Source organism: Diospyros lotus, chromosome 14 (assembly GCF_014633365.1).
Source record: "Diospyros lotus cultivar Yz01 chromosome 14, ASM1463336v1, whole genome shotgun sequence".
In the NCBI taxonomy this organism is placed as follows: Eukaryota; Viridiplantae; Streptophyta; class Magnoliopsida; order Ericales; family Ebenaceae; genus Diospyros; species Diospyros lotus.
The window spans coordinates 30,786,810-30,853,973 of NC_068351.1; the positions used below are offsets into that span (position 1 = coordinate 30,786,810).

The following is a 67,164-nucleotide window of genomic DNA, read 5'->3' on the forward strand; positions in this document are numbered from 1 at the left end:
CAACGCATGGCCCCAATGCCATACCGAGCAGGCGCACGAAAGGCATGGGCCAGAAAAAGGGGCACATGAAAATAAGGTCTTGGTTAACGTGCGCCCAACTGTTGGGAAAGGGGTGTTAACTAAACTCAGTCCCTTTGATAAATTGCGCCTGCACCAGGCACCCTGCCCGTCCACAGCACGACAGAGCCATTTCCCCGTAAAAACCGAACAGAGCCTCCGGCAAGCGGCAAAAAATTGACGGCGTCAACCGTCCTTCCAATCACCTCCCGACAACAAATGACGGCACCCAAATGGGTAAAAGTTCTATAATGCCCCTTGGAACATCTGTAGAGACATTTTGGAGTTAGAAAATTACAAAAAATTAAATATAAAATTTAATCATCAAAATTTAATTTCATGATCTTGTAAATATAAAATATTTAATTTTATCACTTTGTTAATTTTAATCTTCATCTAAAATTTATTTTTTAAAAATATCAAAATTATATTATAATTATTAATTATTATTTAATTAACAGTAAGATAAAGAGTATATTTTCCGGTGATTTGGGGACCAAAAATCACTTTCTTACTTTCTCCGCAGCGTTTCAGTACGTTCGCCGGCAGTTGTAGGTGAACCGGTCGTTGTCACCGGCAAATGCCGGTTGGAACCGGGGTTGGATTTTAACTGCGGTTGAACGGAGTTTTGAAGACTCTGGTTAGTCTTTTTCTTTCCATCTCGTTCTCTTTCTGTCTCATTTTCTCTTTCTTTCCTCCTTTCCTTACCAGTGGACGAAGAAAGGAAGGGACTGTGTACAATTATTCTGGCATCTGCACAGTGAAGACCAATCCAATTCTCTCTAATAGAGCGAGAAGGCGTGGAGATATAGAGCGAGGAAGCTAGGGTTTCGTCCGCAGTTTGGAGTTTGGAGTTGGAATTTCGGTGTTTCCGAGGGTTTTGTGTGTTCGTTGTGCGTCGAGTTTACCGGTGCGAGGGCTCAGATGAGAGATCTGTGCTGAGAATTCGACTTGAAAATGAGTTCTTCCGAGGTCCCATTCAAAGCTAAGAACTTCTCTTCGGGTTACGGTGACCAGAACGATGTCGCCGGAGTTTCCCGGACCGCTCCAGAGGAGTCGAAGAGTTATCCGACGGCTTCCAGCGGCGGGCAAGGTAATTTTGGAGGGTTTTGAGACTTCTCCGCCGAGTAGGATGTGTTATGGTTTCTGATTTGCTAGTGTTTGTGCTTTCTGGTGTGCAGTGGATTCCGAAAAGGTGCTGTACGCGGAGCTTTGGCGCGCATGCGCTGGCCCGCTTGTGACTGTGCCTCGCGAAGGCGAGCGCGTGTTCTATTTTCCGCAAGGGCATATCGAGCAGGTATGTTTCTAACTCTGCGCTATCATTTTCGGAGTTGGCTCTGTACTCCGGATGATGAATTGCAGCTGCAGCTTCTCTTAATTTACTGGAATTGCATCGCTTTTGTCCGTATAAACGTGTGTATACAACCATAGTACTTCTGTAATTGTTTATAGGCCTAGATGGCTAGATCGTTTCTATTGGAGTTTGTTGATGTTTCCGAGCCTTAAAGAAAGAAGTTCCTTTTGTTTGTCATTAACCTTTGTGATAGCTTGTGGGAGGTGCTTAACAGATTTTTTTTTTTCTTTTAACTTAAGAATAATGCTTTTTGGGTTTTTGATTAGGTGGAGGCATCGACTAATCAGGTGTCAGACCAGGAGATGCCCGTGTATAATCATCTTCCGTGGAAGATTTTATGCCGCGTGCTCCGCGTCCTGCTGAAGGTACTATTTTTCAACTATTTGATGGATGTTTCGGCTTTGTGGTTTTGTTAACGATCTTTTAGTTTGGGTTTAATTTTGTTCATTGCTTTTTGTGGCTTACGTCTATATAGGCTGAACCGGACACTGATGAGGTTTATGCACAAGTGATCCTGGTGCCCCTGAGGGTAAGTTTGTTTTAATCTTGCAAAAACAATATATATATTATATATATATATAGAGAGAGAGAGAGAGAGAGAGAGAGAGAGAGAGAACTCTAAATGGTTATTGGATATTGATGTCAGGAAGATGAGAATGCGATAGAGAAGGATCCTGTGCCCCCTCCACCGCCACGCTTTCAAGTGCATTCTTTTTGTAAGACTCTTACGGCTTCAGATACAAGCACTCATGGTGGATTTTCGGTGCTGCGACGACATGCTGATGAATGTCTTCCCCCTCTGGTTAGAATTCGTTACTCGTGAAGTTGTATATTGCAGTTCATTTACCTTGATGCAATTAAATTCACTCATGCACACTATTTCTTTTGTTTGACAGGACATGTCTCGGCAACCTCCAACACAGGAGTTAGTTGCAAAGGATTTGCATGGAAATGACTGGCGTTTCAAGCATATCTTTCGCGGTATGTACTGAAATATTCTTTTGATAGCCTGTACGGAATACCTTCCAATGCATTGCATGGGATGCATGTAGCCTACTTAATTACATAGAAATGTATAAGGCCTTCGTCACTTATTGTCATCACCACAGTATGATGCTGGGGTAAAGTAATTAATGGCAATTATGTGGTGTTAATCTGGCCAATTTAGCGTGGGAGCTTGAAAATGTTAATTCCGAGTGCCTGAATTAGGTTGGCTTGTGGTGGCTGTGGTCGAGGTACAGCAAGATGTATCCAACCATGATATACAATGCCTTTTTTGGTATGATTTTAACTTGCAGACAGTATACCAGGTTTACTGCTGGAAGCATTATTTTATTGTTATCCATTTGGTCAATATGCTCTCTGGCAACCTGAATAATGATTTGACTTGAACCTTTTTGTCCCAGCTGCTGTTGTGATCTGCATATTTATATTTCATAGTTGGTCTTATAGTATCATATTCTGTAGGATTCCATTTGGTTACCATTGCAGAATCAGTTATCTATACTTAATTCTAGTACCCTTGGTTAATGGCTTTGGGCATGCCAGGTCAACCTCGGAGGCACCTGCTTCAAAGTGGTTGGAGTGTCTTTGTCAGCTCCAAAAGGCTTGTAGCTGGGGATGCTTTCATATTTTTAAGGTTTGCAACCATCTTCATATTTCTCATGTGCCATTTTGGCTCCTTGTTTGATTGACATGAATGATGAACATTTAGGGGTGAGAATGGGGAACTCCGTGTCGGAGTAAGACGTGCCATGAGACAGCAGGGTATTGTTCCTTCATCTGTCATATCCAGCCACAGCATGCATCTTGGTGTACTTGCAACTGCTTGGCATGCATATACAACAGGAACGTTTTTCACAGTTTATTACAAGCCAAGGTGTGTTATGTCATTTTTCCTGCAAGAATACTGTTGTGTGGAAGAAATTTTTGGATTGTTTAAGTTCTGGATGAATGTTAATTATTGCAGTAGTTTAATAATAATTCTCCCTCAAAAAATTAATGCCGCTCTTATTTGATTGGGGGATTCATTATTGGGTTCATTTAACAGTTAAGAATTTGCTTGGTTGTTGTGATGCTTGTGATGTTTCTCGTTTGGAAATCAAGAACATATGATCCTTTCGGTGGGTTGGGTTGGCTGTTGTTTATGTTAAGCTTCCAGTCTTCCTCTAGTATGCGCTAGTTTCAAGTTATGGTTGTGTATCACAGAAATGTGATCTACCTCTTTTTGTTGATCTTTTTTCATTATAGAGCAGAGTCATGGGAAAATTACTTTTTTCAATCACCCAAAACTGTCAAAGCAGTGAGTGGAATGATAACAATAAGAGAGTTAACGGTCTTGAAATTAAATACTGCTCTGTATTTTATTATTACAGGACAAGCCCTGCTGAGTTCCTTGTTCCATTGAATCAGTACATGGAATCTGTCAAGAGCAACTATTCTATAGGGATGAGGTTCAAAATGAAATTTGAAGGAGAAGAGGCCCCAGAACAGAGGTATTGCTATGCATGCTGGAGTTTTGTCATGCTGATTCTTGTAGTAGTTGTTATGCAAATGTTTATGTTATTTGTCTTAGTTTGTAAGTCTGGCTGAGTTGTCTATTTCCTTATTCATTCATTTATTGTTTGAAGGTTTACTGGAACAATTGTTGGGGTTGAAGAAGCTGATCCCAAAAGATGGCCAGAATCTAAATGGAGATGCCTCAAGGTATAATATTTTTTATTTTTTAAATAAGTTAATAATGAGTTAGCAAAAAAGAGTTAAGTGTTGCTTAGCACCTAAAGGTCATGCCCCATGTCATTTCAAGGTGCGGTGGGATGAAAATTCTACCATTGCTCGTCCAGAGAGAGTCTCACCCTGGAATATAGAACCTGCTTTGTCTCCACCTACACTCAATTCACTTCCCATGCCCAGGCCGAAAAGGCATCGACAAAATATTGTGTCATCTTCCCCCGACTCCTCTGTTCTTGCAAAGGAAGGTATGGTCCCCATATAGTTTGGGGTCTCTTGACATTCTAATTTTGCTTTGGTTGTGAAGTATGTAGATGTCAGGCAATGATTATGTATTTTTATTGTTTAAAATTTGAATTAGGTACATCTAAAGTAATGATAGACCCTTCACCGCCAAGTGAATTTTCAAGGGTCTTGCAAGGTCAAGAATTTCCGACCTTGAGAGGCACTTTTGCAGAGAGTAATGAGTCAGATTCCACAGAAAAGCCAGTTGTATGGCCCCCTTCATTAGATGATGAGAAAATTGATTTGGTCCCTGTTTCAGAAAGATATGGATTGGAAAAGTTGTTGCCCTTTGTGAGGCCTGAATCAACTTTCACAGATCTGTTGTCAGGTTTTGGGACACAAACCAATACCTCTAGAGAGTTCTCTGCACCCTCAGTTAAACCCCATTTACCTGATCGGGACAGCAAATTCAATTTTCCTGCGAGCAATTGGTCTATGGTATCTTCAGGTCTCTCCCTCAACTTTGTAGACTCTAGCATAAAAGCTCCTGTGCAAGGCAGTGATGTTCCTTATCAGGCACAAGATATCAGATATGGTGGTTTTAGTGATTATTCCCCTAGGCCTCCACAATTTCCTACCTATCTTCATATGCCAGCTCACTCAAGAGGGCCTATGTCAAGACCTGTACTGGTGCAACAACACGAGGCTGCAAAACCAAAAGATGGGAACTGCAAACTATTTGGTATACAGCTAATCAGTAATCCCGTTTCAATGGAGCCAACACTGCCACATAACAATGCGATTTTCCCAGCTGCTGCTGTGAATTCCCTTGCCTTTGAGACTGATGAAAATTCTGACAAAACAAAGCGTGCAAAAGTAGATCATCCAGTACATAGTAGTGATCAGGAGAAACCATCAAATATGTGTCAACAACCAATCATCAGGGATAGCCAGGGTAAAGTTCAGGGTGGTTCAACAAGGAGCTGTACCAAGGTTCTTGCCTATCCATTTTAAGTTTTTAATTTCAACATCAAAGTTCTTCCTCAAATCATTAAAAGAATTTGCTTGATGTATGTTATTCATCTCAGGTTCATAAGCAGGGAATTGCCCTTGGTAGGTCTGTGGACCTCATGAAGTTCAGTGATTATGAGGAATTGATTGCAGAACTGGATCAGTTATTTGAATTTAATGGTGAACTGAAAGCTAGGAGCAAGAATTGGTTGATCGTTTATACCGATGATGAGGGTGATATGATGCTTGTTGGAGATGATCCCTGGCAGTAAGGACTGCTTTTTGATTTTTATGGTCTATATTCCTGATGGATTCGTGGTTGCCTTCTGATGTTTACGTTTGCATATTCCACTATTTGTGTCACTTAAGATTACTCCATGCAACATCTGGAAGTGCAATTTTTTTTTCCTTTCATGTGGTTCCTAAATCTTTCCTTTTTGTTCTTTCTGTTATCAGGGAATTTGTTGGCATGGTTCGCAAGATCTTCATCTTTACTAGGGAAGAAGTACAGCGGATGAACCCAGGGAGCCTGCCTGAGCATGAAGAGTGAGGAAAATTCATTGAACGCAGAGGGCATGGATGAGACAGAAGTGAGGATTCTTCCTGCCCCGTTGGTGTCTAGTTCTGAGAGATGTTAGATGTCTCCCATATCTTTATAATTTACCAAGATGCTGCCGCCATGTTGCTATTTTGCCGTTTGGGGTGGGGGGGAATCGCCTAGATCAAATTCCAGATTCATGCTTAAAATATAGGTAATTGCAATTTTGGACATGTTTTGAAGCTAAAGTTGTATGACATCCTAATATTACATAGTATTATACCTACCTATTTTCAGATAGGCATTAGCTCTCTTGCAATCTCGAACCTTTCCATCTTGTACAGAGGCACAATTCCTGCATGTAATTAAGTTTGGAATGTAACAAGATTTGCTTATTCTTTTGTCTCCTAGCAAACATCCATGAGCGATGAACATGCACCGGGCGATTATTTTGGTTCATCATTACTCATGGATGAAGAAACTACTTTGTAATGGTATACGAATGATGACAGACACTATTTGTGAATCTCATTTTAGTTGGACAGGTATGGTTAGCACCCCTCTAGACTGAAATGTAACACAACACAACACAACACAGGCTGTTCTTCCACAAGCATGGGGATTACTGGTCTCTGATGGCTGGCTATAGATATAAATGACTGACTGGCGATGTGGAGTTCAATGTAGTTGATCCCACATAATGGGATTGGAAGCTTCTTGTTCCACAGTTGAAGGCTGCACTGCTGAGCTCTGAATTTGGAAATTGTTCTTGAATTTCTGCATTACCTTCCTCCAGTCGAGTGAAAGATGAAGTGTTGGGTTGTGGAATTCATCCCGGAAATGCGGTTGTCAACCCTCGGCCATGGATGGATTGATGGTTGGTTTGGTAAAACTTGGATACTTGAAATTCTATGGAGAATTTTGTGTCTCAATGGTTAAGAGAATGTTGCTTGACCTGGTGGTGGTGGTGGGTGGGAGAGCATCATATAGAAGAAAAGCTAAATATGACTGAAAAATGAAGTTTCAGAGAACCTGCGTGTTCATATTGAGTTGCATGAATTTGTTTGGTCTGTGCACGAACCATTACTGCTGCTGGAGGTGGTGGTGGTGGTAATGGGAGGGACCTTCGGAGCTGGTGATTGTCCAAGTAATATTTTTTCTGCTTCTTGATTCGCCTCAGTGCCATTAAACTTGGGAATCAATTAAATGTTTTTGGCTGAGTAAGTGATGATGAAGCTGGGAAAACCCAGTCACAGTAGCCAGCAGAATGGGAAGAGGAAAGAAACATGGAACATGAAGATGGTGCTAAGATAGATGAGGATATAATATATATATATATATATATATATATGAAAGAATGAATAAATGATAAAGAGTGGACAAATTGCAGGAAGGTTGGTAGGAGGAAGGTGGAGAGAAAAATGGATTCTTGGAAGTTTTTTAAGTGTTTCATATTTTCATGAACTTGATAGGACAATTAGTGGTGTGGTTGAAGTGGGATGTATTTTTTATAAAATAATTAAATATATATTAATTAAAATTGTGATATACAAATTTTACAAATAAAATTCATCTCGTAACACTTATAATGCATATTTGGGTAAAGTTTTGACCCCACACATAAAAAGGATTCTTTACTTTAGATCTTAATGATTGGGTATAAAATGGCTGCTTGTTTCTAAGGTATCTAAGTGGACGATGGAGAAGGCTTGGAATAAAGAAGTCATTGAGAATAAAGAAGTGACTTTGAATCTTATATAATTCAAAAGTGTTTGTAGACAATTACATGGAGAACTCAGCTCACTCTTAGGAAGTTTGGCTGCGAGAGCTGCGGGTGGGTTTTGCTTAAAGGATTTGAGAGAGAGAGAGAGATAGATACTAGAGGGAGGGAGAACTCATCTTAGGTTATTTCGGATTTTCGATTTTCACTCTTTAAATATGTTTATTTATGAATTCTCGAATCTATCAAGAATTAGTCGATTAGGTATTTTGATGATTTTATTTTCATTCTCTTGAATGAATGGATATGCGAATTAGGGTTTTGGCCTAAATATTTTATTTATCAATGATTTTTTATTAACAACAAAGTGGCATAGATTTTACTCATTTTTATTCTATTTTTTTTTTTTGCCAAAAATCCTTTACAATTCTTAGCGAACTGGTTTATCGTTTCTCTCTTACTTGCCCTCTCTTTCCTCTAATTTTTCTCATTCTCTATCTTCCTTTTGCGACTAAACCATCATCACCACAGGTCTCGTTAACCATTTAGGGTTTTACAACAATGGTCATTGATCTCAAGTCGTTTGTATTGTGTTTTTTATTTTTATCTTTTTAATTATTTTTTATAAGAATTTTCATTTTTTTAATTAGATAGAGATATTAGAAAAGATTGTACCTAATGAAATGGTGTCTTGACAACTTAAGCAAAATATAAGAATCTATTTAACAAAAAACAAACGACATGAGATATTTATATAAAAAGCTCAAACCACAAGGGATGTAAGAGTAATCGATCAAAATTGCAAGATCGTGTATTAAATTGACAAAAAAATTATATATTAATTGGACCAAGTCATGTAATTAAGTTTCATGTATCAAAATTGATCTTTTGCCTTTTTAAGTAAATGCCCCCATTGTTTTAATTTATATTTTTACTATTTATTTACTTAAGACATAAATATAAATAAGAAAGCATGCACCCATTTGAATTTAAAAAAAAAAAATCTAAAAGTCAAAAATCATTAAGAATAAACAATTAGAATTCAGTTCTTAGTTCAAGTTCACATCTTTTAATTTTCAAAATAATTGATATCTTATTCATTTAAAAAAATCATTTTAAGATCAATTCATATGAAAATATTTTCTTTGACCACCCTTTATGCGGGCAATTCATATCAAAATTGATATCTTGTTTTCTCTCTCTAAAAATATATTCTAGCTATTTTTATTTATTTATGCTGGGAATGTCTTGAATTCTAAATATGGTAACCCAATCCAAATTAGGATAGAGAGAAAATTTATATACCAAATCCAAAAGTCAGCAAGTTTTAGATTTAGGACTTTTATCTTATTAATTATATCTATTCATTGATTCAAATTGGTACACTAGTTATGGTGTAGTTTAGATACTGATGAGATGCAATAGAATTCTCTCTTATTGTAAATTCCATATTCACATAGTAAATTTTGTTTCCTTTTTGCCTGTGGATATAAGCATATTTAGGAACCATGTTAAATCTGTATATTTTTTATTTTGATCTAGTATGGACATTAAGAATTTATTCTCTATGTTTGTGGTATTTTTTTTTTTCCTAACAACATTCATTGCTTGACGATAATGACGATTGGGGAATAAGTATATTACTTGATGGGTATAAGTTCGAGTATTAAATACAAGTAGGAGTGTAAGAAATGGCATGGTGTAGTTAATCGAGTAACACAAAGAGTAAGGATTAAAAGAAAGCTTGATTAATGTCTTAATTTGATATAAAATGAATAAACATATAATCAAGTAATGATAGTTGAGTTATGAACTATAGAGTTTAAATTGATTATTTAATGTTTAGAAGGAAAACATCAAACACTTAAAGTTCTTAATGTTATAAAAATTGATAGAAAAGCACTTGAAGAAGTTAAAAGCTGAATGTTTGTTGTTGGGTAAGCAAAATTATTCGAGTGAGTAAAGGATTTAACACTGGTTAATCAAGTATTGAGTGACCAATACTCGAGTACTTAAAGATGTCAAAGATTACAACACATCAGAGTGTTAATTGAGTAAAACTCAATTGTAATTGAGTAATAATATTTAGGAAATGTTAGTTATAACTAATTTTCAAACATTACTTAAGTATTAAATGTTGGTAATCGAATAAAATATATTAGGGCTTGAAGAATACTGAACTAATATATGTGTAATCGAGTAAAATATGTTAGAGTTCGAAGAATACTCAACTAATATATGTGTAATCGAGTAATCATTGTAAGACATTTTTTGTGCCTAAAGTTAATTGAGTGAGAAAATGTTTATTTGAGTAACATGTGATTATACTTAGCTATCTTATCAATATAATTGGGTGAATGTGGTTGGGAAAGTTCATTTTAACCAACTTTCAAAACATTACTTGAGTATTCAATACTGTTAATCTAGTAAATTAATTTGTGGGCTTATTGTTAATCGAGTAAGGAAAGAACTAGTTGAGTAACAAGTTATCATACTCGACCACCTTATCATTTTAATCAAGTATCTCATCAAATACTCTATGCCTTAATCGAGTATATGATTGATGTACTCAAATATTGTGTTAAAAATTCTTCAATTGAGTAATCTAAATTGTATTCTTCTAAATGAACTATTAGTCGAGTAAGTAAATCCAGTAATCAAGTAAGAAATAAAGCTAAAATAGCTAGTCATTGTGCTTATATCCTTAATTGACTAAAAGAAACTAGAAATCGAGTATAGCATATTTTTAGTAGAGTAATCAATTCTCTCACTTGAGATAAGCTTAATCGAATAAACTTTTATCTTAGTCGAGTAACTGAATATCTTAGTCAAGGCTATATTGTTGAACAAAAAGTGAGTTTTTCCGACTGATATATTAATTGACTAATAGGTAATTACATATTCAAGTAATGACATGATTCAATTGAGTAACAAAAGTGCTTAATCGAGTAATCTATTTAAGGGAAATATATTAATCGATTATGATATACTTAATACTTGAGTAATGTCAATATGCAATTGAGTATCTTTGTGACTTAGTCGAGTAAGTTTGATAAGACAAAGAGTGGGTCTTTGTATTAGAAATGTTAATTGACTAAGTAAATCTTATAATCAAGCAATATTTGAGCTTAATCGACTATTTTTAAAAAACTACTTTGAGTAAGTGCTGATTTTAATTGAGTAATATAAAAAAATACTCGAGTAATATTGTTTTAAAATTTAAAAAACTAGATTTGAGCTTAATCGACTATTTTTAAAAAACTACTTTGAGTAAGTGCTGATTTTAATTGAGTAATATAAAAAAATACTCGAGTAATATTGTTTTAAAATTTAAAAAACTAGCTGTTGTAGGCAACAAAAAAATACACAATTTTGGGTTTTACACAATCAGAATGTTGTAAAAAGTTCTTTGATTATTCTTTCATTTACTTTAACAATGTTTGAGCTTAAAAGAAAACAATGTAATCATTGGACATTAAAGAAAGGGAAAGTCTTTGTAGGTTTAATGCCTTTATCCTCTATGCAAAGCTATAAAGCATATTACATGAGTCAAAGATAAACGAGTACGGAGACAAAGTGAATTATTTGTGGGCTATATATATATATAGCCCACAAATAAGTGATAATTATCCTATACTAAGAAACGATGACCTTTTGAAATATAAGAATCTTTCTTTAGATAATTTGGTTGGTTAATGGGTGTGAGATTATTAGATATTGAATATTGGATTGAGTACCATAGTCCTACTTCGATGCCAACACTTGTAAGAAAATAACAAGATTATTTTTTTTGATGTAATCTCTAATGCTTAAGTTAATAGATTAAATGAATAAAAAATGTACAATGAACACTATGAGTCTCTTGGTTTTTGGGTTCCTTCTTTTATATTGTATAGGTTAATTGGTCAAAGGTACTTAGAGTTATTTTTTATATTCTCGAACTTGATTATCTTGAATTGAAGATGAATTTGTTGAATCGAATAAAAATAATGTTGGGTTTGAAATTTTTAGAGGTAAAGTGAGTTGAAATATTTGGAATTATCTATGATTCTCTTGTTGTTGGTGGAAGAAATGATAGGCACCCAAGAGGGGGTGAATTGGTTTTTCCAATTTTTTTTTTTGATTTTAAAGAATCTTTGAATGAAATAGTTTTGACCTTTTTAAACTAATGCTTCAAACATAATCTTGATAGAAACTTATAAATATAAAATAGATTTAATACAAGAAAACTTATCCTTTTTTTTGTTTTAAAAGCTTTTGCTGAAATAATAAAACTGATCTCAAATTTTGTTGAAAATAAATCTTGTTAAAAGAAAAATGACAATGCTGAAATAGAAGAGAGAAATGAAAAATGCAGCACAAAAGGATTTTATAATGGTTCGGCTCAACCAACCTAGTCCACTTCTTTGGCTCCTCACCAAGGATTTCAACAATCCACTATAACTTTTACAGTCTCAACTTTTCACAGGTGTAACTATAATCTCTACTTTTCACTGGTTCACCAGTAACAAATTACAAACTTTACAACAATTTTTCAAGACTCAACCAAAATCACTATCTTTTAAAGGATAAGGTGTAACCATTGCCTTTTCAAAAGATTAGACGTAACCTCTTGTTTTTTAAGAATTAGGTGGAACCGCAATGAGATAAGAAAAATGTTACAATTTGAACACCTTGTGAATTTCTTTACAAGATATAGAACAAATAACAACATTAGCTTCTCATAAAGAAAAGAGAGATAAAAAGAATGTAAAGAATATAAGCACTCCTTATCTCTTTCTCTAATTAAAGATGAAAGCTTGAACAAGTCAGTTAAAAGAATTCAAGAATAATAACCTTGTTCTTTATCTTTATCTCCTTTTATTCTTGTTGTCAATAGAGTGAAAATTTGCAAGGACAGTCTTCTTTTTTCATAAAATAATCATTAGAAAATTTAAATATCAAGATAAATAATTTAGGTAAAATTTAGAGCTTTTTTAGATCCTAAATGATCAAGATTGTGCATTAAAAGCACTTGTAATTGCTAGTTCAACAACTATAAAAAATAGTTCTAGCACTCATTCACTCGAGTAAGTTTGGCCTTTACTCGACTAACTTTGGTCTTTACTTGAGTATGCATTTTCTCCACTCAAATTAGCTTTAATTGCACTCGAGTAGACTCAGCAGATACTCGATTATATTCAACAGCTACTTGATCATGCTCAGCAATACTCGATTATATAGAGACATGCATAAGATACTCGATTATTTCTCAATAATAATCGATTATCCATCAACTTATACTTAATTACTCATAAAAAATATTCAATTAAAAAATAAAAAATTCTCATAATCCATGTTTAAGCATAATCACTCGACTATTGAATCAAAATACTCAACTAATACAAGATTTCACTCGATTATGTTCAACTCTTTGTTGATTAATGAAATATAACACTCAGACTATAATTTTGAGCTAACCAAAACTTGTAATAAATGCTTGATTTAACATGTAAAATACTCGACTATAAATTATGATCACTCTGTTACTTTTGATAGCCGAAACTTGTAATAAACATTCGATTTATTCTATGACTTAACTATCCTTCAAACAACATATATTGTTTTAAATATCAAAACAATATCTAAGATAAACATTGACCTTAAATATAAAACTCAATTTTCTCATCTAAATAATATAATTCTTAAACTCAAACAAATACAAGTGTTGTTTATAAAAGTTGAATAAAACTAAGTTTCTAATCACATTCAATTGGTTACCTAGAAAGTCTTAGGAATTGAAAAGTATTTTAAAGCACATGACTTTGACAACAAGATTGATAACAATATATGATTCTCAACTAAAAGTATTTCCTTCTCGATCAAAGATATCATGCAATATGTCATACTCCATAGAAATACCATTACCCAAATAACTATTTATTCACATATCAAATATATATACATGAAACACGAATAAGTTAAGTAATTTACTTATTATTTGACTGATATAAAGCACATAAAATATTGCAAATATGTTGAGTACAAAATATGTTACTCAACAACAAACCACAACATATAACATAGATACTCTATCTTGAGCATCATGATCTCTCGAAACAAGAGCACACATAAGACGAATAAATCATATCTCAAAACTCTAAAGCATCATACACTTAATGCATACTTTGAATAATTCTTAAAAGATAGAAAGTTTAAAATTTTATTACTTAAATGCATTAAACCTAAATTTGAGCAACACTATAAAGTATTGCTTGAAAACCATACAACATTTAAATTCACTCAAAGACTTGAATGATTTTTCTTATCAAGCAACATACATTCATCTTAATAAGTTCTTCAAGAGATAATTTTTTTTTAAAAAAATAATCAGGACTTGAGAACTTTTGGAATAGATCTTAAGATCACTTGCCTAAGCATGAATACATTTACTCAAGAGGATAGATGATAGAAATCAAATAAAACACATTGCTCTTAAATTTGAGAAAATGTTTCCACATATTTTGAGTGCTTAAGATATTCTTCAACTTTAAGCTTAGTCTAAGTGTCATGAAGATATATGACATTTATCCATGATATTAATGCATTAGGATACTTAGATATCCTTTGAAATCTTAGAACAACTTATCAAAATGTTAAGCATAGAAAGTAAGAACAAGATTAAACACAATTATATTAAGGTCATTAGCACAACCTTAATTAGCATGAAGGATAAGACAACTTAATTTCTACAAATCAAAAACTCAAGTACCATCACTTGAGTATATGATCATTTACTTAACAATTTTGATGTCTAGCACTTAAATATCAATTATGAAATATAGAATACATTACTCTTAAATTTTGAGTAATACTGCTACACATAACACATAGAATATCACGAGTAAAACTGTAATGACCTGTTGGTGGGTCTAGAGCATTTATTTAAATTAGTATTATATTTTGGTGAATTAAATTTCAGTATTATTGGGATATATAAAGAGTGGAAAATATTTTAAGGGTGGATTATGGGGAGAATTAAAGAAAACATTATATTTATTGTTGTTTTGGGGATGAGAAAATAAATTGTAAGTGAATTAGCATTTGTGGATATCCAAAATAAATTGTAAGTGAATTAGCATTTGTGGATATCCAAAGTTGTGCATGTTGGTGAGTTGAAGAGTTAAACCATTTGGGCCCAATGTGAGTTGGGCTAATGGATTTGGGTTTGGGCCAAGTATGGAAATGCCCAATAAAAGTGGAGGTTGAGAATTAAATAAAATAGATTGGGACAACTTGAAAAGTACACCCATTAGGCCTAAGTAGTATGGGTTAGATCTGTGTGAAATTATTGTATTAAATTTAATAAAAAAGGAAAAGAAAAGAAAATGGGGGGAAATGTCCAAAATGGGTAAAATATTTTAGTTGGGTGTGTGTTGTGTAGAGGGGAAAAATGGGAAAGAGAAAGATTGGGGATTAGTTGGAGGTGATGTTTTACTCTTGTGTTTATCTTGTGTTTGGTTTTGATGATGAAAAATAAAATTGATAATATGATTTGGAAACAAAAATCAATTTCAAGTATCTTTGTGAAAATGAAAATCAAATGATTTATAATTTTCTATAGATGGAGATTTACACAAACAATCTTTTAGATCTAAAAGAATCTCTTAAATGATTTCACCAAATTATTTTTGAATAATTGGATAGTGGATGTTTTTACTTTTAATATAATTTTTCTAAGTCTGGAAGATTAGTGCATTATAAGGGAATATATAAAAAAATATTTTCATTTTGAAAAACTATCTTCTAGTATTTTGATAATTAATATTCATTATCAAAATATTCATTAATATTCATTGGGACAACTTGAAAAGTACACCCATTAGGCCTAAGTAGTATGGGTTAGATTATTGTGTGGGCCTGAGCCTGTGTGAAATTATTGTATTAAATTTAATAAAAAAAGAAAAGAAAAGAAAATGGGGGGAAATGTCCAAAATGGGTAAAATATTTTAGTTGGGTGTGTGTTGTGTAGAGGGGAAAAATGGGAAAGAGAAAGATTGGGGAGTAGTTAGAGGTGATGTTTTACTCTTGTGTTTATCTTGTGTTTGGTTTTGATGATGAAAAATATAATTGATAATATGATTTGGAAACAAAAATCAATTTCAAGTATCTTTGTGAAAATGAAAATCAAATGATTTATAATTTTCTATAGATGGAGATTTACACAAACAATCTTTTAGATCTAAAAGAATCTCTTAAATGATTTCACCAAATTATTTTTGAATAATTGGATAGTGGATGTTTTTACTTTTAATATAATTTTTCTAAGTCTGGAAGATTAGTGCATTATAAGGGAATATATAAGAAAATATTTTCATTTTGAAAAACTATCTTCTAGTATTTTGATAATTAATATTCATTGTTGTTAAAATATTTTTTAATGATTTTTTCAATAAATAGAAGGTATGTATTTTGAGAGTGGTAAATTTACTAAATCTCGAGTTTGTACTAAAACTAAAATTCTATTTTTTTATGGTTATGGATTTTGATTTTTTGAATATTTTATTGAATTCAAATGAGGTATACTTTCTAATTTACATTTATGTATTAAAGTAAATGAAAAGTAAAATATAAATTAAAGAAAATGAGAACATTTACTTAAAGTAAAGAAATATAAATATGTTATAATGTGGACTATTGACTACATGTTTTCAATCTGTCGACTAACCCTTCAATCTATCGACTAAGTCATTACATCTGTCGACTAAGTCCCACCCTCTGTCGATTAACTCTTTTAGTTTGTTGACTAACATAATAGATAAATTGGCTTTGTTGACTAACTGCTTTCTTCTGTCGACTAAGTCTTCAATTGTTTATAAAACTGTCGACTAACCCATCTCATCTGTCGACTATCTTCATGGTTCTGTTGACAATATAATTTGATTTATCGACTATCAGTGTGTATCTTTAGAAGAAATTTCTTCACATTTTTGTTCTGTCGACTATGCTTCTGGCTCTATCAACTATGTCTTATTTTTGTTTATAGAATTAGTTGATTAACCTCGTGAGTCTGTCGACAGTTTGTGTCTCTGACAGTTTTCAACGGCTAGTTTCTCAGTCTCCAATGATTAGTTTTGGTCAAATCTCTTAGGAAGCCTATAAATACAACTCAATGATGATCAAGAAGAGATTAATGGATGAAAATGAAATGATTTGAGCTTACATTTATTCTCATTTGTATTTACATCAATCGTGCTTCATTTTTCTTCCTTCAAGGCTTTAATTTTTATTTGTATCAATTCATTCAAGTCTTGTTTGTATTTTAAGAGACATTGTAACTAAGAGATTTATCTCTCAGATCCTTTCTTTATTGTACACTTCTTTTATTTCCTAACTTGTTGTGCTAGAGGACTTGCTCTTTAAAGCAAGGGGTTTGTAATTTCCTAGTCTTGGACTAGAGAACCTACTTGATTAAGTATGAGATTTTAGTGAATTGTTTGTAAAATCCTTAGTAAGGAGCTAAGGTGTTGTATCATATTTTTTATTTATGAGAAAATGTGTTTGATAAAAAACCAATCTTAGAATGAAAAATCTTTCCGAGAATCTCATATTTCAAAATAAGTTTTTCATATTTCGAAACAAGCATGATTAGTGCTTTGGCCCGAATGTTCAAATGTTTGAAAAATCCAAAATTCATGCATTATGTTTTGAAACTAAGTTTCCATGTTTCGAAACATCATTCTGCCACGTTTCTATACATGTTTCGAAATGTCTTTTGTTAAGATTTCATTGTTTGCTAAGTTTATAAGCTATATTTCAAAACATATTTGAAATCTAAGCATATGTTTCGAAACCTATATAGTATGTTTCAAAACCTCTGTCATTTTTGTCAGCAGAGTATTTAAAAATGTGTTGCATATGTTTTGATATATGTTTTTGAAGTATGTTTCGAAACATTTATAGTATGTTTCGAAACATCTGACTCTGCCAGCAGAATATTTGAAAAACTGACATGTTTTTGCACTTTAATTCAAAAGCTATTTAAAAGTTATCTTTTAACTTAATATTCATACCCTAACATTTCAGTTTCAAATATTTTGAAGGTGGAGAATAACACATAATCATTTTATTTTTAAAAGCATTGTCTCCCACTCATTCTGTCTCTAAGTGCATAACCAACTGTAAATGTTGGATATTTCGAAACATGTGATTTATATTTCGAAACCTCAGTGTAAAAGAATGTTGTTTCAAAACTTATAAGGTGTGTTTCAAAACCTACTTTATCATCTTGTCTCTAATGGTTTTAATTAGCCAAAATTCTATTTTTTAGTATTTATATCAGTTCTTTGAAGATAAGAAATATCTCTCATAAGCACATACACGAGTATACAACAACAAGAGATATTGCCACATTCTCAAGCACAAGTGAACAAAATCCTTTCAACAAGTTCTCAAAGAAGAATCATTCATTCAATCCTTGGTGTGCATTGTGGTGTGAAAAGGAGAAGCAAACTGAAACCAATATCTTATCCTTCTAAGTTCTTCTCACCTCAAACCAATAGGTTTGTACAACCATTTGGTAAGATTTTCATTACATTAAAACTGTTGGGTTGTAAAAGAAAAATTTTATTTATCTTGTTGTAAGGTTTGAATTGAGCCTGTAAAAACTCATTGTGTAAGCTTTTAGGGTGAACCGTGATAAAACCCTTGGTGTGGTTGATCACTAATAAAAGTGATTGTGTTTAAAAATCTTTCAAGTGGGTAAGCTTGAAGGTAGTGGAGTAGGCGGGTGTCGAACTACTATAAATCTTGTGTGCACTTGTTTTACTATTTCTCTTACCCGTTATCATTGTTCATGCTTTTAAAAGAATCGTTTTTAAAAGTTAAAAGTTTCAAAATAAGCAAAATAGAGAGGAAAGTTTCGAAACATACTTTCTTAGGTTTCGAAACATACTTAACAGAAATGTTGATTTCGAAACATACTCACTTAGATTTTGAAACATACTTAATAGAAAGGTTAATTTCGAAACAAACTCCTTGATATTTCGAAGCATTGTGTTCTGCCATTACTATGTCTTTATTCTATCAAAAAAATTTACCCTAATCCCAATTCACCCCCTATCTTTGGATATATTTGCCATCATTTGGAACTAACATAAGGTAGTGGATTAGACTTGGGTTAAGCCAAACCACTATCAATCTTTGTGTTTTCTTGTGCTTGTGTTCTTTGATCTTTATCTTTCCAAGCATTATCTTATTCCTTACTTGATTCACATATTTATCTTTCTTGATTTACATTTGTCATTTTATATGTTTTATGTTTTAAATCACTAAAACCTCAATTTGTATCAACAAAATTTTCAAGTTCAAACTAAAATTTTAAATTACGCAATTCACCATCTCTTTTGGGTGTGTGCCATAGGATTTCAAACCTATCAGGAGGTGGCGTGCAAGCCACTCCTTTCCCATTCCTCCTCCATGCCTTAGTTTCTTTTTCTTCTTCTTTCATCATCTTCTTGATTTGGAGCTCCAAGAGGTAAGGGTTCAGCTTCTAACAAGTTGCTTCTTCTTTGGGATTCCATCATCAAGGCAAGTTCTTTCTTGCACTTTTATTTGGATTGTGCAAGTTTCTTCTACTCTTATTCTTTTAAGCAAGTGTAGATTATCTATATCTATCCCGAAATGTGGTTTGAAGCTTCTTTTGTTGCATCAATGATCATAGATTGTTTCTTTGTGTTCTTGAAAAATATTTTTGTAGTTAATGGGGTTCTTCTTCTATTTTCTTTCAAATTTTCTCGGATTTTTTCCTAAGATGTTATTGAGTTCCAATAAAAGTCTCCATGGGGTTTATTTCTCCGTACTTTCTCAAAGGAATGGAAAGTTGGGGGTTACCAAACCAGACTTGGGAGTTTTGGTGTGTTTATTATTTTTCAGCTCTATTGTAACTTCGGTCGATTGAAGTTGTCACTTCAGTCGACCTAAGTCGTCCAGTAGCTTGTTTGTGGCTTCAGTTGAAGTCTCGATTGACTTAAGGTCATGGGCTAGCAATCTGCCCATCTTCGATCGACCGAAGTTCATCTTCGGTCGACCGAACTTCAGTCGAATGAAGCTCATAAGTCATCATTTTAGCCAACTTTGGTTGACCTAAGTTAAATTTCGATCAATTGAAGCTTAAAATCCAGCATTCTGCCCAACTTCGGTCAACCTAAGTTGAACTTCGATCGACCTAAGATACTTAGCCATTTCAACACCCACATTTTTCAACACGAGGAGTTTTGCTCACCTTGCACTCTTTTGACCATAACTTTTTGTCCCATTATCGAAATTAAGATTTTTTTTTTTTTTTTTTGTTGAGACCCTAACATGATAAACATCTGTTTTGATATAGAATTTGGATCATTTTGCCAATCTTTGAACTTGTAGGATCCCTATGAAGTTCATGCTTGTATTTAGAATTTTTTGTTTCTTTGTAATCCGACCAGAGCCGACCCAAGTATAAGGTAGAATAGGCAGCTGCCTAGGGCCCCAATTTTTGATAGGCCCTTATTTTAAAAAAATTATAATTTATTTATATTTATTAATTAAATATAAAATATTAAATCTATAAAAAAATCTTGCTACAGTTCACTTCCCGTCCCTTCCCCTTCTCCCTCCCCTCTCTCTCTCTCTCTCTCTCATAGAAGCTCTGCCCAAATTTTATACCATTGCTTTCACACTTTCAATTCCCAATTTCCCATAATCTCACCATTAAACCCATTTTCACTTCCCCCTTCTCTCTCTCACTTCCCTTCCTTTCTCTCTTACACACTTCAAGTGCTCAACAACATGTTTGTAGAATTAAAATTTGTTCATTATTGATGAATTTTATTTTTTTAATACTATTAATTTAATGTTTTGTTTTGTTTCCTTTTATAGAAAAATTAGGAATATATAATTTTTTGCTCGACTTGCACCGATCTTCTTAGAGTTTTTTAAAAAAATAGTTTTATTTTTTTCTTTATTTATTGTAATAGGTTATTTGATTTTTTTTATTTCTAAGATATTATATTTTAATTAAAAATTCATTGTCGTTAAGAGATTATTGAATTTTATTTTTTTTTAATTTAAGGAAATGATGAAATTTTCTCATAAAAAGGTATATTTTTTTATTTTTTTTATAAAAAATTAATACTCTTGAAAAAAGCCTCAAGTTTTTTTTTCGCCTAGGGCCCCTAATGTCGTTAAGCCGACTCTGAATCCAACCATGTCTCGATTTTTGGATCATAACTTTCTGTAGAGGTATCCAAATTGAAATCCGCTTTGTGCTCCATAAACTAGACTCCTTAAGATTTGTTTTGGAATAATTCTTAGATCATTTGGGTATGTTTCGTGCTGCAGTAACCCTACCAATCCTTGCTTAGAATTTGGAATTTTTCTATTTCGGGTAGTCCATTTTTCTTCGATTTTTGGAAAATAAATAGATACTTTGGGTTATAATTTGAGTATAGTTGAGAGCCATTAATAGGATATGTGTTTTTATTTTGTTAGAAAATTCCTTAGAGAATTGAGGGTGTAATATCCCAAATTTTCTAAAGGGATCAAGAGTAAATTTAACGTGAGCCATATGTGAAATTATCAAAAGATTAGTGGCTTAAGTATAATTTCTTATAATTATCAGTACTGAATCGACTGTAGGGAATGCCTTGGAACGTAAATGCCTAAGGAAATTAATATGATACTGACGAGCATTTCGAGATGTAATTTATGAAACTGAAAGCGGTCAAATCGAAAACAGTTTTTGATACAACTTCGATTCAAGATGAAAAATTGAATCATCATAAAGGACTCTTGGGAAGTCAATGAAACCCTAAGGGGGCTTTGATTTTTCGTAAGGATCAATCCTGAAATGGTTTCGGGACAAATCAAAGGTTCGGTGTGGACCTAGGGATGAAATCATCCTTATCGAGTAAGATTTAAGTTATTAATTTTAGATTTTTGGTATCGTAATGCCAATTAATTTGATGTTTAAGGATGTAAATACAATTAGAGAATTGTCTAAGTGAAATAGAGATTAATTTTTAGATTTAAATGTGTAAATTTCTTATTATTTTAGTGTAATATATAATTATATATGTATATATGTGCGCGCATGTGTGTGCGATGGCGTTTGTGAAAGCTTAATGGTTAAGCTTTGTGCAAGTGGGATGCAAAAAGTGATGGGAGAGTGATGAACAACAAACTTCATAGTTAAGTTTTCTCTGCAAGTGGATGGTTATATATAGATAGAGAAATGAGAAGGAGAGCAAGCAAATGACAATGGCCAAATGAAGGCAGCAAGTGAAGATGGCTGAAGCTTGGAATTAGGAAGGAAATTATTCAGACACGCGTTTTGAGGTTATGACACGCATATCGAGGAAGTCTGAGGGGCTAAGTTAAGGTGAGTAAAATTTTTTAGAAAATTCTAGAAAGTCAGGAAAGTTATTTTATGAATTGTTATAGAGAAATATTTGAGAAATCTTTAGTTTGGATTTATCGAGGAAAGATATGAGGAAATATAGGAAAATTATGAGAAAATTAAGAAAAATAGAATAATGATATCCTTGAATAAATATGATGGCCATGGAATGTTGAGATTTCGAATTAAGTTCGTTAGAAGCTTGTCACGAGAATTAAGATGTTATGAGATACGTATGAGGTAAGTGGTTCAACCCAAAACTAATTTTATGCAAATGATTATATCATATTAACATGCTATGTTAAGTTATGCATCATGTAGAGTGCATATGTAATACCTGAGAAATTTTGGTTAATTAAAAAGAAGCAATTTATTAGAGAAATGGGATTTAAGAGAAAATTGGTATCTGAATAGCCAGAAAAATTAACCAAATCGACTGCCGGGAGTGCCCTGGAGCCGAGATGCCAAAGGAAAATGATGTGGCATTAACAAGCACCCCGAGGTAGGATTTATGGTGCCGAAAGAAATTGGATCGGGAACAGTTTTTGATACAGCAAAAATGTAGCTGCCAATTAGGCTGCAATACCGAATTGTTATAGACGACTTCCCAGAAGTCAACGGAAGCTTGAGAGGGCTTCGGTTTTTCATAAGGAACAACCTTTCAGTGGTTTCAGGAAGAAACGAAGAGGTTTAAGGCCAAAACAAAGATTCGGGCCTAAGTGCAGTTTTTGAAAATTGCTAGAGGAAGGCCGAAACAAGGTTGTTTTGAAATCTTCAAGGGTTAAAATGATGTTTTAGGACTTGAGGGACTCAATGGAAATATTAAAAAGTTTAGGGGTTAAGTGGAAAAGGGCCAAAATGAGAATACCAAAAGTTGAGGGGCCAAAATGTAATTTTTCAAAGTGGCTAGCATGGGCGAATATGAGCAGTCGGCCATGGCCGAAATTGGCCACAGGGATGGCACGAGGGTGGTCGTGGGACCAACTTTTGTAAAGGCCTGGCCGACAACAACCATCGTGGTGGTCGGAAAAGGTAAAAAAGCCACCGAAAGTGGCCAAGCGATCGAGCGCTTGTAAAATGCTTTTGGTTGTCGGATGAGGCTTGTTCAAGGTCGATCTGGGGTAGGGTTATGCTCTAAGGCTCATGGGCTAACCGATTTAGGGTGTTTGGAGCATCAAAGATGCCTATAAATAGGGTTTTCAAGATGGCCGAAAATGGGGAAGTTGGAGCTTCAAATCGGGCACTTTAATGAACGAATTAGAGGCTTAAACCATAGGGCTTTGGTTGCCCATGGCCTGAGGATCGTTCTTGGAGAATTTGAGGCATTTTGGTGAAGGATTAGAGGGGTTTCGAAGCTTACTGAAAAATGGTGGCTGTCTGCCTGGCCGAGGCTTCGAGCCTCCGGTTGGGGCACGTCCGGTGCTTCTTTCGAGCTCCAAGATAGCCCATGAGGATCGACTGGACCAGAGGAAGAGGATGGTGGAGTCAGCCCCGAGTCGCCGGCACAGACGTCGTCGAAGAAGACGACCGACATGTACCGGTCACGCGCCCCTCTCCACGGCGCGCCCACTCGTCCTAGCATGTTGGGGCGTGTGCGGTTGTGTGGGCTTCTGGAAAAATGCACAAAAATGTCTGAAAAATCCAAAAAATTATTTTATGGAGGTTTGTGCAAAAAGATTGGGATTTGGGATTCCCGATGTCTTAGTTTTCTCACTAAAGAGTCTCGTTTTGCGTGAAAACGCACCATCCGGGTAAATTCAGTATTTTTTCTTTGAAGTTAATAGCATATTATGAATTGTTGTGAAGATATATTTGAGGAAATAGTCTCGATATAATTATTGGGACTTTTAGAAGGAAAAATGAAGGAAAATAGGAAATAAAAGAAAATAAATGGAATATTGAGGATATTTAGTGATTAAATATTATTTTATGTTTGAGGTGATCGAGATGATGAGATTGGTGCAACTTTTGAAAGTTGGCACGAAAATTTAGGCGGGGCACGCATATCGAGGCGATGCACGCTTTTCAAGAAAATGCAAGTTTATCTTAAAAGGTGAGTTGTTCTGTCCTAAGTATGATTTTGTGAGTGATTTTCTCACAAGAACTTATATTTATATGATTGTTATATATGCATGCTATTTATGAATGTAATGTTCATTTTGTCATATTACATTGAAAGTCGTGATAATTACATAGCATGATATTATTGTCATATTGATATCTGTGCATGAGAATAGGATGTCGCCCCCAGAGTGTAGCTGTAATTCCCTAAGGGCGTTGAGGGAATAACGTTAGGCTTATCCTACAGAAGTTCGGGATTTGCCTAGGATTCCTAGTCGGGCTAGGAAGTTACACTAAGGGCAAATGTCGTTCATGTTATTATATCATGCATTCGTATATATGTTTTGGACCCTCACTAGAAGTTTCATGTTCTAATGGGTTATGCCCCTGAAACATTCCACATTCCAGTTTTAGACTTGCAGTTAGTGCAAGGAGCAGGTTGAGATATGACGGCACTTGATGGCGTAGCCGATGGATTCAGCGAGCTGACTCGGATATATTTTAGCTTATGCTTTATTGATGTTTAGCCTTGTTAGAATATTATGGAATCTCCATGTATTTATGTATTTCAATATTGAGGATATGATGTTAATTATGGTACGAATTCTTATGTTATAATATAAGTGAATTGATTATGTACCATATCAGGTTTTGATTATCGCTTCCATATTTTTAATGATTTGCTGGGGGTTTTGTTTGGGATTCTGTACTTAAGGTTAAGTTATGTACCGAGAAAGAACGAAAAAAATAAATTATGTATATTTTGGGCCCCAGCATAGTGACACGCTCGGTAAGAGAAGAGCGGGGTGTTACAGCATATACATGTATTGATGATGAATTATGCATATGTTTACGATAAAATTATTAATCGTGCAACGCATAAGGGTTTGGGATTAGGAACTGGCGCCGCTACTCTGCAAAAGGTGTACCCATACACCTCGCCCTGTTAAAGAGGCTGTTAAAATGAAGAGTAGTAGTTAGGTGCGATCGACTCAAACTAAAAGAATGATTTTATATTGCATTTTGCATTCATGCATGAAATATGTTTATTGTTCCCTTATTTAGATGATTCATCATCTAACTTAGGCTTTGCCCCTGGAATATTCAAACGTTTCAGATGACGATTGTAGCAGAAACGAGAATAATGAGGCATGATATGACACTTAGTAAAGTGTAAGATGTAATTATTGGATGTTATGTAGCCCATGTGTTTAAGTTCTGCTACATCGAATTTTGAACGTTTTGAGAAATGATGATGTATCACCTCATTTATGGTTAATGATAAAGTTAGGGTTCGAGGCATGTGATGACGTGGCCGATAGATTTTACGTGTAGATCCGATATTCTGCTTATTCATGAAGATTTGGTTATCTTATGTTTCAAGTCATGTTGAAAAACTTAGGTTGCGTTCTTTTTACTTTTCAATTTTTAGTTTTGAATTCATTTTCAGTTTTTTGTTTTGGTAGTCTATTTTTAGAAAATTGAAAACATGTTTTCTATGTCATTTTGAAAACCTATTTCGCACAATAGAAAATTAGATAATGCGTTTTCTTTGAAATTTTAAAAATAATTTTTTAATAATTTTTTATTCAATAAATTTGATTATTCAGTAAATTAGAAATATTCAATGTTAATATATTATTAAAAAATATATACATTTTAAAGTTAATGAATTTTGTAATATTTTTTCCCATTACAATAATAAAATAAGAATAAATAAATAAATAAATGTGTTTTGAGTTTAGAGTTTGTTTTGTTGTTTTGAGTTTTCTTTACAATTTTTTTTTTTTGTTTTCAAAAATGCATTTTTAAAAATAACAAAGAGAACACGTTTTCATTATTTTAGAAAATTAAAAACTAAAAATGACTTAAAAACAGTAAAACGTAGCCTTATGTTCTGTTGATGAATAGTCTTGTATTATGGGATATGTCCAAAGCGATCATGTATTATTAATGTGGTTCTATGTATGCTTAGGTTTGATTCATGCTTTCGCTATTGGTGAATACCTAGCCTAGCATTTATGATGTATGATGATTATCATGCTAGGTTGGTAAATGGAAAGTTTGAGAATTAATATGATGTTGAGATTGTTCTTAAGAAAAACAAAATATATCCCAAATTTATTAAGTTATAACATGTCCGAGAAAGTGGGGTGTTATAGAGGGAGTCTTATTGAGCTTTTTTTGTTGCATTTTTATTCACTAGCCAAGTAGGGCTTGTTCCTCCTTACATTTCTTTGTGGAATGATGTTGTACCCTTGTGGGATAGGTTCCAGAAGATCGGTGTTGGGTGGTTATTGTATTTCAACTTACTTGCCACATTTCATTGCATTGTGTTGTTGGGTCATGGGTTGCATTCATTGGGTGTCATGTTTGTATGTGCTGAAGGCGTGAGTATTGGTATGATACGGTTGACCTATGAGTGCTAATTTGTGTATGTTAGGCAAGCATATGCATTAGAGCATTTGTGTGTGTGAATTCTTATGTGGGCGTAGTATGGCTTGATACTTGCTTTATGTGGGCCTTACAATCACATTAATGCTGCAAAAGCCATTGCATTTCTTATATGTTGTAACATCCGAAATTTTGGAGATAAACAATAACTATTAATTCCAATGTTTTAGAGTGATTGATGACTATGGAATACTTGTGAGTTAAAGAAATTTAAATGAGGATATTGAATTTATTGTATTTTTAAATGAGGAAGTGATCGGATGTAGGGCCCACTTCCGAATATTCGAAAGAAGGTCTTTACATAGATGATATAGAACAAACTGAACTCAAATAACAACTCATTTCATTTTTAGCAGCGAAAATTAAATCAAGGTTCAATTACATTCCCAATATCTCATAACTCTAGGCTCGATGGACAAATAAAATGATAAGAGGCTCAAATGCCAATAACATAATAAATTCTCATTATTACAAACCTCACCAAATCACTAACTAGGATCTTTAAAGTTAGGACGCGTCTCCGTAAACCACTATCCTTGGCAGCAGTCCTATTGGACTCGCCCTCAATAACCATCTTTCTTTACCTGGAATGGCAAAGAAAATCAAGTGAGCCACAAGGCTCAGCAAGTTCGAGAAACAAGGAACAATATATATAGGATCCAAGAACATGATGACACCAAGAAGAGTAATCAAGGACTCCAAAGTTATATACAAGATTCAAAATTCATGAATTCATCAATTCAACTCAATATATCATGTCACCATGTATCACTATGCAAATGTGCATAAAATTTCAATGCCATTATTAATTCTCACAGGCTCGCAAGCCATCAATCAATACATGCAATAGTGCATCATTTCAATACCAATATCAATTTTCCCGGCTCTCAAGCCATAAATCAATGCATGCAAAAGTGCATAAGTTTCATAAAACCTCACAAATAAATATGGAGCCAACCTGTCGGGCTATGACCACCTCGTCCCGTGCCAAGTGCTCTAGGGTACCCTTTCTCCCTCCGCGCAAAATAATAGGTGCGCAAAACATATATATATATATATGTAACATGTACATGTATGCATCATGTATGCATTTGCCAACCACATGTATTTAAATTCTTGTTTCCACGATATTCATACTTTCAACATTACTTACCCATACCGGGTATTTTTCCATCATCAGATAAATTCAACATATCTTACTTCATAACGTTGACCACATTCAAGATGTAATTTATGACACAGAAATGCTTGATGTAGTTTAGAACACAAGAATACTTCTTTGAGAGATGCTATTTAATATTAAATATCGATTCACCAGTTGAGGAGTATTATAAATTTAATAACTATTTTTCCCACCATATGATTGTTATGATTTCATTTAACTAGTGATAGTATGCATTTACTTGCATTCGTGCTCATAGCTCAAATTCATGATTAGTCCCCATACAATCAAATGACCACACCACGTGAAATTGCTGATCAAACATAAACCTGAAGTTTTTCTAAGGCAATGGACCAAATAGAACATATTTTGAAAATGTCTTCATTTTGAAAAAACTAATTCCTGGTAATTTGATAACTAGCATTCATTGTTGTAAAAATGATTTTTATTGAATTTTTCAAGAAACAGAAACTATGTATCTCAATGGTGGTAAAATTGCAAATTCGTGAATTTGTACTAAAACCAAAATTCTAACTTTTTATTTTTATGGATTTTGATTTTTTTGATATTTTTATTGAATCCAAATGGGGGGTACTTTCTTATTTACATTTATGTATTAAAGTAAATGAAAGTAAAATAAAATAGGGTGAGAGCTGATAGCTCTCATTCAAAGGCATACGGGATGAGCTCGCGGCTTACGGAGAGAGCTCGGGAGAGCTCACATGAAAGACAAGCGAACGAGCTCGAGGTCATGAGGTGAGCATCAGTTCGCTGAACGAGCTCGTGGTCAAGGGGTTGGGCAAAAGCTCGCTGGACGAGCTTGAGGTCAGGCGCGCGACAAGAGCTCGCGGCCAAGAGCTTGAGGAATGAGCTCGTGGGAACGAGCTCGCGATTTAGCTTACGGTCAGAGAGCATATATGTGTGAGCTTGCGGTAAAGAGCTGGAACGAGCTCGCGGAAAAGAACTGGAACGAGCTCGCTGGAATATCAATGAAACTGAACGTGTATATATATATAACTGGGTTTGCCGAACAGAACATAACAAGGGCATTCGAATGACTGTTTAAGCATGAATATATGGTGAATTAGCTAGGCAGGGCATGCTCTAATAAGCTTTACAAATCTCTGAGGGGTATCAGCTCGTTACGCATGTTGTATATATGTATTTACAAGTGGGTCTCATATATGGGTGAACAATATATATATTTCCAGTTCAGCTTTTGCTGTTTGATGCAAGCCCTCTGAACACCTCAATGAAATCATTCGAGAGAGTGGCAGATGACTTAGCATTTTACATTCCAACATAGCACACACAACTATAAGAGGCATTTGGAACAGCGAGCTCATTCAGATGTGATATACACGCAGATATATATATATACATTTAACACTGCTTATTTGGATGGAGAACGAACAGGGGTTCTCATCCTCACCTAGCTATATAAAATGCCATTCACGAAGAAAGCTTGGGGTGAAAATAAACCCTATTTCGAGATCGCAAGAAGACCCATAAAGAGATACAAAAGCAAAAGGTTGAACACAATGAGATAAAATGAACACAGTGAGTTAAAATGAGCTAAAATGAACACAACAAGCCAACATGTACGCATTAATCATATTGGCAGAAGGAGATATATGAAGGAACTTGCACTAAAAATCAAAAGGGAGTGCAAGAAGAACTTGCCTGATAAAGATGAAATCCAAGAAGAACACCACCAGCCTCTTCCACTTAACTTACTCTGCCACAGTAATGAAGAAATAACAACGTAGCAGAAGTGAATGAACAGGGAAGAAGAAGAAGGATGCTGATTAAGAAGAAGTAGTTCCAGATGGGAAATGAGAGTATGCATAGGAGAAAGGTCACCAGTGCAGGTGTAGCATGAAGAAGGAAAATACACAGTCTGCACCTACCACTTGGTCGAAATGACCTGACTGCCCTTCACCTTTATAATAGTCAAAAGGAAGACCAAGGGCACTATTGACATTTGCTAGTCAATTTAATTTATTATTATTTTCTTTTAAAGATTTCAAGTTTCATTTCTCAATTGGGCTCAGCCCATGCTATGGGCCATTCCATGGCCCAACTTGCTAACCCCAAAAAAAATAAATTTTCATCATCCAAGCCCATTTATAATATAATTAAAATTTCATACACATCTTAATATCCCAATCTATTTGGACTTTCCCCATATTTTTAGATCCCATTTAAATAGGCTACAAAACTCTTATTTCCACTTACTATTTATTCCAATAAATAAGGAGAATATTTTCAACCGTCAATTAAGCAAAAATTTTTGAACCCAATTTAAAATACCCAAAAATGTCTAGACCCCCTGACAGGTCGTTACATCGGAAGTTTGTAGAATTCATAGGACTTAGATTATTAAGTGTTTAAGGTAAATTAAATATTATAAAAATTAATATATATATATAATAAAATAACTAAATAATTAAATAAAAGAAGAGATTGCAAATTGGAACAAGTTGCTGTGCGTAAGTTACCCCAAAATCAATAAGTAAACTATATACATATATATATATTATCATATATTAACATATGTGCATTGTGGAGCCACGTCCAGCCTCTGCAAATTGGAGTGCAATCTCTTTTTAATGAAGTAAAATGGGATGTTAGCCTAGGGATATGGGAATAGCCTGGGCACTAAGATTTCCCCCGCCAATTTAAGGCCATTTTGTCCAGAATCCATGCGTGAAGAGAGAGGAAAAGAGAGAAGGAAGGAAAGAAAATTAAGGGAAAAGAGGCGTGTCTAACTTCGGAAAGAAATAAAATTAAGGAATTTTGGAGTTAATCTACGATAAAGATAATCAGGTAAATGGATAAAATTAGCGTAAGTGTTTTATATTTAAATTATAAGTTTTACATGGTCAAATTACGTGTTTTATACGGTTAGATTTGATTAATATAGGTCGTAGACTTATTATTTTCTGTTAAACATTTTACTTCGTAGCGAGAGTGTGAAAATGTCAAGAATCAGCTAAGTAAATGCAAACTCCCATCTCACTCCTCGTGTTCTTTAATTCCCGTAAAAGTCTCTGTGGTTTCTAGTATTTTATTCATTTTCTCACTGTGACTTGATTCCACTCATTAATAATAATAATCCGCATGGTATGGTTATTGTTAATGGAATGAACTAAGCAATGATGTCTTGGTGTCTTTCATTTTGACTGTCACAGAACTTCGTATAGCTCCGCTTCCCTTGGGAATGATGCTGTACCCGTTGGGTTAGGATCTTAGAGAAGTTGATTATGGTTTAATGGGGTTATATTAATAATTTATTATGAATGTGGAGATGGTTTCCTATGTATGAGAAAAGATGAGCATAAGAATGACATAATGGAGTTTATGTTTTCATGGAGAAAGTTTGTAGTTTGTGAAATGATAAGCTTAAAGTGACTAAGTTCAGTGTTATCTGTAAGTGTGTCTAAGGGTATGGGATACAAAGCCACTGACTGTCGACTGTAGGTCGTTGTAGTTGATGGCTGGATGTATGGACGCCAGTCATCGGCTGTTACGATAAGCGCCAGATGGGCCAGAAGAGCTGGTACTGCTAGATTCTCGCATTGGCTTGTACATATCATGATGTGTGTGCTGCATAGGGCTTGAGTTGCATTCACTTGGGGACATGCTTTGTGTGTGATGGGAAGTGTGAGCATCTGCATGACTCGGTTGGTCTAAGAGCTAACCAGGGTTCTTTAGGTGAGTCGGTGCATTTAGAGGCATATCACATTTGTGAATTCTTATGTAGGCGTAGCATGGCCTGATGCTTGGTTTATGGGTGCCTTGTCATCACGTTTATGCTACAAAAGCCGTTGCATTTTTTATTTGTTGCACTGCATGGTGAGAATGTGAGGTTTTAAGTGATGAGTATGGGTGACGGCGTGGTCCACGATAAGACCTTGGGAGTGAGACCCACGGCGGCGTGGCCCACAGTAAGATCTTAGAAATTAGCTCGGGGGAAGCCCAAGGAAGACAGGAAAAGCCAAACGTTGAATGTTAGGAAAAGCCGACCATGGTCAGGAAAAAACGGGTCTTAGTGAATGATGAAATGGTAGCCTATGTTAGACTGCAACAGGTTTGTATGCGGGACTTGGGTGCCAATGTGTGTCTTATGTGGGCCCCTAGTTCCTTTATGTGAAGTTAATTTTATGTCATGCATTTAGAAGTAAGGTACGTATGGATCATGACATGGTGTGGTTGCATTGACATGATTTGCATTGGGATGTCATGGGAAGAATCCTATCTTTAACCTATAGCCTTCATTTTATGAGCTTGTTGAGTCTTGTGACTCACGTTTGCTTTCCATCATTCTAGGTAAGAGTATCTTGAGATTTCAGATGAGTACAACAGAGTTGGGTTTAGATCGTCGAGTCAGAACAGCAAGTGCAGGGTCCTCCCGAGACTAGGTCCTAGGTGTCATTGTGCATTTGTTAAGGTTAATGTTTACGTTTTTGAGATTGACGTATGTTATGTAAGACCAGGTGGGCCCAAGCAATGAATGGTTTTGTACAGATGATTATGAGATATGCTATGATAAAAAGATTGTGATTTTAGTAAGAGTGTAGTTGTATTATTGTTCGATATCATTTAAGTAATGGCCCTCTCACGGATCCTCTATGCTAGCGGGGGCTCCAGGAGGCGGGCCGTTACATATGCTGTATTACATGGGGGTGTTGAACAGGGAACCTTGTACTAGCCAAAGGCTGGGAGTACTAGACCGGGTACCGTGTACTAGCTAAAGGCTGGGGGTACTGGAACGAGAACCGTGTACTAGCCAAAGGCTGGGGGTACTGGACTAGAACAATGGACAAGCGATGGTAATGGATGTGATATGAGAGCTTTGGGCTCATGTTATTGTCTTGGTAATCGGTTCTTGGCTGCTAGTAGGTTTGCATATCAGTTCTTGGGCGTCAGTGTCTGCCTTTTATGTGGGCCCCAAGGATCCTATGTGTGCTTTTATGCATTTTCGATTATGACTTGGCATTACGATACATGACATGACTTGATATGCGATACATATTCATGTGTGGGGGGGATGTTGATGGGCGAGTCAATTATCAACCCTATTATCCTTTTTCTTCTATATATACTTGTTGAGTCTTGTGACTCACTTTTACTTTACATCATTCCAGTTAAGCATGGAAAGGCAGTCGAGAGTGGGTTTAGTCGAGTTTAGCTTTCCTTTTGATAGATGTAGTGTACAGAGACACCCTAACTAAAAGATTCTTGGGTGTTTTGTCTTGTTTTGAGTCTAAAGAGAATATTGTCGTGTTATGCTAGGCATGGTGTTTCTTGTGGGATATGCAAGCATGTGGACCCTAATGTTGTCATTAAAGATTGTGTATTATATGACTTCTTCTTCTATTATGTATGATAATGAAAGGAAATTTTTGGGGTATTTTGAGTGATTTTTTTTGTATCTGTATCCATTTTCGTGAGGACTTTCTCTTGAAATTCCTGTGTTTACAGGATTTCTAGGAGCGAGTCCTTACAAAAACACTCACGCATTAGGATGACCCCAAAGAGAGGCATATTAAAATATATATCAAGAAAGAATATGACTAAAACAAGTTTAACCCATATGAGATAAATCAAACTAAAAAAATAAACCTATCAAAGTTCATTGACCTTATATATTCTTAAGGCAATCTCAACATATAAGTTATCAAGATAAACTTGACATACCCCTAAGCATAGTGCTAAAGAGGGATAAAATAAATTCCACATATATTGAAACTATTAGAACAAGCTTACGAAGATATTAAAGTTTTGACATAAAACAATCATCATCAAAAGTTTAGAACATAAAACTCAACACTTGGTTATCTTGGCCTAGCAACAAATTCATCAAGTTGAAATTGTCTTGACGTTTTTTGGGGGTTTATTATCTCAAGCAATGCTAATAAAGGTTGTGTTCTCTAATATTACGATCTAGGAGTTAGATTTTGGTGCTTATCCTTTAAATCTGAATTGAATGAAATTACGTGCAATATCTCTTCATTGCTTGTCAATAGAGATATGTGGCATGATGAGATTAATTGATCTCTAAGAGTAGTTTAGTAATTTTATATAGTTTTTGGGTATTCTCCCATCAAAATCCAATTTTGGCAAAATTATTATAAATATAGGCCACAAATGATCTCACCTAAATATAAGAGTTTTTATAGAGATAAATAATCCAAAACTCATTTAATACACAAATTCTATCTTTATTATACTTTAGTCAAACTTAATTTAACTTAGATTTGAGACAATTGCAACATACAAAATAGTCTAAGCTATATCTGACTCAATGTTTATTAGACCTAAATTGAATATAGGTTAAAAAATTCAAACTAAATTGACCCAGCCAGATTAGTTTAGTTTGACTTGGTTTTTGGATGTACCTAGAGTCAAGAACTTGGATCAGGAGTAGAAATCTCAAGTTTGTATACTAATTTTATTTTATATTACTTAATTATTTTTTATTTTAAGAGAACAAATATTTGATCACATAATAATTTATATATACAACATCAAGAAACAAGTGTAATTTTAGAAGTTGAAGAGAGGCAAATGCCCATGCTCAAATATACGTAGATTTGCCACTGCTACAACCACTTGCATCTCTATTATCAACTATTAATATAAACACATATTTTTTGGATTATTAATATATTATTAATTAATAATTTAATATAAGATATTATATTAAATAATATAATTAATTGAATAAATTTTACACAACACCTTTAAGGTTTGGTTAAAAGACAGTTGTGACTCTTGTACTTTAAAACTGATCACTTATATCTTATCTTTAACAAAGGATTATTTAATTTTTTAAATTCTCAAAATGTTTTGCTCTTTATTGTAGTTGTAGAAAAATAAAAAAAATTAAACAAAAATTACTAGTAACCAAAGTTGAATGAACCTTCCAAACCAAATATTTGAACGATGAAATTTGGATTCAACAAAAAACTTAAGTCGAAGAATTCTTCAAACCCAATTTAAAGAGTGGACGAGATTTATATGGGTAGTCGATATCTTTTAGCAAAATATAAAAAATATGGTATAAAATTTATCTTATAATTATTTCTTGAAAAAAGCTCATTCTGCTACTAACTTGATATGGTTTCCTTCGTATTTGATTTTTGCAAAATTAGTATAAGTAGAAAGGCTAGAGTTGAAATCATCGACAATATAATTTATTTCCTATATTTGTTCGATGAGAAATGCTAGACGAAAAAAGAGCCCTTGACTGATTACTTGTTAATATAATATAAATATAATAAAAAAATAAAATGCAAAAAAAAAAATACTTGAAAGATATTTTGTGTTTATTTTAATCTACAAATTGAATTTTCAATTTCTACCAAAAAAAAGAAAATAAAAAATGTAAAACAAAAGACATAAGAATTTCAGAGTAAAAATCAAACAGGTACTGCAGGTAGGCAATTAATTATACGAGAAAATAGTAATTTTCTCCAGTAACAGCCCTGTCTTGGATTTGCTTCTCACAGTCGCTAGACTTCCAGATGGTACACGAAGTCAAAGCTTATGCCAATGTCGGTGATACGAAATACCAAACAGCCGGTGACGGTAGCTTCCAAAGAGATTATCTCGGCTGCGTGATCGTCTATGAAGGTCGATGGAGTACCGTACAGAATACACTTGAATTGATCGAAGAAGATTAATATCTATGGAACCGCCAATTATCGTCCACATCTACTACTACTCATCAATCCGCCCGATCCTATAAATATCTCTCTGTGCCCTTACCCCAACCCCCAATCTCTCTCTCTCTCAAGTTCCCCTCTTTCTCTAGCCCTTTTCTTCAATCAATCGAGCTCTGCTTGAGTTGCACAGGTAAGTGTTTTAACCTAATCTGTGGGCTTTTATATGTATCTGTGTGAAGCTTGGCTTGTTTCAAGCTATCGTTTCAATCTCCGTTTCAACTGGTCAAATTTTTAGGGTTTTGTTGATTAATTTGTCTTGTTCTCTCTCTCGTCGGTGTATTTTCATGATGCATGTGAGATTTTTACTTCTGTGATGTTGGTTTTATTAATTTTTTTTCATTGGCTGTTGAGCTGTTTGTTCTTCCAAATTTGTGCTTGTTTCGCCAATTGAATCGATCAACTGATTAGTGTATGGGTATTTGTGTTTTGGTGTGTAATTAGGAGCTTGTAAAGGTCTTCTGATAAATTGTCTTTTCTTGTTTTGCTGTTTGACTTGAAGACGTGGTTTGCGCTTCTTTCTGTACAGAGTTCTACTTGATAATGATTCTCCCTTTCCAGTTTCCAGAGTTTATTTGAGAATCTGATATTAATGAAGTTGACATAAAATCTGCTAGATACCTTGTAGCTTAGGATTTCTTCTGAATTAGTTTAACCCCATCTCTAGCCCCAATGAAATAAATGTATAGCATGAAACGATACAAAACCGCTCTCATAAGTGTATATACTTTGCTAAGTTTATTCTCTTAACTTGGTAGGTTTTTACACCTCTCATTAACATTAACACTTTGCTGTTGTCAATTTCACTTGTTTAGGGATTTAAACGCTCAAGAGAAGTTTGTTTTTTTTTTTTTTAATGAAATTGGCAGTTGGGCTTGAAATGAAAACCTCAGCATATTGGATTATTTGGCCTGGACCTGAATCTGCTTCTTTTCTGAAACAGAGCCAATAGACCTTTATTTTATTCCTGTACTGTAGATATAAATGGCTGGATATTTAGAATTATTGTAGCCAACCCCATGTTGTGGTGGTTGTATTGAATTAATTTGAGCTTCAGAGAAGTATTTATCTCACCATCTTATTGAATTTTGCTCATCTGTTATATAGTTTAGTCTCATAACCCATTTGGTCTAGATTCTTGGACAGCCTGATTGTCAATGCATTACTGAAGTGAAAACTACATTGTTTCATTGGATATGAAAATGAGTGACCTGGAGCCAAATATATGGGGCTTGTTGCTTATGTGCATTAACCTTTCACCACTTTTCATCAATTGATGTCTGAAGTTGGTAAGACATGATGCATCATAGCTCTATTGATAAGTTGACCATGTTTAAAGTCAAAACACATTTTTCTCCATTCACTCCTCCTGCTTGATCAAACTTTTTTTCATTCTGTCTGCCTTGCATTTGTGCAATCTGTGTACAAGCTATCCTTATCACTAAGGAGAATCTACAGGGTAGTATATTTTTTTACCTCTGTATGATACATTCCGGTAGCTAGTGTTTTTTCTAGGCTGTTTACTTTTGTGTTTCAATTGGGACAGATAGTTGTCCTGATTTATGAGAATTATATGCTTAGTATTGGTGCCAGATTAACTAAACACTTTTTCCTTGCTTTTACTTATTGGTATAATTTGTGCCAATTCCATCTTGTCTAACTTTCCCCTCACTTAATGCAGCCACTGAGTGGAAGCCATGGCTAGGGCACTGGTTCAATCGACTAATTTCCCTTCTTCAGTGGCCGGTCAAACGCATGGCCAGCTCAAGGGATCTTCAAAAACAAAAAGGACTGTGAAAATGATGTGCAACTCACAAGCATCACAACTTAGGATGAGAAGTTTCTCGGGGTTGCGAGGTTCAAATGCTTTAGATACTATTGCTAGGTCTGGCTGCAATTTTCATTCTAAGGTTGCAGCTGCAACCTCTGTCCGGCGTGGAAAACCTAGCCGAAGTGTGCCAAAAGCTATGTTTGAGCGATTTACTGAAAAAGCAATAAAAGTTATTATGCTTGCACAAGAGGAGGCTAGACGGCTTGGTCACAATTTTGTTGGGACAGAGCAGATTTTGTTGGGTCTTATTGGTGAAGGGACAGGCATTGCTGCTAAGGTTCTTAAGTCTATGGGAATCAATTTGAAGGATGCTCGTGTGGAGGTGGAGAAGATCATTGGAAGGGGTAGCGGGTTTGTAGCTGTGGAGATTCCATTTACTCCTCGTGCAAAGCGTGTTTTGGAGCTTTCTCTAGAGGAAGCCCGCCAGCTAGGTAATTCGCTTCACTTCCCCTTCTTCAATGAGATAGTGAATATCAATTGGCTATTTTATGCTTTCTTACTTTATTATTCACTATATACTTAACTTTGGTGATATTCATTTGACTTGTGCTTTGACTTGTTTTACATGAATTTTGTCACTTTTAACATTTTAGGTCATAATTATATTGGGTCTGAGCATTTGCTGTTGGGATTGCTTCGTGAGGGTGAAGGTGTTGCAGCCCGTGTCCTTGAAAATCTAGGTGCAGATCCAAGTAACATCCGCACACAGGCAAGTGTGCTCATGGACTTAAATCTGTAGTTTTCCCAATTCCATTAATTTGTTTCCTGAATTCCTGTTGACTAGAATGGAATGTTCATGGGGCAATCAGGTTATTCGAATGGTTGGAGAAAGTACAGAAGCTGTTGGTGCCGGTGTAGGAGGGGGATCTAGTGGCAATAAGATGCCAACATTGGAGGAATATGGGACTAACTTGACAAAAATGGCTGAGGAGGTAGGTTGCAATTAAGTTTACCTTTTTATGCATTTGATTGTTCTGCTCTTTGTAGGAATGGTACTTAGGCTCATTCTATTATCGATTGTCAGGGTAAACTGGATCCAGTTGTTGGAAGGCAGCAGCAAATAGAACGTGTGACCCAAATTTTAGGCCGGCGGACAAAAAATAATCCCTGCCTTATTGGAGAGCCTGGTGTAGGGAAAACAGCTATTGCAGAAGGGCTTGCACAACGAATTGCAACTGGTGATGTTCCAGAAACGATAGAGGGGAAGAAGGTTTGTATGAGTTTGTTCCTGATGTTGGATCATAACTTTATCATATGCTATTTACCAGCACAAATCTGTTTCATGGGATGAAAATTTTCTGCATTCAGTTCTTAATGTTTTTCCTTCTTTGTCTCATGATAAGGATCGTTTTTTAAAAAGCTTATCAGTTGCGAATGCTTTGTACTTGGGTATGGTCATATGCCTGTCTGCAAGGTTATTGTTTTCCACATGGGAAATAAGATTGTCATTACTGAATAATTGATTTTGGAGTGCAATGTAGTCAGCACGTTTTCTCCTTTTTCCTTTGAATGGAAGCTCAAATACTCCCTTCAGTGTTAAGAAATAAGCTATCACATTGTGCATGGTTAACTTCTTAATCTCCTTGTGCCTTAGATGTCCTTGTTTGATATTGGATAAGTATCCAGGTGTGCCCACCACTTGCATATCTCCAGTGGTGTTACTTAGTTTAAATAGCCTTGTTTTCTTTTTCCTGAAAAATTAAGAAGCTAATGCTGTTATATCTGGTTAATTCAGGTTATAACCCTAGATATGGGTCTTCTTGTTGCTGGAACCAAATATCGTGGAGAGTTTGAGGAAAGACTAAAGAAACTGATGGAGGAAATTAAACAGAGTGATGAAATAATATTATTCATTGATGAGGTGCACACATTGATTGGAGCAGGAGCAGCGGAGGGTGCAATTGATGCTGCAAATATCTTAAAGCCAGCTCTTGCAAGAGGTGAACTGCAGGTAGAAATTCATGTCTTTTCTAACTTAGTTCTATTTCTTAGGAATTAAAGTCATGGCAAAGTGATGTCAATGTGGATTTGGTGCAACAATTACAAATAGCTGGGAGCTAATGCATGCTTGGGCACTTGGAGCATAATCACATAATTCCTGCCTATTTTCTTTTCATTAGGGCTGTTAATCGAACCAAGCCAGTTGTGAGCATCGTGATTTATTCTAATCAATTGCTCAATGGAAACTCTTAAAGTACCATCAAATCAGGCTCTGATAGAATTTGGAAGCTTTGCTTCTTTGCAATCAAGTTTGAACATGTTATTTGTTGTGCATGAGCTGGCCTCTCTGTTTGATGATATCTCCAAATTTGATCACGAGTGGACGGAAATATCACTCAAGTGGCATGCGGGTTTGGTGTCAATGCACAGTTCTTATGCTATATTTATTATCTATGTTGCACGAACTTGAATGTGGGCGTACGGTTGTGGGTGTATTATTGGCACATTGGACTTTCTTGAACCCTTAAATTAAGATATTGCAATATTTATCTGAAAATTGGCTATGGATAAGTATAGACATTGTGAACATTTAATATAATCATTCATGATATCCTCAAGTACCTAGTGGGATTAGGGCTTGTGATTATTGTTCTGTACTTAGTATCCTCAAGTATGGTAACATTGTTATTCATAAATATACTTGAAACAAAATGCATGACTGCAACTTTTAGGAAAAATAAAATTTATATCTCCTGTGCATGTAATGGTTTTGAAAATTTCCCCTTCTATGGATATGAGCTACTTTTCTCTTCAAAGATGGTTAAAACATTAGATGTCAAAATGGCGATGTAGGTGTCTAGCACTTGTCCCATACTCTTTTGAGTGTACTTGAGTAAGTTCAAAGGATTATAATTGTCTGTGTATGTCCAACACCTATGTACAATTGAAATGATAAGTATATTAAGTAATCAACAATAACAACAATCGCAAGGTGGATTTTGCTACATGAATTCTAGATGTCTATCAACCTCTATCAATAGCCATATCCGTTGTAAGGCCATTATATCCTATCTCATGTTAAGGGTTTTCACTATGTTTTCTTTGGTCTTCTCTCCCTTGTTTGTTATGAATTTTCTCTATTTCATCCATTCACCTTATAGGTGAATCTATTGGTCTTTTTTCTCATATCTTAAAACCATTTTAACTGTCTTATCTTGAATTGGCACCATGTGCCGCTCTAATCTTATTACGCATAATCTCATTTCTTATAGCTGCACATTCACTGTAACATCCTCAACTAGTTGCTCATATTCCTCATTTAAGTTATGCTCATAGTTTGCACATATTAGTATTTATTTGCCCTACATTCTGAGCCATACAATGAAGATGGTCTTATAGTTGTCTGAGAAAATATCTTTCTATTCCAAGGGAAGAATAACCTTCTGTCAAGCCTCGAGTATGAGGCTTGGGCAATTCTGGAAGAATCGGGAATTTGAGGAAGAGAAAGAGAGGGAGAATTTGAATTAAGAAGAGGGAGAGAAATAGAGAGAGGAATTAGAGAGGGAAAGATCCGAATGTATTCATTGATAGATCCCATTCTCACATACAATGCCCATTTATAGGCTTGCCCAACTAGTTGTTATCACAATTGATTCCTGCAAGTGGCTTAGGCAAAATCGCTCGCACATACAATCTGTTATAGCCATTCTATTATTACTACTTATAGCTATGCATCTCTAGTTTATTACACATAAGCCATTAGGCTTGTGACAATCATGGCCCCTTAAAAGCTTCCTTGTCCCCAAGGAAGGTGAGTAGCTAAGCAGTGCGTGGAAATTGACTTAGCAGCTGGGGAAGGTATTCCCAAGTGGTATACTCTGGGTGACGGTTGGACCACTGAACCAAAACTTGGATGAGAGGTACGGGGCCCTTGATGGACTACTCGCCGATCGATGATGACTAATGGTTCCCCGTCGCCGTCGGCCTCTTTGGCTGCAGGAGGTGGTTCAGAGCTTACAGTAGCGTTAGGCTTGATGAACTTCTTCAATAGGGAGACATGAAATACTGGGTGACATTCCACGTGGGGAGGTAATTGCAATTTGTAAGCGACTTGACCGACCCGCTCCAAGATGAGAAATGGTCCAAAGTACTTAGGACTGAGCTTGGTGGGGGTGACCTTAGAAAAAGAGGACTGTAGGAACCGTCAAACCTTTAAGACGACCCGATCGCCCACTTCAAAGTTTCGGTCACTTCGTTTGCGGTCTGCGATTTGTTTCATCCTGTTGTTAGCGGTGGCCAACTCTTGCTTGAGGAGTGAGATCATCTTTTGCCGGTCTTGCAAATACTCAGCTGCGTTAGTTCGCACCCTACTGGTACTCGACATGGTAGGCATTATAGGTGTCTGGTATCCGAATAGAGTCTCAAAGGGAGTTTTCTTGATAGTGCTGTGGTAAGTTGTGTTATACCACCACTGAGCTAAAGAAAGCCACTTACCCCAACTCTTAGGCCGCGCAAAACACATACATCACAAGTAGGATTCCAAGCACTGGTTGACCCTTTCTGTCTGCCCATCAGACTCCGGATGGTATGTTGATGACATGTGTAGACTTACCACTAAGTTCTTTGTCATGTCCCTAGGGTTCATGACTGGTTTAAGATGTAATTAGAAGGAATTCGGAAGTTAGATCGGAAGAGATGGGAGGAAGTTAGGGAGGACAAAACAATGAGGGAAAGAAAGAGAGAGATTAGAGAGAAATTGGAGGGAGATTGAGAGAATGCAAGAGAAGGGAATAAGAGATTTCAATTCATCAATTCAAGCGTATCCAATAAACTCCTAACCACTTGCTAACAATATATCCTAACAATTATTATAAATTTATTACAAGATTACCCCCCTTTTATTATATTCCTATTACAACATTGACCCTCCTATACTCCTAGGTACATGACAATTCCCTCCGCCTTAAAATGTTTCTTGTCCCCAAGAAACTTATTATCGTTGAGTTGCTCTTTCTTCATCCAATTCCAACCTTTTCTATTTGCTTCATTTGTCTTTCCTTCTTTCTCCTCTTAGGCCTCTTCTTCTTTGTTCTTAAGTTTGCAAGATCCATCCCAAACAGAATTTGGCTTAGAGCTGCAATAGAAGCAACCTGATTGGCCTCAATGAGTTCAAGTTCAAATTTGTGAGTGCTTGATGAAATATGAGATCGAAGTTTAGAGTCCTCAACATTGTTGTCTATGTTTCTTATGAATAGAGTTCGAGATGGTTGTTCCCCATGAGGACGTTCTCCATAAATCAAACTAATAGATCCTCCAAAATGACAATAAGGAAAGATATCCTTTCTCAAGTCCAATTCTCCAACACTGCCAAAGAAATCCAAATCTTTAGTATCATCTCCAGCCTTGGGTTGGGGCACATAATCAACCCCATCAATCACCCCCGACAGTAAGTGATCGCCATTAGGGAAAGGTTTTCCAATAGTTTGTGCCTCAATTCCCTCAAGGGATTTAAAAGGTTCATCTTCCTCATAGTGAGAAGTTGCAACACCAATAGGATGGCTACCTGGATCAGAAAGTTGAAAGAACTTCACTATCTGGGATTCCACTGACCTCGATTTCTCTAGGGCCGATGAAGCAACTGAATTTTTGTCTTCTGTTCCTATTCTTCCATCCATTTGCACACCAAGCTTCTGACCAAATAAGGAAAGAAGTTCAACAAAGTCATGTTAATTAGGCTTTGATGCCTCAATGTTGTAATTCCTGTCATTGTATTGAGGTTCCCCAACCATTAAACCGGCTGTCCCTGGCAGTAATTCTGCCACACCTTCGTCTCGTTCCTTGGAATTTTTCTGAACCTCACTGTCAACATTTTTCTCCTCCACATCAACAGCCCCTCCTTCCTTGTGTTTGCTGGAATTTCCCTCTAAATGAACTTATCTTTCAACCATTTCAGATTGTTCCTTTGCCTTTGCTGCCCTATTAATCTCTTCATCACAAATTCCCTTTGGATAATGCCATTCACCACCAATATCATCACCTATGTTGCATTCCTCCTTGATAATTCTGCTGGAACTTGTACACTTCTTCCACTCCACCTTGGAAATAGGTAGTGAATCCGCTCCTCGACTTCTTGCTTTCTCCTTCGGTTGCTCCATTTTAAGGAAATCCTCTTTGTTAAACTCCCATGATAATCCTCAAAGAATTCTTCAGGGAAGCTGTAATGATACTTCTTTGTAAGTATCATTGCAAACTCCTGCAATTGTTCATGTAGCATCCGGCCAAATTCCTTGCTCGATTCATGTACAACACTTCTTGTTACCTTGTTTGATTGGCTGATCCCCGTCTCCAACTTCTTTTCCCATGCATACGGCTCCTGGCCAAACTTCCCCTAATGTCTACCTCCAGCTGAAAATGCAGCATCCTGCTGCTGCCAGTTAGGCTCCCATGGTCTCATGCAGGCTTTGCTCGTCATGGAAGAAAAAAAAAACCCTAAATCCGATTGCAGCAGTTGAAATCTGTTGGTTCTGTCGTTGCTGTGAGACAGTCTTTGATCCCTTTAGAAACAGATCAGAACCAATTTGGCCACGTCACCTTTAATTATTAGCCGACACACACCTCCTCTTGCGTCAGAATCAATTCCGAGATTTACTCAGAAATTTCCTTGTTACTTCTCTGTCTCCAATGCCTAACTCTTTGGAATTGTTGGAATTGCACTAGAAGAATAAACCGAAGGCTAAGGAATTGCTCTAGGAGTCACTGAAACACGTTTCCGATTGGCCTCCGAGATTCGCTCGCTCCTTTTCACCTTCAAATTCAAAAGAGAGGTTATCAAAAATTCGGTATCGCCAAAGCTGCCTGGGTTGTTTCGCCGCCACGATTGCTGGACTTTGCAACTTCTTGTGATATAATTGGCTCAGCTCAACCCCTTACAAATCGCCCACTCTGTGACACCTTCCGATTCAGAATCACCTGGGCTGTTCGTCTCCTTTGATCAATTGTGATGCAACCAACGAAATTCTCTAGAATTGAGAATCGATGGCTACAGTAATCTATGAATTGGCTCCCAAATCTGTCGAAATTGCTTCGCCCATCCACTTCGAACAACTTACTGCAATTCGCGGTTGAGCGTCAACCTTCTGCTCGCTTCCAAGAAAAGCCGAACAACTCTTCCAGACCACAAGCCGTGGTCGCTTGTACCTCAACTTCTCATACCTGCTACGCTACTCTGATTTGGACTTCAAATTCAACTCGGTATCACCGTTGGCCTCTCCTTCGCACACCAATTCCGAGCAAGACTTATTAAAATTCACTGCCGTTCGTCAACTTCTTCAATTCCGCTGAGTCCTGATTCCACACCCAATCACCGTCCAACACTCCAAGTCGGCCAATTGTTCGCCTATGATCGCAATTGTCGTTGATCCTCAATTGTTCAAGAATTTGGACTAGCCTCAATCGCTTGCCTCAATCGCATGCCTTAACAATCTGGATCTTACGCACTGATACAAAACTTTCAGATCCTTAGCCAAAAATCATCGGAATCACTTACTGGAATGAATTGGAATTGTCGGAACTCTAGAATGCGCTTGAATCACGACTCTGCTTCTCCGTCCTTCCTAGTTCGACTGCAACAACGTTGCTTGTTTTGATCGCAACTTTGACGCGGACTGTCGGAATTTAGTCTAGCTCGCCTTTGAGTCTCCGATAAGAATTGCCAAGGTCACAACCTAGAATTGATTGAAATCACAACCAAAGATTGACTGCTCTGATACCAATTGTCATGTCCCTAGGGTTCATGATTGGTTTAAGATGTAATTAGAAGGAGTTCGGAAGTTAGATCGGAAGAGATGGGAGGAAGTTAGGGAGGATAAAACAATGAGGGAAAGAAAGAGAGAGATTAGAGAGAAATTGGAGGGAGATTGAGAGAATGCAAGAGAAGGGAATAAGAGATTTCAATTCATCAATTCAAGCATATCCAATAAACTCCTAACATCAGCCTTATATAGGCATCATTGACTTCTAACAGCCTAACCACTTGCTAACAATATATCCTAACAGTTATTATAAACCTATTACAAGATTACCCCCCTTTTATTATATTCCTATTACAACATTGACCCTCCTATACTCCTAGGTACATGACATTCTTGAACAATTCCTGCCAGAAGTGGTTGGTAAATATTTTGTCTCGATTTGAGACGATGGATTTAGGTAGGCCATGCAGTTTGGCCACTATATCAATGAACACTCGAGCAATCTCCTGGGCGGTGAATGGGTGAGTGAGGCCAATGAAGTGAGCAAATTTGGTTAGCCGATCGACCACAACTAGAATCGCGTTTCGGCCCTCTGATTTGGGCAAGCCCTCGATGAAATCCATGGATATCTCCTCCCATGCTCTGTCTGGTATAGCCATTGGCTATAACAATCCTGGATAAGCCACTTGTTTATGCTTGCATCGTTGGCACGTTATGCACGCTGCCACATATTCCATAACTTCTTTCTTGAGGCCAGGCCAAAAGAACATCTGTCGAACCCGGTAATAAGTAGCTCGAACCCCCGAGTGTCCCCCTAGTGGAGAGCTATGTAATGCTTGTAAGATCTTAGTTCGTAGTTCCCTGTCATTGCCGACGACCAATCTGCCTTTAAATTTGATCAACCCGTCGGCCATAGAATATCCCTGCTCATTGGTGTGCCACACGGCTAATTGGGTTTGGAGGGATTTGGTCCACTCAGACTTCTCATAGCTTCCAGTAATGTCTTTGACCCAATCAGGCACCACGGCAGTGATTGCCTCACATGCCCCTGCTTCTGATCTTCGTGACAGAGCATCTGCCACAATGTTTTCCTTTCCCCGCTTATACTGTGTCACATAATTCAGGCCCAACAATTTGGATATTCCCTTCCTTTGCAAATGCGTGTGCAGCTTCTGTTGGAGGAGGTGTTTTAGGCTATCATGGTCAGTACGTATTATGAAGGGGGCTCCTTCCAAATAATGTCTCCACTTGTCGATAGCTATAATCATGGCTAACAGTTCCTTCTCATACACACTTAGCCCTCGATGTCGAGCAGCCAGTGCTTGATTGATGTAAGCGAGGGGTTTCCCTTCTTGTGTCAGCACTGCGCCTACCCCGATGTCGCATGCATCAGTTTCCACCACAAAAGCTTTAGAGAAATCCGACAACGCCAGAACTGGGGCTTGTGTCATCACCTTTTTTAGGGTGTTGAAAGCTTGCTCAGCTTGGGAATTCCATCCGAAGTTGTCCTTCTTGAGTAATTCAGTCAATGGCTTACTGATCACTCCATAATTCTGTATGAATCTTCTATAATATCCTGTCAAGCCAAGAAATCCCCTCAACTCCCTTATTGTCAAAGGCTTGGGCCACTCTAACATTGCTGTAATTTTACTGGGGTCGATGCTGACTCCTTGGCCCGAAATGATATGCCCTAAATAATCCACCTCATTCTTTGCAAAGGAACACTTAAGAGAGTTTAACAAACAATTGATTAAATTTCAGGATTTCACATGTGGTTTGTAAGTGGGCTAGGTGTTGTTTGAGGTTGGGGCTGTAAACTAAAATGTCATTGAAGAAGACTAAAATAAATTTCCGTTAAGTATGGGGCAAAGAGGTGGTTCATAAGGGCCTGAAAAGTGGCTGGGGCATTGGTGAGCCCAAATGGCATCACCCGAAATTCATAGAGGCCTTGGTGTGTGCGGAAGGCTGTTTTATGGATGTCGGCAGGGTTCATTCTAATTTGATGATACCCTGCCCTCAGGTTTAGTTTTGTGAAGATGGCAGCACCATTTAGCTCGTCTAATAGGTCTTCAATCAAGGGAATGGGAAATTTATTTTTCACGGTAAGGTTGTTTAACTGCCTATAGTCTATGCAAAATCGCCAAGTACCATCCTTCTTTTTGACGAGAAGAACGGGTGAGGCGAAAGGGCTTTGACTCGGTTGGATAATGGCCGTTTGGAGCATATTTTTTACCTATTTTTCAATCTCAGCCTTCTGATAAGGGGGATAACGGTAGGCTCTAACGTTTACTGGCTCAGAATTGGGTTTCGAAGGTATAGTATGATTAAACAGACGGTTTGGAGGTAGGGTGCATGGTTCCACAAATAGTTCCTGAAATTTTATAAGTAATGGACCTAATTCAGTAGGGAAGGTTACCTTTGCAAAGAGGTCGGAAGTGGGAGGGCTCTCCTGCTCATCTTTTCCTATTGTTTGAATGGAAAATAGCTGGGATATCTGCCCTTCTCCTTTCATTAGCAACTTCTGTAATTTTTTCCCTGTGATTAGCTTGCATTCCCCTGCCTCAAGGCACCCTTTTAACGTCAGCTTCCGGCCTTTTAAATCCAGTGTGACTTCCAATTTATTGAAGTCGAAAGTCAGAGGACTTACTGTCCTCATCCAATCCACCCCAAGAACGATGTCATAGCCTCCTAGTTCCAGAATTCTTAGATCCGTAGATAACTCTTCCCCTTGCATCAGCCATTTAAACCCTACACTCTTATGATTGCTGTACATTTTGTTGCTGTTAGCTACCGTTACCGATAAGGGAGAAGTATTTACCAAGGCACACCCTAGTTCCACGGCAGTTGCTTCATTGAGGAAGCTGTGGGTGCTGCCACTATCAATCAACACCATCATTCTTCTCCTGCCCATTCTCCCTTCAACCTTAATGATTTGCCCTGCATGGTCCCCTTTTAGTGCATGAAATGAAATTTCCCCTCCTTCACTGACGGGATCACCTTGAGGAACTTCCGCCTCTGTTTCTTCAAGGTCTTCTTGCCCCTTCTCTAATATTTGCTCCCCTCCACCCTCCATGTTTAGTAGTTGCCTTCTACATTGGTGGCGAGGACTATAAGGATCTCCACATCTGAAATAGAGCCGCAACTGTCTCCTCTGTTCCATAGTGGGATTTCTGACTGCCACGGCTTGCTGACTTCCTCTAGGTGGACCCGTACCTCCTGCCGCCCCTATCTCCCGCGCATGACCACTAGGAGGTAGACTGATTAATGGTCCTGTTCGAGAGGAGGCCTTATTCCTTCTGTAGATAGCTTCTAACATCAATTCTTGTAATCTGGCCTTTTCTGCGGCTTGTCTCACCGTGAGTGGCATCATCATCTTTACCATAGATCTCAACTCATCCTTGAGCCCACTAATAAAGCTGGATACAAAATATTGCTCAGTAAGTGATGGTTGGGCATTCCACATTAGAGCTCCTAACTCCTCAAATTTCTCTAAATACTCCGTTACCGTCCCTTCTTGCCGAAGTTTGTTGAATTCTTCTATCACATCCGCCAAATTCTTTTCTCCAAAACGCCTACACAGTTCTTCGGCAAAATCGATCCATCTCACCCCAATTCCTTAGTACCTATACCATCCTTGAAACCAAGAGTCAGCCGTATCATTAAGATAGGCTGTGGCCAATGTAATTCGCTGAGTCTCAGCCACATTATAATACTGGAAGAAATGTTCACACTGGCGCACCCACCATCTTGGTCTTGTCCCATCAAATAATGGTATCTCCAGCCTTGGCATTGGCGTGTGAGTACCAGGTTGCAATTGAAATTCCCTCACCTGAGGATCCGTGTCAACTCCTTGCACCCCTTCCGACTCCGCTTCTCCTGTAGGTCTCGGGAGTATTCCAGATCCGTTCGAATTTGGACCAGCTCCAGATCGCGGGGAAAATTCCGTTGGCAAACGGAATTGTGGTAAGGATGATAACATATTAAACATGCTATTGATCCTTTGACCAAACTGATCCATCGTTTCTCTATGCCTTTCTAGCTCGCGGTGCATATCCTTGCGAGAAGTCGCCAGTTCCTCTCGCATTCCTTCTCGCATTGCAGCCACATCTTCCCTGCTTTGGGTGATAGCCTCGTGTGTCTGCGTCATTCCGAACTCCAGTGCTTCCATTCTTGTTTCCAATTGTTTGAGTCTCGTTCCCTCCGCCATTGTCTGCTTCGCACTTTTTTCAAAAAACACTGCCGAGGCCGCTGGCTCTGATACCAATTGTCAAGCCTCGAGTATGAGGCTTGGGCAATTCTGGAAGAATCGGGAATTTGAGGAAGAGAAAGAGAGGGAGAATTTGAATTAAGAAGAGGGAGAGAAATAGAGAGAGGAATTAGAGAGGGAAAGATCCGAATGTATTCATTGATAGATCCCATTCTCACATACAATGCCCATTTATATGCTCGCCCAACTAGTTGTTATCACAACTGATTCCTGCAAGTGGCTTAGGCAAAACCGCCCGCACATACAATCTGTTATAGCCATTCTGTTATTACTACTTATAGCTATGCATCTCTAGTTTATTACACATAAGCCATTAGGCTTGTGACACCTTCCAAGGAAAGAATAATAATAATAATCTTATATTTTATTCCAATTGACACGTCCGGTTACTAGCACTATCATAATATTCTTGAAATTAGGCTTCTAAAACAAGTAGTGGTGTTGGGTAATGACCGAACTTGAAATGCTGGTAACAAAGGAGCCACTTTTTTGGGGGGGGGGCATTATGAATTTGGGGTCAATGAAGACCAAAGATCATCCCAAGCGAGCTTGATCAGGTTTATTTTCAAGTTATCTTGGCTCTGTTTGCTCCAACGTTTCTCCATTTTAACTTTTCCTTCTAAGCTCTAGTTATTTAGCATTTGGACATGGGCTTTGACACATTTGAAATGGGTATATTATAACTGAACAAAGTAAAAACTTAAGAGTTTTGGAGATTAACACACTAAGGAAATCAGGGTGAATCCAGAACAATTGAATTTCACACCTCAAAGATACAAATTACAAACTTAAATAGAAGAAAAACTCCTAAAATCTAGGAATTTAAAACACAAATACAACAACAGATAAGTAGTGATAAATCTCCTAAACTTTCTCCTATTCTTTCGGATAAGAAGAGGCTTCATCTTCTTCTAATTTTTAGGAACTGATAGCCTCATCTTTATCTGCTCTTCTATCTTCTTTTTCGGCCCTTTATCTTCTTTAATCTGTGATTATATCCTCGACAATAACAACTCATAATCTTCCTGTAGATGGGGCTCAAATTTGAGATCAATGAAGACCACAGATCATCCTAACTGAACTTGATCGCGTTAATGTTCATGTCAGCTTGGCTTCTTTTGCCCCTAGTTATTGAACATTTGTATATGGGTTTGGCACATTAGAAATTTGTTGGCCAGTAAGTTATTTTTAGTAGGAGTTTTATCCTGGGTACATGGGTATACTTGTATAATTATAACTACTCCTCTATATGGAGCTCAAATTTATAACTTCTGGGAGAATGCTTCTGGTTTACTCGCCAAAGGATGAAACCTTCAAGCATTGGACAATTTTGGAGTCAACACTGCATTCTTTACTCAGTACTTCCAGTCATGCCATAATATATAATTCTTATCCTTGGATCCAAGGTTGGTGTGGGTTCCTATATTGGCCAATAAAGATTGATGTGTGTGTGTGTGTATATATGAATATATAAAAATCTTACGGATAAGTTTCCTATTTATGTACTTGTGTGCGGTATAGTTGTGAGACATATTCACAATGCTGTCAGTTAATTGTTCTAATCAGAGCTTTGTATTGGAATTTCTGTTCATATTAGAATTACCAAGATGTGTAAGCACCGCATGGTTTCTCTTTTAGTACCTGTGCATACCATTCTTTGGAAGTTGCACTGCTGCATCCTGGGTTGGCCTGCTTACTTGTTTACAAGGAAGATTGACTGCTGGTAGCCTGGTACACGTTTTAGGAATAAGTTTATTGTTTATACATACACGTGCAGGTTAGTTTCAACAGTGCTGCCAAAGTTTTGAGCTGTGTGAATAAAGATATTTTTTTGTGATGAAATAAAATGTTATGAGTACTTTCTAATTTCTGATTCAGTTTATTGATCATGCGTTAATTAGGTATTTCTTACCTTCGGATTTTAAGATTTGTTATGGAGCAATTATTTTTGGTACTCCAGTGTTATATGAGTGGCTCACTCATTCTCTTGAAGCTTATTAATATTTTGCTAATGAGGAATTTTTATTATTATCTCAATCAATGCAGTGTATTGGCGCCACTACACTTGATGAATACAGAAAGCACATCGAGAAAGACCCAGCCTTAGAGAGACGTTTCCAGCCAGTTAAGGTGCCTGAACCCACAGTGGATGAAACCATACAGATCCTGAAAGGGCTTCGTGAGCGATATGAAATACACCATAAGCTCCGTTACACAGATGAGGCACTAGTTTCTGCAGCCCACCTGTCATACCAGTATATTAGGTAAGTAATTTCCATAACAATTTCATATGATGTACTTTGTGCTGTTGTTACCTACACTGGTTATAAGATGGGTGTATCTCCAGGAAAAGTACTGAAAATATTTGAAAATGGGATAATGGGAAGCTTCGGAAATACTTATTATTTTTATTTTTTGGTTATCATGAACTAGCAGAATGGCAACATGACTGTGGTATCTGTAGTGGGATTGCACAGCCAGGATAAAAATTGTCAGATCTTATATATCATGAATGTGGCTGACCCCACCTAGTGTGATTAAGGCTTGCGATTGTTGGACAAGAATGTGATATAAAATGTTTGTCAGCAAAATTTGATTAATTAATTCATTTTTATGGATGAATGCTCTATCATTGATTTCATGTTGTGGAGTAATTGCAACAAGAACAAGTAGGAAATCCAGTTATATGTGAACATATTATGTTGAAGTAGCTGTTGAAGTAGCTGCATGGTGGTAAATTTCATCTTGGACTGGTCAAACTGTAATAGAGGCCAGTATGTGGCATCTCTTAATTTTAAGTCCTTGCAGATTTCATAACAGCAGCTCTTGCAACTCACTGCTAACACACTAGTTTTGAGAGGTACCATCTTCAACATCTTAAGAGTAAGGAGATAAATTCCACAAACTGACAATGCGGAGTGATAGAAATGCTCTATTAAGTTGTACTGGAAACTGAGCTGTAGAACTGTTGCTAGTTTGGGGCTGGTACACAACTGATCCAATCTACTTGCAGGCATATTATTAGTTTTTGACGATCAATATAAGGAAAATATGCAAATAGGCTCATCTTCTATGAAATCATGATACTCATCCTGTAGTATTGGCTAGCACTTAGAATTTCCATGTTTTATTTAGTAGGTCTGGGCAGGTAAGGAAATAAGAAAAGAAACCATCCTTGTAGAGAGAGTATATAGATATGGAAAAAGGGAAAGAAAGAGTGGTTGCAAAATGTGAGGACAAGCTTAGTTTTCTAGTGTGTATTATGTAATGAAATAATTCTTGTTGTGTTATAGATATATATGACCAAGTGGGATGTAGGTGCATATTATAGAGGAGAGATGTAATGAACTAATTCTTCCTAGAATTTTGCCTGTAGTTTCTTTGATTCCTTTTTGGCTTCAAATTTACCCAGAATATATTTTACATATAGTTATACTTCCTCAATGTTGAGTCTTTATCTTAGCTAGTGATATTTGGTTTGTCTGATGGGGTGTGATACGTTTCAGCGATCGCTTCCTGCCTGATAAAGCAATTGACTTGGTTGACGAAGCAGGTTCTCGGGTTCGGCTTCGTCATGCACAGGTACAAAGCCTTGTGGTAGTTTTTCTGTTAATCCTTTGTTTGATTGTTATATTTGTAGGTAGTTTACTTGCATTCTTTTTTCTTCACAGCTTCCTGAGGAGGCACGGGATCTCGAGAAGGAGCTGAGGCAGATTACTAAGGAGAAGAATGAAGCTGTTCGCAGCCAGGATTTTGAGAAGGTACTTCACAAAATGCATTTTTCTTTTTTGCTTTTTTTTTTTTGTTTGCGTTAGTGTGTTTTTGGGGGGGGGGGGGGGGGGGGTTATTATTGAGTTTTAAGTACACATTGCTGGACATGTTCCTTTGCATCATTAGCAGGGTGTTTGCCATGCCAAGTAGTACCCCTTCCATGGGGACATCATAAAATATAACTTTTGCCTTCCTCAATTGTTTATCTCGTAAAATAATCTACAAGAGCTTTAAAATTTTTGAATAGGCTGGGGAGTTGCGAGACAGAGAAATGGACCTTAGAGCTCAGATTACTGCCATTGTAGACAAGGGCAAAGAGATGAGCAAAGCAGAGTCTGAAGCAGGGGATGAGGGTCCAGTTGTGACAGAAGTGGACATACAGCACATTGTCTCTTCATGGACTGGTATTCCTGTTGAGAAAGTGTCGACTGATGAATCTGATCGCCTGTTGAAGATGGAAGAGACTCTCCACAAGCGAGTCATTGGTCAGGATGAAGCTGTCAAGGCCATCAGCCGTGCCATTCGACGAGCTCGTGTTGGACTCAAGAACCCCAATCGACCCATTGCTAGTTTCATCTTCTCTGGTCCTACTGGTGTTGGGAAGTCAGAACTAGCAAAAGCACTAGCTGCCTACTACTTTGGTTCTGAAGAAGCCATGATACGGCTTGATATGAGTGAATTTATGGAGAGGCACACTGTCTCCAAGCTCATCGGTTCACCTCCTGGCTACGTTGGTTACACTGAAGGAGGCCAGCTGACTGAGGCAGTCAGGCGCCGTCCCTACACTGTCGTACTTTTTGATGAGATCGAGAAGGCACACCCTGATGTCTTCAACATGATGCTTCAGATTCTTGAGGACGGAAGGTTGACAGATAGCAAAGGCAGAACTGTAGATTTTAAGAATACACTTCTGATTATGACATCAAACGTTGGAAGCAGTGTGATTGAGAAGGGAGGCAGGCGTATCGGTTTTGATCTGGATTATGATGAGAAGGATAGTAGTTACAACCGAATCAAGAGCCTGGTGACCGAGGAACTCAAGCAGTACTTCAGGCCGGAGTTCTTGAACAGGTTGGATGAGATGATTGTATTCCGGCAGCTCACAAAGCAGGAGGTGAAGGAGATAGCTGATATAATGCTCAAGGAAGTATTTGACAGGCTCAAGTCGAAGGATATCGAGCTTCAGGTCACGGAGAGGTTCAGAGATAGGGTGGTGGAGGAAGGATACAACCCAAGTTATGGAGCAAGGCCGCTTAGAAGAGCCATAATGAGACTCTTGGAGGACAGCATGGCCGAGAAGATGCTGGCAAGAGAGATCAAGGAGGGCGATTCGGTTATTGTGGATGTTGACTCTGATGGTAATGTGACGGTTCTCAACGGCAGCAGCGGCGCGCCGCCTGAATCACTGCCGGAACCAATCGCAGTGTAGATCAGATGCTTTCTGTTTGGTTTGCTGCCGTTGCAGCTGCTGTTGCAGCTGCTGCCTGGTCAGGTAAAAAACTAATGTTAATGCTCGTCCTATTGAGAGCCAGGAGGTTGGGTGTTGGCCTGCTGAGCCAAGTCTGAATTCATGGCCATGGCCAGCCTTGAAAGATGATTGTACCTATTATATTTATATTGCCGTCCCGGGCAGGCGGCCTGGCAGGCATAGTTGAGCTTGAAAACAGAAGGGTTAGTGCTAGATTTTAGCAGAGATTTTCTGTTAAAAAGGACATGTTTTTTTCACAGTTAAGACTGGTCTTTACTTGCTTATTTGTATGAAAATATGGAGCTCTGGGGTTGAGTAATGGTAATAGTACTGTACCTTCATTTTTCTTTGTTGGAAAATCTTTCTGCCAAATATTGCTTCTGTTTTTGAAGTATTATTATTTCAGACAAATAGCACCAACGTGTCAGATTTAAGCCAAAAGCGCAATTATTATCCATAGAAGAGGCTGCCCATTCTAAGATTGACGAATTAAATGAATTCAGTTACCATGCATTTTGAACAAAATTTCGTCAAGACATGCTTAATGAAAACCATCAATTGTTCTACGTATCAAAGAATGTGTTCAATCAAAGTTTTAAGAATAAAAACGCTAACAAATACTTACAGGCTTTTTGGCCTGCCTTGCGTCTATTTATCTAAATCTTATATTTTATATTCAATGCATTTGTCAACCAAGTCGTTGTAGTATAGTGGTAAGTATTCCCGCCTGTCACGCGGGTGACCCGGGTTCGATCCCCGGCAACGGCGAAAACTCTTTTCGTTTTGCTTTCTCACTCGAGAAGAAGGTTCAAACATAACCACGGAACCCTGGTTTTTTGGGAAAACAGGTCATCTTCACTCTTCAATAATGAAGAAAGACTCTCAATTACAGAGTTTGGGCCTCCCCTGAATTTGAGAAACAGCGAGCCTTCATTCCGAATGAATTTTGTTTGTGTGTTGTCATCTCATCAACTCAACTCGATGATACGTACATAGTTCCAACAATCCATCCTCAACACGGCTTCCTACCTACCAAATACCCACTAATACCCAGAAAAATCCCAAGCCCAAAAATTAAAAAAAAAAAAAAAAACTCAATGCTGTGGTTGCTAAGCTCCAGGTTTCTTCTGAACAAGCTTCTCTATCAAATCGGCCGCCTCTTGCACGGTGGTTATGCTCTCCGAGCTCTCCTCTTCCACGCTTATGCCGAACTCTTCTTCCAGCCCCATCACTATCTCCACCTGCAGCAGCTCCACTCCACCCACTTCTATACTTAAGCCCCACATCATCACGCATTTACAGGAATAGGAATTACCAACGAGTTAGAATTCGTGTGACTAACCGTGTCGAGGGAATCGGCCCCGAGCGAGGTAAACTTGGTGTCGGGGGTGAGCTCGGAGTCGGCGGGCAAAGCCAGCTGTTTCTTCACGATTTCCACCACTTTCTGCAGTGTCTCCGGCTTCGCCTGTTGTTCATGTCATGAATTCACCACTCTTTTTACTCATTTCCTTCCTAAATTCTAATTATAGCCCAAACATAATTAATACGTTTCATAAATAATCTTTAGAAACCATCTTAATTTACATAAATTCATAATAATAATAGATTTATTATTGATTTTAAATAGTACTGTTATGAATTTGTCGATAATGTGTCTTGAGACGACCCAAAAATCCTTTTGCCCATTTCGGATGCATATCGCATTGGGAGGCTGTAAAATGACTCTTTTGTCCATGCATGGCAAAAAGGGTTTTTTTTTTTTTGAAAAACAAAATCATCAAAAATTAAAGATAAAGATAAAAGATAAAAGATACCGAGCAAGAAACACGAAATCTGGAGGTTGAGGTTCTGAGAGATGTGAAGCTGCTTCTTCTGGGCGAGCCCATGGAAACCAGCCTCAAGCATGAATACTCTTTTCCAGCTATCTGCACATTTAAACACCCAAAAGCACCCAGAAATGTTATTATATACTCTGAAGTAATTTTTTGTTGGAATATTTACTTTTTTTTTTATTAAATTTCCTGTAAATATTCATTTTTTTTTTCTATTTTTAAACTTTCCTAAGGTCTCGATTATTGTGGAGAAAAATTATGCAAAAATAGTCGATGCACTTCTTAGAAATAAAAAAAAAAAAATGTAGGTAAAGTTGAAAATAAAAAAATAATTGGCACTTGGAGACTTAAAAAAAATCTACTAAAAAAACTCTATAGAAATAATGTACGAGTCTGAAATGTTGAGATAAAGAGTCTACGTCTTAGAAAAGTTATAGACTTAAGTTGCGTAATTAATCTCTAAATTAATGTTTTGATGATTAACAAAACTTAAAACACTTAAACAAGAAAGTCTTTTAATGTGTGTTAATAGTTAAAAGTTGAAATTTAGAAGTCTAAAAGTCTAGACTCGAAGATTAAATCTATTAAACAAAATAAAATGAGTTTCATCCTATAGTTGAGGTTTAGCTTTATTGAGTTGTCGAAATTTTATTGGTCATTGAAATGAAAGTTAATGTTAGAGTAGAGATTTAAATTGACTCAATCGAGGTTATGGTTGACTCTTAATTCAATTGAATTGAGGTTTAGTTACATTCTCAAATTAACAATCAATCCCACAATCGAGGTTTTGCTCCATTGGGTTGAACCTCCTCAACATCGATTAGGAAGTATTTCATTTAAAGTTATTATTTTATTTTTTATTGTGTTTAATTATTGTTATATTTGGTCCAAAATGTAGACTTAGGGCTTATATACAATTGTATAAACTATTGTTTCCGGTATTAACTTCCCATAACTCGATCAAATCTAAGGGATTATATTAGGTGAACTTGACAGAAACCTCATTGGCTTTGAAGGATGGATCACAAGATGAATTTGTCTTGTTGAAGAGAACGTGGATGCGGTAATTAAACATCAAACTACTATAAATTTCTTATGTTTTTTTTTATATGATTGTTATTTTAAATATCTTATAGTACCTAACACTACGTGTTCACCTTCAAATATAAATACCATTAAATAAAATTTTTACAAGACAAAAATTAGTTAAAATTGCATGAACCCAATTCACCCTCTCTTAAATCTATTCGAACTATATAAAAAAAAAAAAAAATCTTTGTTAAATCAAACACGGCTCATATATATATATATATATATATATGTAAATGGCAAGTTATAATTAGTAAATTTGTGGTAATTATATATATATGTGTGAAAATGTTAATCCAAGAGCCATGAAATTCCAAGGAGAAAGGCAGAAAAGAAGGATGTAGTGATTAAAGTGCATGAATAATGTAATAATTAATGGATGTGTTTTTAAGGGAGAAGAGACCTGCTGATGGTTGTTGGGTCTGGGCGTCTGCTTGGCCACGAGCATGGAAGAATGTGGCCGCTGGAAGCTGACGCAAGTACCTGAGACGGCAGCCATTGGAGAGAGAGCCAGAGAGAGAGAGAGAGAGAGTTGATCTGATCTGGTGAAGATGAATCTGGTGAAGATGAGGAGCAAATAATAAGAAGAAGGCAAGTATGAGTGGTGAATATTCGTTCATTTCCCTCCCCCAGCCATATCACAATCCTATCTTTCTCCTCACCCAGTTGGCATTTGGATTGCTTGACGTGGCATTTTTAGGTAAAAACACGTGATCTTATAAGTGGTATCAAAGTTTACCCAAAACTTCTACCAAGTAGATGCGGGCTAGGGAAATGCTCTTAATCTAATTTGGAAGAAATTAATTGAGGAGAATTGGGATTAAAAGAGGCACGACTCAATTGATAGTCTACAAAGAAGATTTCAAGAGTATAATATTTAATACAATGAACCCATAAGTCACCTTTTTGAGACGTTTGGTATAGTAGAAATTTTTAAATTTTTTAGATTCATGATTCTTGAGGATGATTTTGAATTTTTTTTATTTTCAGGGTTTATGTAATTTTATGTTTAGTTAGTTTTAAACATTCTCAAAAATGTTGAATATTATTTTTCGAGAATCTTGCATTCTTGTGTTTGGTTTAAATGCAATATTTCTAGGAATCCATGTTATTTTCTAAAATTACCCTTATTTGATATTTTGTTTAAAAATGATAAATTCCTTGTAGTATATAAAATATTGGGATCTACAACCTCTTTAGGAAGTCAAAAAATGTCATTTTTTTTACATATTATATATATATGTGTATGTGTGTGTATATATATATATATATATGTTTGTATAAGAGAGTAATGGGTGTTTTTGTCTTTTTATTTGTTGAAATTTTTTCTTAATCCGTGAGAATCTAAGATTTTCAATCTTCCGTAAAAAAATTTTTGTGAGAAAGTTGATTAAAAATAAATCCTGAGAATGCTATTTTTTTAGGATTATTTTTTAAAAAAATTGTATCAAACATGAGAATATAAATTCTCAACCTAATATTTTCAGGAATCTAATTTTTTTTTTTTTTTGGTGTGTACCAATTGCCCTTTTAAACAATATTTATGGGTGACGGGCTATCATGCTACTCCACAATTTAAAAAAAAAAAAAAACTAAGGAAAGAAAAGTTACTTCTTAACCAAAATCCATGATCTTTTTAGTTAAAAAAAAAATAAGAAATAACTTTACATTATACTAAGGGTGCGTTTGATAGAGGGTAGAAAATGAGGATGAAATTCATTTTTCATCTAAATTCCAAAAAATTTCATCAAACAGTTTTTTTTTTTTTCATAGAATTCGAATTCCATTTTCGTTCAAACAATTGAGATTTTCCTTGAAATTAAGGAATTGAAATTTCTTAGGGGTGGAGTAAGAATTGAAATTCCATGAAATTAAAATTCACCTTACTTTCCACCCTCCAATCAAACCCACCCTAAGATTTATTATCAATTAAAATTTCACTTAAAAAATAAAAACCAAATTGCTATAATTAAGCCCAACCTGTTGAAGGTGAGTCTTCTTCTGAACCATAACTCTGGCATATAAAAAAAAAAATTGGCAACTATTTCAATTGCTTTTGAGACAATCGATTTGATATTCTTTTAAAATTTAGTGTAAATTTGATACAAGTTTTTAAATTTTCTTAACAGATGTCAATTCAAAATTTGAAAGTTCTTATAAAATTTATACAGATTTGAGAGTTTAGTATTTAAATTTTATTATAAAATTAGTAACCAAGTCAAAATTTGGTATTTTTATTGAAGTGATAAGAAAAAAAAAAAAATACAAGATGAGACAATGAGATTAACCGTTTTATTTTCTAATTTTTTTCTTAATAATGTTGAGAAAACGGAGGCACAATAAATCAATCATATAATAAAACAAACACAAAATTTTGTGTGATTCGACTTCATGACAAGCTTATGTCCATAGTCTTGAACTTCATGAGATATTTTATTAAATTCACAAAAAGTTATAAATTTTGATAAAGAAACTTGACAAAACCCTCCCTGCACCACCTTTATACTCAGTATATCTCTTTTGTTAACTTTGTGTAAACAATGGCACCTCACACCCAATAAGGGGTGAATTGGGTGTCTATGATTTTTAAAAATTTATGAAATTTTTGAAGATAAATCACAAAACAATAAATATAAGCAAAAGAAATAATCAAAATATGTTAGAGATACAAGAAATTTAGAGTGTTTCGGCTAAATCTAACCTATTCTATTACTTTAACTGTCTACTAGAGATTTCAAAATTTGTTATAGCCTCCTACTTAACCAAATATGCCCTTTAACAAAATTGTTAGAAATTATAATCTCCTACTTATATACGACTATACCCTCTAGCATAACCGATAGGAATTGTACAAAAATTAATACAAAAAAAGATAATATGAGAGATGAATATCTCAGTTACAAAATTTTTCAAATAAATACACAAAGACTTAAATAAGATTTTACAAATGATATATGTAGTATTTTTGAGAGAGAAAAATGAAAGTATAAGCACTAATGAGAATAATGAATACACTTATGAGCTCTTATTAGTTCAATAGCCTTTCTAGTGCATCATTGGGTTGATATTTATAGGTTTCTCCTGAGTATTGAAGTACTAGCCATTATAATAGTCATTGGAGACATTTAGCATCTACAAAAACTAACTGTTAAACATGTCAATGAAAAAACGGTTGACAGTTTTATCAAATCGGTCGATAGTTTTCTTCAAAAAAACTAAAGCATACTATGGTTTTAGGCAAACAGTCGACGACTTTTTATAAAAATAGTCGATTGTTTTGACAACAAGTTGACAGTACTAGACAGTGACGATCAACAATTTTTGAACTTTCATGAAAATAACAAATACTTGAAATTTGCCCTGTTGAAAGTTTAAGAGAATAGTCAACTATTTTTGCTGAAAGGCCAAAAACGGTTAATAGTTCTAACAAATCGATCGACTATTTTGCCTTGTTTCAACATATGAAAACTCAAAGGCACAAAACGATCGACAGTTTCACTAACGTGGTCAACAGTTCTGTCTTCAAATAGTGTTCATGATATTAAAAATATTTTGACACTAACATATTTGATATCAAAATAAATACAAAAAATTTGATTTCAAAATAAATATAAAAGATTTTACATACATTGAAAGCATATTTATCCTTTGGCATAGATTGGATAGATCATTTTCAATTTCTAAGAATAAAATATAATTCATTTTCAAATGCCCAAATATATCAAGTTTTTCACCATCAAACCATTATCAAAGGCAAAACATTATCTTTATTACCCAATCTCTCTCTAGAATGATGTATCTCTTCATATAAAACTCTTATATAAAATAAAATAGGATAGAACTTATTTATAATAAAGGGTCACCTCCTTATTTTCTGTTCTTACTTGATTTGAGATTCTATTAATTTTTTTTTTTCCGTTTGGGATTTGGGGAGCCCTACAACAATTCTTCCCTCGACCTAAATCTCCAAACACCTCAACAACATTTCAAAGGGAAACCTTCTTCTTCACTTTGTCAATCTTGTAACCCCTTACTCTTCCTTGCATGTGCTTGCCATCTAAGTAGCAAATATTATTCTCATATCTTTTTTCACGAAGAATCAAGTTGTTACCCTTGTATACTTTGTACCATTTTGAACTTTAACATACTTATAACTATGTTATGTCAACTCACCCAATGAGACAATGTTGACACTTGTCATAGGTATGTGCCTCACATTGTAGAATGTCATGATTTTATCATTGTGGAGTTTCAGGTGAACACTTTCCATGATCTCAATCTTCAACTTTTGATTATTCCCACATTAATAGAGGGAAAATCTCCATTGGTGGACAAAATCTCAAACATACCTTAATCCTTACATATGTTTGTAAAAATAGCAGCATCCAACACCCATCTCGAATGATCCTTAAGAGAATCATTAACATCATCATTGTTAACATTCTTTGCTAAATAGAAATATTTATCTTTACCAACGATCACATTATTCTTACCTTAATATTTATCTTACCCTTCATCTTTGCCTGCGACAATCTCTTCAAGTCTTCCTTCAATTTCTTTGGATATGGTCTAACTGGTTACCATAATAAGAGTCTATAATGCTAATATCTCTCTTTGTGTCTCTCAACTGAGATTTTGATCTTCCTCTTGAGCCACTCTTAGATTGAGTCCTCCCTTGCTCAAAACTTTTTGCAACTAGTACATGATCTCCCATAAGCAAGCTATCGCTCATCATCATCCTTTCATTCTGTTTTAAGATGGCGATCACTTTATCCAGCAGTAATTTGTCCACCATCATCGTCTACACCAAGGGCTTGTACGAAGTGGGTAGTAAGGATAATATGAGAAACACATGTTCTTCATCTTTTAATGTCTCATCTGCATTCAACAATTAACAAACTAACTCATTGGACAAATTAATGTGATCATGGAGATTACCTCATTCATCAAATTTTAATAAATATAATTCCATGTTCAAGCACAAATGGTTGTTCAATGACTTTGATGCATAGATATTCTTGAGGTTGTCCCATAATCAGGGCCAAGGCTATCTAGGCAGCTCGCTTAGGGCCCTTTTTAGATAAAACCAATTTTAATTTTTTTTTTGTGTGGTAATTTTAGGGAAGCCCAATTTAATTATAGCCCAAGCATTAAGCAACCTTAATAAGCCCAACCCACAGATGAATAAAGATGCGTGCGTATCTGAGTAACGTGACTCTTCATCTCCATCTTCATCTTCTCTTCATCTTCATCCGAGAATACCGTTACCAAGAAGGCTTTGATTCCTTGAATTTCAGTTCTCTAAAATTGCCTAAAATTGTTGTGCATTGAATATTTACAGTCTCTACTCTACATATATCTTCTTTTGCACGTTTGTAGACATAGATACATTGATTTGTTTCTACAAGTATTCTTTCAATCTTCTTTTTTCTTTTTTCTTTTCTTGTTTTTATTTTCTTGCCTTCTTTTGGGTTGATTTAAGGAAAACTTAATCTTGTTTCCTAATCTTGATATGAATATGTTTGAATGTTCTTCAAGTTTATGTGTGAATCAATGAATGTTATATATATGTTATATGTGTTTCTTGAATTTTGGATTTGATTTTAGTGAGGGTTTGTTTAGAGAAGTGATTTTTATGGAAATTTGAATCAACTGAATGTTAAAGAAGCCAATACATCAAATGTGATTCTGATGCATAAAAAGTTAAGTTTCATTTGTTTTGCTTAATGTATTCAGATTCAACCTATATATTTTTTATTTTTCTTTGACGATGATGGATACATCTACATTTGTGCAATAGCAACATGTTTGTGGGGCAAAATTAACATCTACATTTTCTTTTCGTTTCTACATGTTTCAATTACTTTTATTTTTCAAGGTTGTTTTCTATTAATTTGTTTTCCAAATTTCAATTCAAAATATCAAATCTAACTAGGTTCTATTGTTCCTTAATTATATTTGAATTTGATATTGTATTGATTTTCATATTTGAATTGATTTATTATGTCTATTAGAAAGTATTTGTCTGAAAATGAAAAGAGAAAAAAGTAAAAAAAAAAAACTCAAGACTTTATTCTATCTTAAGCACGAGCGTTGGGCAAGTTTGTCATTAGGAACATTAGTAATACAATAGAAAATGAAGAGTGTGATAATTTGGTGGATAAAGAGGTTCAAAATGACATGTAGGAACAACATGAATAAGGAGATGCCGAAAATAGAAATGAGCAAGAATATAAAAATTTTGATACATAATGTTTAGCTTGCCTTTTGAAAGTAACTGATCCAAAAAATTAAAATAATATTGATCAAAATTTTATAAACTTGTTGGTAGAAAAAAGTTCTATAAGAGGGAATGTGGTTGATTTTTCTAAAGATTCAAAAAATAGGCATTTATCTTCTACAAATTACACTCCATTTCATTGGATAAAGTATTTTGGTTTTGTTCCAAGTTATTTAAACAAGAACGGAACAATATTCAATTAGCTAATGAAGGGACAAGTGATTGGAAAAATCTTGGTTCTAAACTGAAAAGCCTTGAAACAAGCAGTAGGCATATGGATAACATGAGAAAATGGATTGAATTAGAAAGGCGATTACAAAAGAATTTAACAATTGATATAGGTGTGCAAGATCAAATCAACAAAGATATAAAACACTGGTGAGAAGTTTTTGCGAGAATAGTTTCCATTGTTAGCTTTCTCAATAAGAATAATTTGTCATTTCGTGGAAGTAATAAAAAATTATATGAATAAGATAATGAAAATTTTCTAGGTTTGATTGAAATGATCACTGAGTTTGATCTAATTATGAAAGAACATGTTCGACGTATTCAAGAAAAATAAATTCACTATCATTATCCGAGTCACAAAATTCAAAATAAATTCATACTCATGTTGGCATGTGAGATCAAAAGTGCAATCATTAAAATAGTTAGAGAAATAAAATATTTTTCAGTGATATTTGACTGTACACCCGATATAAGTCATGAGAACAGATGTCTCTAATCATATGATGTATAAATGTCTTAGCAAGTCCAATTAAGGTAGAAGAGTTTTTTATAGGATTTCTTAAGGCATACGACACTTTGGGGCAATGATTGTTTGATGAGTTGATAAATGTTCTACAAACACTTGAACTTGATATTGGTAATTTAAGAGGTCAAGGTTATGATAATGGTTCTAATATGAAATGAAAATATAAACGTGTGTAGAAAAGAGTATTAGAAGTACATCCAAGGGCTTTTTACACTCTGTGTGGTTGTTATAGTCTTATTCTTGCACTATGTGTAATATCCCAGATTTTTAAAAAGGCTCAAGAGTAATTTTAACATAGGCCATATGTGACGCCTTGTTCCTACTTACGGGTGCCACTTGTGAACAATTACCCGAATCGTCCACCTGCCTGGTCTTAGGTGAAGGGCGGACCATGTTTCAAGACGAAACGTTCTAGGTAGGAACTAGGTCCATCATTCCCTTCTCTCAACCCCAGGATTCACTAGTGGAATTAGGCTTTAACCACACCGCATTAGCTAACAAAATCTCATTAAAATGTCAAATCGCCATTTTCTTACTTGTTTTAATTTTTCTTCTTTCCCAGAAGTTCACCGGGCTCCTTGAAATTCACAAGCTCAATCAATACATTGATTGTACCAATTTTAGAGAAAAAAATCATCATTTTTAATTTTCCAAAATTTCGGCATTTTCCCCCAAAATGCCTGAAAAATTATTTTATTTTGAAAATTCCTTCGGGGCTCAAAATCAATAAAGAATTGCCCCAAAATCCCCCAAAATTCCAAATTTTTGAAAAAAAAAAAATGGTCGGCAGGGCCTCCTGACGCGTCAGGGGGCCCGCATGGGGCCCCGCGGTGCGCTGGCAACGGGCCGCGCACGCCTGCCCCGAGCCCCAGCGCGCCAGCACCCACGCGCCTGGCACTTGCTGCTGCCCGCTATGGCCCCCTGCGGGCCCCGGCAGCTGCTGCTGCTGCCACCTGCTGCATCTTCACTTCTTTTTCTTTCTTTTTTTTTTTCTTGGGCTTTCCAAGCCCAAAATTTTTAGATTTCTCCTTCCAAAATTTAGCACCCCAAAGAATCACATTTTTAACAAAAACCATCTTATTTAACCCCTTTGATGCTTCCCTCAACTCATGCCAAATGAGAAATTTACATCCATACTTAGGCCTCTTCAAGCCATAAGCCAATATCTCATTTTAAACATAAATCAAAACACTCCCAAAATATAAAATACACACATGATCTTAGACTTTAATAAGCCATTACCAACCCAATACATTACATTACATATATCAAAGCAACAAAATAGGCTATCCTAAGCCATACAATACACTTAAATCTTCATTTCCGTGCTTCCACAAGCCATTTCACCTTGTCTTGATTCTTCCCATGTTTCCAGAATCTATATGTGAGGGTAAAAACCTCATGAGCTATTAAGCTCAATAAGGGTGCAATGCAAAATAAATATGAACATAACAAAATTATATGATGCCAAATGCATGCAAGTGTGGCTAGGTTTCTTTGCCCTTACAACCCACCAAGGTTAGAGGCATCAACCCATCATTTCAACCATGTTCCCAAACTACCCTATGGCCATAAGTCTCATGAACATAAAAGAACATGTCAAATGCAACATAAACATTTATGAACCATACTTACTACACATTGCAAGTCCACCCTCCCATGGGGCCATCCCTTACCTCTTTTCTTTTCTTTGAAGGTTGAAATCATTTTCCTAGCTTCCTTCCATCCATTCTTCCCAAGAGACCCTTAAAGAAAAATTTAAAGAACTAAGCCACCAACAAGAGAAATAAAAGAACTTATACAACCTTTAGGTAGAAACCATACCTTTCTTCTTCTCTTTCCCTTTCATTGGAAAGCTTCTCCCTTTCCTTTATTTTCTTTCATCTTCTCTCTTTCTTTTTTTCTTCAAGGCTCTTCAAATGGCAAAAATTTGAGACAAAAGCTCTATTTTCCTTTTTATACTTCTATTGTCTTGAAATCTCAATTTCAAGACTTCATCTTAGCCCTTGATTTCCCTTTTTCTTTTTGAGAGAAAATCCTAACCACACAAGAAAGCACAGTCCATGTGCTTTTTCCTTGATTAATCTCATCCATTGGATTTTATTCACTTACCTTTCAAGAGAAGATCTCACCCTTGGAACAAACACAATCCAAGTGCTTTGCTAGGATTTAATCCTAGCTTTTGATTTTCTTAAACCAAACAATCTCTACCATTCATTCATTTTCCTTTGGATTCTTGAATCCCATTTGGCAATCATTGCCCACTTCCAAGACTCATTCTTAGCCATTGGATCCATTTCCAATTTCAAAACCAAATATCCACCTTTGGATCAAGTCTTGAAATTTCCAAAAATTGGCCATTTTTCTCATTTATTTAAATGAGACTATTTTCAACCATCACATGAGAGACCACTTTAAGACATAAAACATTTCTTTCCCATTTAATAAATCCCACAATTTTCCATCATTAATGGGTGACTAATTTAATTTTTTTTTGGATTTTCTTTTAATCCAAACCATCATGCCTCTCCTTTAATGCTTGAAAGACTAATTTCCAATCCTTGCATTTATTTAATTCTCTCATTTAACTTGGACCACATTAAGCCACGTCTCACTCCAAGACACCAACTTTAGATCCCAAGTTCTAATCTCATCCATCCATGTGGCATTACCACATTTATTCACCAATTTAGGGAAAAATAATTATTTTCACAAATAATTGAATA

General features: G+C 35.9%; 3 protein-coding genes and 1 non-coding gene across 4 annotated transcripts; 3 read left to right on the forward strand and 1 right to left on the reverse strand.

The window, feature by feature from the left end:
- The first annotated feature begins 707 nt into the window (after nt 1-707).
- On the forward strand, nt 708-6,310 carry LOC127790248 (auxin response factor 2A-like). Its single transcript, XM_052319595.1, is given in 15 exon segments — nt 708-1,150; nt 1,239-1,354; nt 1,678-1,776; nt 1,887-1,940; nt 2,058-2,213; nt 2,308-2,392; nt 2,960-3,050; nt 3,126-3,290; nt 3,787-3,906; nt 4,042-4,117; nt 4,218-4,389; nt 4,503-5,359; nt 5,455-5,645; nt 5,834-5,906; nt 5,908-6,310. Coding segments are annotated over 15 exon segments (2,499 nt in total). The 5' UTR covers nt 708-1,014; the 3' UTR covers nt 6,016-6,310.
- A 29,081-nt stretch (nt 6,311-35,391) lies between these two features.
- Nucleotides 35,392-54,832, forward strand: LOC127789916 (ATP-dependent Clp protease ATP-binding subunit ClpA homolog CD4B, chloroplastic). Its single transcript, XM_052319010.1, has 10 exons — nt 35,392-35,588; nt 37,137-37,717; nt 37,880-37,995; nt 38,096-38,218; nt 38,311-38,496; nt 39,022-39,237; nt 51,291-51,508; nt 52,751-52,826; nt 52,916-53,005; nt 53,263-54,832. The coding sequence occupies exons 2-10, from the start codon at nt 37,153-37,155 to the stop codon at nt 54,442-54,444; spliced, it is 2,772 nt and encodes a 923-aa protein (XP_052174970.1). The 5' UTR covers nt 35,392-35,588; nt 37,137-37,152; the 3' UTR covers nt 54,445-54,832.
- A 347-nt stretch (nt 54,833-55,179) lies between these two features.
- Nucleotides 55,180-55,251, forward strand: TRNAD-GUC (transfer RNA aspartic acid (anticodon GUC)). Its single transcript has one exon. It is a non-coding gene; the product is annotated as a tRNA-Asp (tRNA).
- Nucleotides 55,252-55,394: 143 nt separating this feature from the next.
- On the reverse strand, nt 55,395-57,959 carry LOC127789801 (acyl carrier protein 1, chloroplastic-like). Its single transcript, XM_052318804.1, has 4 exons — nt 57,808-57,959; nt 56,298-56,408; nt 55,826-55,948; nt 55,395-55,724 (listed from the first exon to the last, which is right to left on the reverse strand). The coding sequence occupies exons 1-4, from the start codon at nt 57,901-57,903 to the stop codon at nt 55,593-55,595; spliced, it is 462 nt and encodes a 153-aa protein (XP_052174764.1). The 5' UTR covers nt 57,904-57,959; the 3' UTR covers nt 55,395-55,592.
- Between the last annotated feature and the right edge of the window lie 9,205 nt (nt 57,960-67,164).

Excerpts from the sequence above, each read along its gene's own strand:
- LOC127789916 (XM_052319010.1), top strand. The coding sequence starts at position 37,153 with ATGGCTAGGGCACTGGTTCAATCGACTAATTTCCCTTCTTCAGTGGCC. Across the intron at positions 37,718-37,879 it reads AGAGGAAGCCCGCCAGCTAG|GTCATAATTATATTGGGTCT; the intron begins GTAATTCGCTTC and ends TTAACATTTTAG. Across the intron at positions 37,996-38,095 it reads CAAGTAACATCCGCACACAG|GTTATTCGAATGGTTGGAGA; the intron begins GCAAGTGTGCTC and ends TGGGGCAATCAG.
- LOC127789801 (XM_052318804.1), bottom strand. The coding sequence starts at position 57,903 with ATGGCTGCCGTCTCAGGTACTTGCGTCAGCTTCCAGCGGCCACATTCT. Across the intron at positions 56,409-57,807 it reads GACCCAACAACCATCAGCAG|ATAGCTGGAAAAGAGTATTC; the intron begins GTCTCTTCTCCC and ends TTAAATGTGCAG. Across the intron at positions 55,725-55,825 it reads GGGCCGATTCCCTCGACACG|GTGGAGATAGTGATGGGGCT; the intron begins GTTAGTCACACG and ends GAGCTGCTGCAG.